This window comes from Strix aluco, chromosome Z (genome assembly GCF_031877795.1).
Source record: "Strix aluco isolate bStrAlu1 chromosome Z, bStrAlu1.hap1, whole genome shotgun sequence".
In the NCBI taxonomy this organism is placed as follows: domain Eukaryota; kingdom Metazoa; phylum Chordata; class Aves; order Strigiformes; family Strigidae; genus Strix; species Strix aluco.
In genome coordinates, this window is record NC_133971.1 from 23,095,734 (window position 1) to 23,167,822 (window position 72,089).

A 72,089-nucleotide genomic window follows, 5' to 3' on the forward strand; every position below is an offset into this window, starting at 1 on the left:
TCCGGGCTGAGGTTTCAAACTTAAAGTGGGGGAAATTGCTCAGTCACCTGTTTGTTCAATTTTTTCAATACATGAAACTGATTATGCACCTGAACAAGGTGAAATTTTGATGGATCCTGCAGGTATTCCCACTGTTTGTTCCTTGATGTCCATGTTGATATCACCAGTGCTGACACAACAGCAACCAGCTGCTTCTTCTACCTCTGTTCCCGGTAGGACTCTGCTCTTACAAATGTAAGCATGCCTGGTGACAGACACTGATAGTTGCTACAGGTAGTTGATGTCAGAAGCGGGTGAGTATATATTCCATTTCAGCAGCACAATTTTGGACACCATTCTGCCATTCATCCATACCAAATCAAATTCTTTTCTGTTTGTACATCTTTATATAAGTGTCACTCTCTGGGTCAACATCAAGAACTGAACTGATAAAAAACCTCATGAGTAAAAGCAGAACTCACTACATGAAAAGACCATGATGTTAAGAGCTCTAGTAATCCTACATCTCTTCTAATTAGTAGTCCCCCGTATTCACTCAGTTCACAGAACACCTAAGAACTTAGTATTTACAGTAAAGAAACAAAAAAATATTCTGCTTAGGGAAAGGAAAATGTACGTATAATTTTATAAAATTACTATTTAAAAAGCAGAAGTTCTCAGACTTTTCTCACTTTTCTCCTTTCTAACGTATCAAAGCTCAGCCTTCTCTCTCACCTGCTGTGTGCTTAATTATAAGCATAGTCCACTGCAAATAAATTTAGAAGAGCATTTAACTGTGGGACTTTTGTAATGAGCGTAAATAGTAACTGAAACTTGATAATTTCCCCACCAGTTTCCCTACTTTCTTAAGTAACTCATATCAAGCAGGATGTAACGACACAACTAAGGATGAACTTTCATTTGCAAAAAACTTGAAAACGCTATGGAAATGTTGAATATTTTTAGAAACAGAAACTCAGATAGCATCGGTTATCTAGAGAAACTGAAAACTCTGGTTTCAAACTGTGCCTGTCTAGACTCAATGTATATTAGTCTTCTGAGCCACTTAACAGCTGCTTCACTGTGAGAGTGGTAATTAAATAACCACAGCAGAAACACAAAGGACCACAAAGACATCACAGGAAACTTGGCAGCTCAGACATGTCAGGACACCATGTTAGTTATCTGTTGTCATTGCTTCTAACTGGATGCTTGTCCCTGTGCAAAGCCAGAGCCTGTAACTACTGTGGAAAATGGGCATAGCTCAGAATAGATGATCCCTGTGATCTGGGTGAGCGTGATGGGAACATCTGAGGCACCAATCTGAAACTCTCTGCGTGAAGGACTCCCCACTGTTTCAGCTAGTCTCTGTTCATCACGCTCTGTGCACCTCCCAGCTGTGCAGGAGTGGCTACCGAGGTCATAACGACCTATTAGCATTGCTCTGTTCAGCAGATAATTGTGAAAATGGCTGTGCAACTGCAAGCTCACAACAAAAGAGTGGTTGTATTCTTCTGGAAAAAAACATTTCTCTGAAACAGCAGATCTGGAATATGCTATAAACACATTCTGGGACAGCAGAGCTTCCTAGGTACAGGGGCTTGTTACTTGCAACTACTTTAAGCAGCAGGTATAGAAATGCAGGTACTACTTTTGCAGTGTTGGATGTGTAAAGTATTTGACATGGTTAATAAGAGGGGCTCCTGAGAAAAGAGTTGGGAAAGCTTGGCCAGGGTTTTGGTGAAATACTATTTGCACAGCAGTTTTTATCATGTTCCTGTGAGTAGAGCTCTATTTTTGAGCTTGGTTTCACAAAATAAGGAAACAGGGATGTCAGAAAGTGGCAATATGGAGAAGAAGCAGTAAAAGCAAAGTGAGCAACTCTATAATCATTCCTGTTTGATTGATTGAAATGTTGTGTTAACAACTATTTAGAAACAACTGTTTCTAAAATACTTAAGTAATAGCCACTGAAATAATTTTTTAAAAAGCAGTCTGAAAAAGCCAGATGAGTTTTCCTCTAACAATTTTAGCCTCAGACTACACTGTCCGCAGCTTCTTTCAGCTGCACCCAGGTAGAGATGGGACAAGTCAAGCTGTCCCTTTCAATCACTGCTCTGAATCAGTGACTCTGTGATGAGAACCAAGGATACGGGTAGAACTGATGTCCCAGGGAGTTCTGGCTACACATGCATAACCTTCCTTTCCATCTTCAATCTGCAACCTCCACTCCAATTCTGGAAGATTGCATGCAAACACTTGCAGATATCAGGAGGGAGATCTCAGCACTCCATACTGGCCCGCAGAGTGACTCCTCAATGCTTGGCAACTGTGCAGCGGTTGGGAAAGGCACAAATACAGCTCATATCTTCACAGGCACTTGAGAAACAGACATTCCTTAAGGATGCCTTTGATAAAGCTAGTGGAGTATGCTGTAATTCTAGCCCTTGAGACATGAGTAGGAAACCCTGTGAAATGTCCTGATGACTATATCCAATCACAAGAGTTTTTGTAATCAATGTGTTAATTGTGGACTTCAGAAACTGCCAGGCACTCTGCTTCAAGGCGGGGCTGAACCTCATTTCTAAGCCAGATATCTTTCTAAAGCATGTATTTTGTCCACTCCCCTAATACTGGGGTGCTTTAATAAGTAAGGACCAAAGCATCTTTATGATTTTGCTCACCTACCCAGCTAAGGCGGTTTTGCTTCCAGGCTCTCATGGCTGTAGTAGTTAAAAGGACTGAGGGGCTTTCCCACTGCTGCTGGATCCGCTTCCACTGAACTTAGGAACTAGGTCCCACCCTAGCCACTATTTTTGTAACGTAGGTGTCCAGTGTTGGGGCCCGGGAGTGCACCAGTTGCTTTCTTAAGGACTAACTTCTGTGCCAGTATCTATAGATACATCTAGCTATATTATTTGTATCTATTCGTATTCTTGGAGCATCAAATATTTGTTGATAGAATCATCAAACTTTTGTTGATGGAAGCATAAAATATTATTTAAATCTAGTGTCATATTCAGTCATGAGACATCACTGTTTAGATCACTTCTGTGGATGGACTCTGTTCTCCCTATCATGTTTTCCCTTGATTTCACCCTTGCTCTTGCTCTCAGCTTAAAAAAGCATTCATATTTTCAGTCTTCTAGCTCAGGGGGCCCTCTGACCCCAATTTCTGTTCTGTTGCCCCCAGACCAAATTCTTTCCCCCAGTTCTAGCCCTTTCTGGATGCCTTTTGTTCCTAATTCCCTGAACAACTTTCCCTTTATTGAATCCACTAAGACTTTGAAATTGTGCTCTTGACTGCCCTTGCCTGGGTTAATAAGAATCCAACAATTCCACAGCAAAAAGGATTGCTAGATGCTAAGAACCGGGAGTGTGTGCTCAGGTCCAACATTTGAGAAAAGAAACTTGACTATATGTTTCTATTGGTAGTGTGCTTTTTAACTTGCACTCAGCATTTATTTATGGGAGATTTTTATTTGCAAGAATGTTTGTATTGATGGAAACTCTCAGAAACCCTCCCACTGAACAAGTGCTTGCTCTTCCAAAAGTCATGAAAGTTTTACCTATCTATCTAATCAGTTTGCAATTTTGTTTGATTCACAGAATCACAGACTCATTCAGGTTGGAAAAGACCCTTGGGATCATCGAGTCCAACCATCAGCCCTACAAAGTTCTCCCCTACACCATATCCCCCAGCATCTCATCTAAACGACCCTTAAACACATCCAGGGACGGTGACTCCACCACCTCCCTGGGCAGCCTATTCCACTCTCTGACCACTCTTTTAGTGAAAATTTTTTTCCTAATGTCCAGTCTGAACTTCCCCTGTTGTAGTTTAAAGCCATTCCCTCTTGTTCTATCACTAATTCTTCTCCTTATCTTTATAAAGCTGAATTGTCCATGCAGGACATTAACCGTTATGAGGTGATGTCAGCCAACTGAGCACCATGAATAAAAAAAAAAAAAAAAAATTATAGTCAGAGTGAAAAGTCTGTACATAGTGTGTATGTGACTGGACAATGAACAATAGAAAGTTTTCGAAGATATGTGTGAAAAAAAATCAAAGTTTATTTTCAGAACTGTTAATGAAAAACATAAATTTAAAACATTATCTAAATAGAGCAAAATATTGTAAGACCTGATTATCTTCTCTCTCCCTCTCTATGTTCATATTCAGTATTTCTCTAATGTGTTTTTTGGTCATAAAAAAACAATTCTATTTTGACATATATTCTGCTCTGCATGTAAAATTCCATGGACATACCTGCAAACAGATTTAGCTCTTAAAAGGAAGCTGTTTGCTTAATATTCCTCAGGGGGGTGACTTTTGAAACACTGGAACATAGAGATTAGCTTTTAAATAAAGCTAGCCCCCAAAAGTGAGAGGATTTAGAGCTTAAAAAACCCCCCAAGCCTACAAATATATATATATAGTTTTCTTTTGTACCTCAGATATCATTGTTCATGAAGGATTCACATAAATTCCATGGGAAAAACTTCAGATTTGAAAAGTATCACAGGTACTGAGCTGTTTCAACGAGATGTTCTCAGCCCTGATCACCATCCCTTTTTCTCTGATCACCACACAGGGAGAGACTTGGCCATCATCCTTAGACTGTGGCTCAGCAATAACTGAAATACCATGGCCAGATGGTTTTGTCTTCTGAGAGGTGAGGATAGCATGATATTCCCCGGAATGAGCATGTAATTTATTTACAAGTCATTAATTTTTTTAAAAAGCAAAAGAAAACACTGGTGTGTAGATACAACAATTTTGTGACAGTCTGTATATTGGAAAATAATGTCTTTTCACCTTAAGAGATTATCCTTGTCCTGCATATCTCCCAATAAAAATGAATAGAGGCAAGGGAAGGCAAAGGAATAAAAAAAGAGCAGATGACAATGGAAAAAAGGAACTGTTAACACTTACTTATGACAAATCCACATTGTTCTTGTTCATTGATAATTGGAAATTAAAAGAAGAAACTCTGAAGTACTTAACAGAGGACAACCTAGAGCAAACATGTTTGTGACTGGGTCTTGGAAAACAAACCCCTGTGAAATGTCAGAACATAGTCTAGGGAGCAAGGAGGGATGGAGTAAGTTTGAATAAAAAGAGACTCAGAAAACAAGAGAACAAGAAGACTGGGCAAGGCAGGAGAAAGAGCCATTAAAATTCAAGGAAGATTGAGCTCTACTAGGCCTCTGGAGAGAAAACTAAGAACTTCAAAGGAGAGTCAGGGAAAAGCAGTAAAGAAAGGGTAGATATTCACAGCATATGAAGGAAAAAGGTTTAAAAGGCCTGCATGAATGAGCAAGGGCTCCTGACGAAAATCAAACATAGAAAGGAATCTTACAAGAGATGGGAACTGGACAGGAAATCAGGAGAAATACAGACACACTCTCTCAGCATGTAGGGAAAGCCAACATCCTCCTGGAGTTGAATCTGAGGAGGAATGTGAAGGACACTGCGAAACCTTCTGCAAGTACCCTGTAGAAACAGGAAGATGATAGAAAAATGTGGGACTACTGCTGAAGAGGGAGAGTACCTGGTTACAAAGGACATGGAGAAGACTGAACTACTCAGTGCCTACCTTCAGTGGAGGAGGATCACGTTAGGAAACATTGAACTGAACTGGACACACATGAGACCACTGGATCTGATGGGATGCACACAAGTGCTAAGGGAGCTGGCTGACATCATGGCTTTTGTATGTCTTTGAAATGTCAGGCAGAACAGGGAAGGTTCCTGAGGACTTGGAGAAAACAAATGTCCCTCCTATTTTCCAGCAGAGCAAGAAGTTAGAACTGAGAACTACAGGCTGATTAGACTCACCTCAGTCTCTGGAAAGGTGATGCATCAACTAATCCTGGAAACAATGGGAGTAGTCAGCATGGATTTATACAGGTAGAATCATGCTTAACCAGCCTGACAGCCTTCTATGACCAGAGGACTGGTTGGTGAATGAGGGGTGATATCTGGACATTGTGAATCTGAACTTCAGCAAGGCTTTCAACTGACTGCCATAATATCCTTATAGGCAAACTGACAAAAAATGAACTAGATAAGGCTATGATGAGGTAGACAGGTCTCCACACAAGACTCCAAGCCTTGTGATCAGTGGTAAGAAGTCCAGCTGGGGGCCAGTCGTTATTGGAGTGCATCAGGGGTCAATAGTGGGGTCGATGCTGTTTGACATCTTCATTAATGACAGGGTGCACTCTCAGAAAATTTGCAAATGATACAAAACTGTGAGGAGTGAGTGATGACATACATGGGTGGAGAGACATTCAGAGGGACTTTGACAGGCTGGAGAAATGGGCTGACAGGAACAACATGAAATTCAAGAAAGAGAAAGGCCAAGTCCTGCATCTGGGAGGAATGACTCCAGGCACCAATACACACTGAGTGCCAACTGTCTGGAAGGCAGCTTTGCAGAGAAGGACACAGGGGTGCTGGTGGACACAGGGTTGACCATAAGCAGCAATGTGCCCTTTTGAGAAAGAAGGCCAACAGCATCCTGGTTTGCTTTAGTATGTGCACTGCCACTACAGGAGAGGCATGGACATAGTGGAGTGAGTCCAGCTGAGGGCCACAAAGATGACAGAGGGACTGGAGCATCTGACATATGCGGAGGGGCTGAGAGAGCTGGGATTGTTCAGCCTGGAGAAGAGAAGGCTCAGAGGAATGTTACCAATGCGCACAAATACCTGGTTGAGGAGAGGACAGACGCCAAACTGGGTAAACTGCTCTAGCTGACCCTGCTTGAGCAGTAAGTTGGAATAGGTGATCTCCAGTGGTCTCTTCCAAACTCAACTATTCTGTGACTCTGTATAATGAATGACTTTGGCTTTCTAAATTCAATTCTTCTCCAAGTATCCCATAGTTTAATGCTGGCTGCATAAGCACAACTGTTTTCAGCAGCAATACTTGGGAGAAGGTTTATAGGTTAGTGTAAACCTGGATCAGTTTCTCAAGAAAAATACCAAGTAACTGAAACATTTGCATGGATCTTACAATATTGTTTGAGATTTTTTTTAAAAAAGGGCTTTCACATTCTCTTACAAAAAGATTTCTGAAAATTGAAAGTAGTGAAGCCTCATTCCTCCCATATTTGTACTTTGAGGTTTCACTGAAAGCTGTAGGTTCAACTAGTTCCATTCTTGCGCATTTGCAAGAGGTCTGGTGTCTAAATTTTCTGGTGTTTGATTTGCTGAGACACTCTACCAGACAAGAAACAGTCTGCGCTACAGTTAGCCTAGAACTGCATTTGTTAAACCTCATGGGCCACTTTACATATGCTGATTAGATAGGTTGTTACTACCGAATAAAGAGGATACTGTCAGAGTTGTCTGATAAATTGGGTCTCTGTCTCTCTCTTCTACTAGACAGACTTTTCCTCAATATTTACAAGTGCTCTAAGACCTGAATAAAATTCTGGACTCACTTAGGCAGGGAGACTAATAGGCAGGGAGCAATTGCATACATTTCTATATCAAATCCAACTAATGACTGCATACATTTTTTCACAACCTAAACAAAGGAGATTTAAAGAAGAGAAAGCTGGAAGACAGAACATTTGTATAACAATAAACATGCTGAGCAGTAATATACACATTTATTTGATTTAATTCAAAGAAAAGGAACAAAAAAGCTATTTTAATAAAAGGTTGCTTATACATACCCAACATCCTGCTTGGCCTTGGAGGCAGACTTTTCAGAGTTTCAAAGACACACAATTCCTACCAATGCATATTCCCTTTATAATAATGTATTTTACAAAGCAGTTTCAGAGTGCAGATCCATGAATGGATCTAATCATTATGCACAGGGAAAACTTACACTGTCTGTCCCCTTATTTCCATAGTTTCATAAAGAAAAATGCACATAAGCAAGAGAAAACTATTTTGTCCTTGCCTTCTATTTGCCTAGAATCTCAGTGATATCATTCTGAACAGAAACAGTAATAATACAGTGAACTGGGGAATGTATACTTGGAAATACTAACAAAGGCACACAAGCTGTGAAATAGCATTTCAGCAGATTTTAAATATATTTTTAACTGGAATTCAGGTGACAAAGTGTTTTGCTCCATCTGAAGATGGAGAACTAAAGCACAGTTTTATGTGTCCAAAGCTTATGTAAATGATGGTTTTTGACAGAAACAATGACGGTTTAGGAAGAAACTGAAAAGTCTGTGTAGGGGTTAAAAGCTTCTACAGATATACTAGTAGGAGAAACTTTTGTGGTTTTGGTTTCCACAGTCTTCTCAGAACTGATACCATTATCACTACAGGTTAACACATTAATGTTCTTTTGCTAATGATCTAAACATACATATCCCTTTTTATCAGTTCAAAATTACACAACAGTGTTTCTATTGCATCATTTTTGCTGTTGGAACAAGTCTCATATCTAGGCCATTTAGGATCCTTAGGAAGGAGATTTCTATTAAAGTAGTATTTTTCAGTCTGCAACAAAGCTACACTCAAACACTATTAACTAAATTCATCAATATTTTGGTGAAATGATGAATGAATCAAGAACAGTAGCTCTATAGCACATGGGAGGTTGTTTTTCCTGTTTGTTTGTTTTTTATTTAAACACATTACACATTAGCATAAGTCCAAAGCATTTGGTTAAAACACCAGGGTGTATCATGCCTCCGAGGCATGATGAGGCATCTTTGAGGAGGAGGCAGATTTGCACTATCTGAAGAGCACTGCTCTCTGTGAATCACTGCACTTCACACTAACAGAGGGGAGACCAGGAGTAAGTCCTCTACCACTGAATTGTCACAGCTCCAGATGGCCCCTTGCTCCAGGGAACCTTTACTCTTTTCTTTGCTCCCCCACTAAGCTTGATATACCTGCTTAAAGAATCCATGTGTCAGGGTTTGACTAGAGGTTACTCAGGTTAAAGGCCTTGCCCGACCTGACTTTCCTCTACAATGCACCCACAGAATCTCCTGAAAGTATATTGGAGTTTCCTATTTGAAACCCAACATTGACTCGAGTGCTGGGTGCTGCAGGTTTCTACCTTAAATCCCTCATGAAAGAGTAGTTCTTTCTCCCCATACAACAAAGCCAGCAGGACAGAATGCTGTTCCAGAGAGGATGGCAAAAAGATGGGTTCTTTGCTAAACCAAAGTTATTTAGGCCAGCTTGTCATTTTCTTGCATAATATTGTTTGAGGACTGCTCATTTATTGGTGTGGTTTGCTGAACTATAGGAGTCAGCAGCAGGTTAAATAACCTTTATTCATTTTATTTATGAAGAAGCCTCAGCAAAGTTTGTTTGCATGGAGCCATTGACCCTAGCTATTGCAAAATAAACAGCCTGTCAATGTAATCTCCCAGGCAAACGCCTTCTAGGACAAAGAATAAGCTTTATTGCTTCAGCTCAATACTTCTTCAAAACTAGAAAAAGTTTAATAAACTGATTATTTGCCCTCAATCTTCCTAAATTCACTGTACTGTCATATTTTAATGCAAGATACAGCATAGGCTGTTTCTGCCTCGGAAGAGAGATGCAGTCCAACCAGGTAAGCCTTATATCAGCTATATTCTAACAATTCATAATCAGCTCATAATTCTCTGGCTAGACTAGTCTTGCTACAGTGCCAAAATCGAGCATGACAATTCAACTCATGGCCAAAGAATGTATATAAAGCTCATCGAGGTGATCTTAAGTCAATACAAATGTGATCATTAGACTCTAATTGCAGGAATAGAAAAATTAAAAACTGACTGCCACTTTCAGTTATAAATGATATGCACACAGTCTGTGATAGGGGAATTTGAAAATTAAGGTAATTTGTTTTACTTGAAAATTTAATTTAAAGGAAATTTTACTACAAAAACACTGAAGGTAGTGTAAAGGTATGTTGCTGGCCACCATGATTTATGTGGGAATTAATGTTAGCAGGAACTAACAAACTGAACAGGCAGTGTTGGCTCTAGGATGGACCCATACCTCACATGTTCTTACCAGAGTTATCAGTAGCTTTTCACTTTTAACTTTACATTGTGCTTTTAATTTAAATTTAGTCAGTTTCTTGCAACACTATGTGAGAGCCTAGCTTTTCTGACAGTAAGTTGCCTTTAAATTTCTACATCCTAACCTCATACACAACTAGAGCTACCTTGAAACCTAATTCTTCTACAGTTTCAAAGCATCATGGTGATTAAAGAGTTTTAAAAAACTGAGTTCTTCCACAGAATTTATGAGCATGCTTTCATCTGCAGTAATAATTGAGAACTGTGGAAGCAAAAAATCTATTAGAGAGTGTGCATACACTGCAATGTTCAGCTTATGCTACTTGTCAAGAGTCCTGAAGAAAAAGCGTACCTTCTCATAATCTCTTAAGTATGACTATACTTCTTCTGGACTAAAACTAACCTGCATCTGGCAAGCTCTGCAGTATGCACGCAGAGGTGCTCAAGTAATTTTATCTTCTGCAGCATACCCCAGATTAATGGAATTTAATTTAAAACAGTTAATGCAATGCATGTTTGCCTATTTGTTGCATTCCAGGTGACAAATTAATTTAGTAAGAGATCAATCCCCTTGTGTTCTAGCCGGTCCTCAAAGATTAGAGGGGCTAGGGGCAGTTGAATTTACCTCTTAACAGGTAGGCCAATTAGTGCCAGAGAGGGCCATTCTGGACAACCCACCCCGACAGCTGATATTTGAGATACCCTTGGGCTAAATTAAGGTGACATAACACCAATCAATCAATGGAAAAATTTATTAATGGCAGAAACTATATTTTAACAGAAGCCAATTAAACCCTGTTAAAGCTCTATAAACAGTTATCAATAGTAGATAGTAAACCCTGTTACTTTAAAAAGGACTGAACTGCCTGTAACATAGAAGAAAGAGAGAGAGAGAAAGATAGAAAAATGAAAGTAGAGATCTCGATCTCCACCCAGGGTTCCAGTGACATCGTTCGTCCAGTTCCTGGTCTTGCTGGTGATGGTGGTGGCTGCATACCAATACACTGCTCACTGTTCCTTAATTACTGTGGATCATTTGCATGCAAGGCAGGAGGGGGCAGATCCTCTTGTGCTCATTTACATCTGAAGCGAGGAAAAGCGCAGGCTCTCCTGGACTCATTTACCTGTGAGGCGAGGGGGGATGGTCTTTGGGTGTTACTCCCCGCCTCTAGCCCCACTCCCCCCCCATCATACGTTAATTACTCCTATGCACAGTCACACCGCAGGAGGACTTACATGGCTCTTGAACACCTGTTCAGCTGATCTAACTCCTGATCTTCTGCACAGGTGCCACGAGGGGGGTGTGGTCGCGAAGCCCCTTCCTCACATAAACTCTGCGAGTTGTTTTTGCTGGGCAACCCAAAACCTTGCACGGTCCGGCATGAACCCATGCCAGGCTGAGCTACAGCTCTCTGCACTGTGCAGCCACAATCTTTGAGGCATTAACTCTGTCAGTCTCTTACACTATTACACAATCAGCAGAAGAGTTAAATTGATGTTTCTGACACCAGATCCAAAATGCTAGTGTAAACTGTAAAAGCCGAACAGAAGTGCTGGGAAGTTTCTTCATACAAATCCCCTCAAAAAGGGGGGCAACACCACAGTAACAGAAATTGCTATAAATATTGTAACCAAATAAAGGCAAGAATAGATGGCTTAGATGATTAGTAATGAGCAACAGACTCTTCCCTTAACTGGGCACTAACCCAAATCTAGCCGAGGGTGGTAGTCACCAGGTTGCTTTACCAGTGCATGGGCCTGGCTGATGGTAGCTGCAGTGCGACTGCTGCATCACCCCAGTCCTCCGGGCCGATGGTCCCCCCCGGGGAGGATCCGCACCACCGGTGCACACCTATGCTGCAAGTAGCAATCCTATCCTGCAGCATTCGAGGTCACCGAGAAAGCTTTCAGACTCAAAACGCAATAAACAAACAAAAAAATAGGCTACGCAGCCCTATCAGCCCATCTGTGCTAGATCAACTCGGCAACAACCGGCTGCCCCGAGCCCTGCTTCTGTGGAGGACGGCCAGTGGCCTCCTCAGCTGCGGCGACGAGGCCTTTGCTGGGTAGGGAGCGCTTTTAAGAGCCACCAGCAAAGTTTAAGGACAAGGAGCTGCCGCCTCCGCCGCTCCCGCAGCCCTTCTCGGCGGCCGCCGGGCCGGGCCGGGCCGGGCCGGGTCGGGTCTCGCCTGCCCGCCCGCCCGCCTGCCGCTACCTCGGCCCCCAGCCCCGCACCTCGCTGCCGCCGCCCGGTGCCACCGACCCGAGGGGAACGGCCCCAAGGTCACACAACTGGCGGCGGGGCCAGACACCGGGCCCAGCCCGGCCCCTCGCGCAGGGGAGGCGCGGTAACGGCCTCAATCGCCCGCCCCGCCGCCCCCGCCAGCCCCGTGACTGCCCGCCCCGCCTCTCCGGGGCCTGCGCCTGACAGAAAGGCGGGGGCGGGCGGCGCCGGCAGCAGCAGGCCGGGCCGGTAGCTCGTCAGTGTGCGAGCGGCTGGCGGCGCGGAGGCCGCCGGACCGGTGCACCAGCGGGAGGAGGAGGAGGAGGCGGCGGCACCGGCACCGGCACCTCGAGAGCCTGTCCGCGGCCGTCGCCGAGCGACCTTCCCTCCCTCCCTCCCTCCCTCTCTGCCGCTCCGCCGCCGGCTCCTGCTCGGGCCGCCGCGCCCCGGGGATGGCGGTGCTGGCCCTGGCCCTGGAGGGACTGGCCATCTTCGGGCTCATCCTCTTCGTCGTGCTCTGGCTCATGCACTTCATGTCCATCATCTACACGTAAGCGCGGGCCGTGGCGGGGCGGGGGATGGTGCCGGCGTCCTTCCCTCACCCCCTTCCACCCCACCCGCCCGCCATCGCGCCGAGAGCCGACCCGCCTCTGAGGAGCGGGGCTGCGGGCCTCGTCCCCCGCACCGCCTCCCCGGCGGCACCGCTTCGCCCCCTCTCCCCGGCCGGGCTCCGGACAGGGAGAGCCCCCCCGCCTCCCCTGTCTCCCCTCCCCTGGCGCGGGGCTGTCGGGGAGCACCTGCGGGCCGGCGGGCGGACACCATCGCTCCTGCGCCGCAGCCCCCGGCGGGAGGGCCGGCGCCCATCCGGGGGTCGGGTGGGCTGTCGTGAGGGCACAGCTGCTACTCTGCCACCGGTCCTCGTGTAAAACCCCCTCTCCGTAGCTTTCTGCCGCCTGCTCTTGCTCCGTGATCTTTGCTTCTTCACCTTTAGTGGAGCTAGGGAAGGCTTGGGTTTTGTTGTTTGCCGATACACCTGTAAAGCGAGGCTTTTCCACTGGTGGTGGGAGACCAACGTGCGCAGCCGTTATAAAATGTGAGCTTTTGGGTGTGCAACGAGCGTACAGCAGAACAGTCGAAGTAGCACAGTACTCTGTGCTGACCAGACAGAATTTTAGCTGTAAGCACGCTTCTTTTTTTTCCTTCAGAAGTAATGGTGGTACTGGTAAAAAGAAGTGTAAATGTAGTGTGCATAGACCCTCTTTTGATAACTCCAAGGAAAAATGCTTCAAGAGTTTGTGAGAAGTGTTTGCATTTTGGTGGCTGGCAAACAAAGCAGGTTATTGCTTGAGCTGGGCACAGGAATTGTCTGTGGGTACATGGGGAAAGGATTAAGAATGCACCTCTCTTTCTGTAGAAGACTATGTTTTTACTCTCTTAAATAAAAGGCCACTGTTGCATCACTACAGGGATTAGAAAATATCTGAATTTCTGTTTGCTTTGCTTATCTGTTCTCCTTTCTTGCTGTTTCACATGCACTATAGGTATCCGATAAACCCTAGCCCTTGTTGAAGGCGAAGCTCTTCTTGAATATGTGGGTGCTAGAGATTTGCTTCTAATGCCCTTGATCATGCTTACCTTGTTCTTTTTTTTATGTGAAGTCACTGATAAGGTCTGACAGTTTTTCTGTACTGTAGTTCGGTTGCCTTCAGATCTGATTTACTCAGATAAGTAACTTCTTGAAAACTAGCTGTATGGATTGTCTTGGGCACAGATGGCAGGATTTCAGTACTGGGGGAGCTGCAAGGGTACCTGGTGGGAGAAGAGACCATGGACTACTGTGGGCACAGCTGATTCTGGACAGCTTTGAGGCTGATGAATACAGCCCATTACATGCTAAAAGCTCAACCTATCAGATGAGTGTGTGTGGCGCTGCTGCTCATAAATCTTTAAGAAAGAGTGGCAGCTGCGAGGGGCAGGAGATACAAATGGAGATATGGGGGAAGACAGGCAAGAGGGTAAACAGGAGGATAAAAAACGAGATGCACTGAGACATGAGAGGACGGAGGATAACCAGAGGAAGAGGACACTGTTGGGTGGTCCATGCCACAAGAGCTACACCCGCAAAGGCAATGGTGCACACTGGAGCAGGGATACTCCTAAATGGACTGTGGGCACCAGTTAAACCATGCCAGGCAAGTATGCATACCCCTAAAGGGACTGCGACCTGTGGGCAACCCATGTTAGTGTGGGGATACCCTGAGGGAGTGCACCCCTGAGGAGGCTGCAGCCCCTGGCAGACCCATACTGGGGCACAGACTGCCAGAGGGATTGCAGCCTGTAGGTAACTCACTCCAGAGCAGATACACCTGCTGGAGCAGAGTAACAGTTAAGAAGCAACCAGCAGTGGAGCAAAATAAGTAGGAAGGAGGGCGTGGCAGAAAAAGCATTACGCATTGACCCTTGCCTCCTGTGTTGCCTTGCTGAAGGGCTTGGGAGGGACTGGGTGTAAGGAGTGGAAATGAGAACAATTCAGAAAGGGGGGAGGAAAGGTCTCTGGCCGAAGCTGAGCCTGGGGAAGGAGGGCAAAAGGTGCTTACCTAAAAGTTTGTCTTTTTTTTTTTTCTTTCTCAGTACCCAAATTGGCAATAATTTAAAGTAAGTAGAATTCCCTGAGTTGAGACTGTTTTGGCTGTGACAGTAATTGGTGGGGAATGGATGTGACAGCTGGACCTGGTGTGGCCTGGGCCTGGAGTGTTTGCAGTTATGTGAAACTTGGAAGGAGTTATGTGTTTTGTTATTAGGAACTTGTGTTGCAGGTGTATGTATTGTGTATGGGGGAGTTAATACAAACAATGTGTTAACAAATGGAAAACTTGCCAGCTGCAAAGGGGATGAGTAAGAATTGGGATGGTCATGTCCCAGCCTATGATACTGCTGGAGAAAAGTGTGTTTCCAGTGAGGCTCTCAAGGTACTGTCTAGCAGGTCCAGAGCCAGGAGCTGACTGTATTTGACAGAATAGTGGGCTGGTGGTAATGGGAATTTAGGGTTCAGTGTGAAAAGGTGGCCCTTGGTTGGAGCTGAGCAGCTGGTAGCACTGAAATGACTGAATTGCAAGCTGTGCTGCGTTGACAGGCTGTTGTGGAGGAGCTGCCCCAGTTACAGTGATTTGGCAGATCTGTGGGAATGGGACCACTGTTCCCCATAGTGTGACCACACAGCTGCCCTTTGCTGGTAGTGAAATTAAAGCAATGCTGGACACCTAACTGCATCTATCCCAGGGAGGTGTCCTTGCAGTGTCTGTGTTGGTGCTGAGAAACTGGAGCTGGTGGGATATAGCTGATGACTGGAGAAAGCACTGCTCTGGTGAGTTTGGAGCCTGTGCCCCTTGTAAGCACTGTCCTGTGCAAGGGAGAAGGGCTGTGGCGTTGTCTGGTGGAGTGGTGTGTAGATGAACGGCCTGGTCCTGTGAGCAAGATACCCTTGTGAAGAGAATTAGCAGAAGGAGGTAATCGACTGTGTTTGCTTGAACTGCTGGAGCGCATTCATGGGGAAGGAACCCCAGATAGATGGTATCATTAATGCCATGACCTGAAAACTCTGGTGGCTGGACACTCTTACTAGTGCATCTCATCTCCATAGATACTGTTTTGCCCTGGACAGCAGGCACAACATGCAGCACCCTTTCCTAGACCACTGAGGTATGAAGGGATCTTAATATGGAAACTCCTTTTGATGTTGGTGGGAGGATGTAGTATTAGAGTAGAATTATGTAATACTTTTCATATACTGAAGACTACTTATACTGTACCTGTTACAGGAAGTGAAGAAGATGAAACTAATTAGTCTTCCTGTTTTTTATTTATGGTCAGTGTTGTTGGTTTTAACATTTTTAAGTTATTGGGGTAAGGGCTGTTTGTCCTTGATCTGCACTGTGTCTAGCAATGCTGAACTGGTGAGTTGGAAGGGCTGATATGTGCCACTGGAGTACTAAGATAATGTTGAAACATGTTGTGGCCTAGGCAGTCATCCTCTTCTAATTCCCCATTGGTGTTTTAGATGTTTGATTTAACAAAATACTTGGAACATACAAGAATTAAATAGATAAATGGCATTATTCAAGAAAGTAAGTTTTTTTTGTCTTGAAGTGCTGTCAGCAGTTGTAAAGGTTAAGGTCATGACAGCATTTCAGCTGTGTTGGTTTGTGCTGTAATTGCTTTAAAAGATGTAGGGTTTGGATATCTAAGGTATTGTACAAGATTTCAGTTGAGGAAGAATATCTTCCAGACTGCATTTGTAAAATCTGGTTCTTGCCACCTCTTTCTCCTACTACCCTTACCCACTTGGAATGGTTTTGATTTATAAATAAGTATAGTAGGATGAGTTGATTTCATACTCCTTTGTCCTGGTTTCAGCAGGATAGAGTTAACTTTCCTTGGGCTGAGAGGGAGCACAGCTGGAGGAGTGGGCCTGGATTGGTCTTTGGAGTATTCCATATCGTGTGACATCATGCTCAATATATAAGGGGATGTGTGCTCTCTCATTTTTTGTTTTGGTTTCCTGGCTGGTGGTGGGATTTCTGGTGTGGTTGGGATCACTGCTGGGGGGGAGGCTCCATGCCGGTCAGTGAGCCACTGCTGTATTTTCACTCGTTTGGACTTGCTATTGTTACTGGTTTTTTGTTATCATTACTAAATATTTTTTTCAACCTACGAATTTCTTTTGTTGTGGTTTTTTTTTTTTGTCCCTTCCCTATTTCACTGGGGAGGAGGGGGGGAGTAAACAACTGGCCATGTGGTGATTGGCTACTGGCCAAGTTCAAACCACCTCATCCTTTAAAATAAACGGGTGGGCTACCAGTGAGATGCAAATAGCCACACTGCTAAGTCAAAAGGCCAATTTTTATAAATTGTCTAATGTATGTGATTATGAAATGGGTCTTGGTTTGGTGTGCTCTCAATAATACTGAATCAGTGAAGTAAATGCAATAAACATGGACCAAATAGCATGTTTTCATAGCTAGTAATTAGATGAAGTGCAGTTTGCATATATTACTCTTCATAGTAAGGCTGTGATGTTTGACCTGTTTGAGTTGCTATCCTTTATACCCAGGTTGGGACCTTGATTAAGACCCTTCCTTGCTTGCGTATAGGCTCTTCAGTTGGAGTTGAGCCACCAACTGATCCAGTAAGAAGAGTTCAGTGTTGGAGATTCTGATGTACTGACTCTGAAACCATCTGAAGTTGTGTAGTTGTACATACAACTAAAATGAACTTTGAGAATTAAAATTAAATGTATAGCTATATCTGAACTAGAAGACTGTGGGTATGATGTGCTCATAAGGAAAAAGTATTTATTGTATTTGTTAAAGTGTTATTCAGGAAACTAAGGAGTAAATTTTGAAATTTTATCAGTATATTAAAATAGTTATTTAATGATTCTAACTTACATTTTAAGGACATGCAAAGAGTGAAACAGAAGTCTTAGGACATCAGGGAAAAAGTAACAACCACCCCACCCCAAAATAAAAACACAGGTAAAGCTGTTTTCGTGGGGTTTATGGCACTCTAACATATCTTGTAATTCTGAATCCCTGGCTAGCAAGATCTGTGGCAGTAGATTTGCTGTTTTAACTGTACTTCAAAATAGATTATTCTAGTTTAATAATGATAGGAGCTTTCTGAACATGGTGTGCTTCTTTCTAAAATAAAGCTGGCAAGCAAAGCCTGCCAAACTTAGAAAATGCCTTATTTAAGCATAATCAATCTGATCTCAGTTTCCCTACTATGTCTTCAGACTTTAGTCTAAAAAAAAAGTCAATGAAAGGTTTTACATTTTTACTCTGAATAACTCTCTCACTTGTTGATGATGATTTCAATTTGAACACCAAGTAGAAGTATGTATTGTAAAGTTATTCTGGGACTGAGGAGAGGCAATCGAATGGCTTTTAAGTCAAATTCAATCTTTGGTGACTTGCATTCAGCATTGCCTCTGCTGCAGAGTTCTTAGAAAATGTTTGGTAAATCTCTGAAACGGTTTATATCTTGCTGCTTTATTTGCCTGGTCCACAAAACATGGAGTTACGTTCTGGTTTTGAGTCTCCATTGTTCTTTTAACAGTTGTCAGTGGCAATTCTAATTATAGCACTTAATGTAAGTCACTTTAAGGCATCCAGTCTGGATACTGAGATTGGTCATTGTCTTGGTTCCCAGGTGTAATTGGAAGAGTAGTGCATGTCATTTAATTGATAAACATATTGCTGGTTTTTGCTTTTTAAAATAATTTAATTGTCTATAAGTTATAGCAGTCAATGAAGAAATGAATTCTGCATTCATGTGGCATTTGGATGTAACTGGGTCCATTGTGCTTTGTCTGCTGAGTGAAACCCAAGACTTTCAGAAACGTATAGATGTAATAAAAAACCTGAATGTAACTAAAAGTAATTAATAGCCTTAGTGTAATGCATATGTACACAAGGAGGAAATTCAGTTTGCACAGATGCATAAAACTCAAATTTCCTAAAGTACATGTGCAATGTTGAAGAGCTTTCTAAACATGGCTTCCAAACCTAAACAAAAAAAGCCCACACAGCTGATGTTTAACTTCTTTTGTTGTGAAGTCATTTTGATATTTTGTTTAATAATATATTACTGTATAGTAATTGTGACCTTTCATTCTTAAGAAAATAACAATTCTATTTCTCTTGGCTCTATTTGATTGTCTTGTCACCCTGTTTTTCTCTTTGTTCCCTCCCTTGTTGTCAGTCCATGATTTGTGTCCAGGCTTACCCTGCTCTGTTCTCTGACCTCTCTGCTTGTCTTCTGTCATCTCCTTTTGACCTTTTTGCTTGTTGGTGGGCCTGTCTGTTCCTCTGAGCTGTCTTACAGAGAAGTAGTAGTTAGTCACTTTGGCATCATAGGATTGCATTTTCTTTGGTTTGTGGAAGTGCTTCAGAGGCAGTCTTGTGGCAGATAGGAGCCAGGAGGGGATGTAGTGTAGATCTGATTTAAAAGGCAATCTTTAGAGAACTTGCCTGTTACTATCAACTGTTAACCAGGCGTAAGTCAACTAACATTTTGATAGACTTTGATGGAGATAGTGCAAATACTCGTTTCTGAGATTAGAGGTATCCTTCCCTCTTGTTGATAATCAAACAGAAACAGAAAACAGAGAAGTGTGATTGTACTGGAGCTCCAGGAAGTAGCTAGAAGGTGTCTAGCACATGCAGAATGCTGTGTCTGTTCTTGGGTTTGTCTTCATTCCTTAGTTGAATCCTTATTGAACTTGAACCACTTATGATGAAATGTTACATGCAGGCTGTCTACCTCAGGGTAAATAGTTTTTCCAGATACATAGCTGACAAGCTTGATGTAAAATGTTGGTAACTTTAACTTACATTGTTGTCTGTGATCTTGTATATGTGGAACAGGGAATGGAGCAAGCTCATGATCTGTATTAGCAGCCTCTTTCTGCAAAAATTTAGAGGGTTAAAAGCAAGCAAAAATGGACTTGAATGTTTGACCGTAAACTGGAACATTGGAGATGCGTAAGAGTTGAGAAGTTATCTGAGGCTTTTGTTTGATCTTGGGCAACTTTTTCATCTTCCTGCTCTTTCAGTAACCCTGTCTCCCAATAATCCGTGCATTGAGGATGGACCCCGCTTTATGCAGAAACCTTAAGGTACTTGCTGTGAGTGTTACATCCATATAACTTGATGGGTTGATTTTACCCAGCGAGTGAATGACAGCATTGTAGAAGAGGCAAATCTGAAGGATAACAATGCAAAGATATGGGGAGGAACACAGGAAAATTACAGGGTATGGGAACACAAAAGTGGCTGAGACTTTCTCTAACAACTTAGAGGCAGAGGTGAGAGTCAGTTTTTCATCACTGTGAAGCAAATAGGAGTGCTTCAGAATGGAAGTGCCTGTTAAAGGTTCAGTTTCAACCCCCTGCTCAAAGCTGGACCAAATGTCAGCAGTTTGCTTCATGCACAGTGCATGGTTAGGGTAATGATAGCTTGTGATAGAAGATGGAAACCACTGAAGGGATGCAAGTTTGAGATGCACAAAATCATCAGGGGTCAGCACTGGGGCCAGTAGTGTTCGACATCTTCATTAATGACCTGGAGAATGGGACATACCAGCAAGTTTGAACTAGCAGGACTGGCTGATATACCAGATGGGTGTGCTGCCATTCAGAGGGACCTGGACAGGCTGGAAAAATGATCTGACAGGAACCTCATGAAGCTCAACAAAGGAAAATGCCAAGTCCTGCACCTGGCAGGAATAACTCCAGGCATCAGCACAGGCTGGGGGCTGACTGGCTAGAAGGCAGCTTGGCAGAAGAGAACCTGTGAGTGCTGATAGGTGCCAATTTGAGTATGAACAGCAATGTACCTGTGGCGGCAAAGAAACCCAACAGTATTCTGGGATGTGTTGCTGGCAGGTTGAGGGAAGTGATCCTTCCCTCTACACAGCAGCAGTAAGGCTATGTCTGGAGTGCAGTGCACAGTTTTGGGCTCCCTGGTAATAAGACATGGATGTACTGGAGCAAGTCTGGTTTAGGACTACAGAGATGACAGTGAGACTTCAGCATCTGACATAAAAAAAGGGGCTGAGAGCTGGTACTGTTCAGCCTGGAGAAGGCTTGGGGGGATCCCATCAGTGTGTGTAAATACCTGATTTTTGGAGGGGTGTGAAGAAGACAGGGCAAGATGCTTCTCAGTGGTGCCCAGTGACAGAATGAGAGGCGATAAGCACAAATTCAAATGAAAGACACTAATTTTAAACAAAGGAAGACTTCCATGGTCAAATACTGGAACAGGCTTTCCAGAGAGGTGGTGGAGGCTCTATCCTTGGAGACAGGAAAGGCTGACTGGATGCTCCTGAACAACCTATTCTAGTTACCTCCACTTTGAACCAGCGGCTTGGAGTAGCTGATCTTCAAAGGTGCCTTCCAACCTCTGTTCTGTGATTTTTGTGAAAGATGATACCCAGGCTCTTGCCTGGACTATTATGGAGTGGTAGACTGAGAAGGAGATTGTGTAGAGGATGTAAGTTGTGTATATTGCTTATTTTAAACAATTTGAAGTTTACCTGACACTGTGTAGTCACAAGACTTAAATTTAGGTAATCCATAGGGGAAGATAGATCTGGAGAAAGCAGGAATTAATCTGAGTTACTTATACTAAGATTGTGGTTGAGTTTTTATATTACAAGATTAATAATTAGGGAAAGCAAAACAATGCAGAACCAGAAATTGGAGAGTGATAACAATGTGGCAGAAAACCCATAATGTTGGAGGAGTTAGTGTGGAGCAGTTTGCTAACAACTGGCTACGTGAGAAAGGGCATAGCACCGAGGAACTGCTGACAACGGCGACGTGATGGGAAAATACCGAAAAGTATCAAAGAAGAACAAAGAACAGAAGCAAGACTATGTACAAGGCCTTGCAGAAATCATAAGGGGAGGGATTGGTATTTAACCTTAGCAACCAATGTATCTAACCTTAGCAACCTATAAGGAGCTCGCTTTTGCAATATGTATGAACTGATTATTGTAGATATAAAAGGAGTGTGAGTACTAATAAAGTTGAGCCTTTGTGCATTAAATGATGGCTGGGCTCCCTCTGCGTTCTTTCAACAAGTGGTGACCCCGACGTGATACGTGCCAAAGGACGTATAAGGCGCCACGAAGGATAAAGACCAGTGAAGGTGGTTCAGGTCCTTAAGCAGCGAGGACGGCGAAAGGCGACTGAAATAAGAGAAAAGGCCCGCGCCCTGGGTGTCATAAGAGGTGAACCCTGCTGATACGTGCTGCCGAGACCTGGAAAGGCTGCAACGGAAAAAAAATTCAGGCACTGTATGGGTTCCAGCGAGATGGGCGAAACCTGCTGCACCTCCCAATGACGCCGGAAGAGAGACAAGCTCATCGACAGCGACTGAAGATTCAGCCGGTTCTAGCGTTGATTGAGAGTCAACTCGGACATCCACTTTACTGGGCAACGCTGTCAGATGTTTGGAGAATTATTGAATGGTTAAATGTCAGTGTGACAAGTGTTAGTCACGCTTGCTTAGGCTGCCAGAGTCAAGACCATAAGGCCTGGGTAAAACTATTCTGTGGGGGGTGTGAGAAAAGATATTGGATACATCAATCACAGCTATATTTTGGGTCAAGGTGCATTAATTGTTGTAATGCATGGATTCATGAGAATCCACTGAAGGCACTTGCAAGGTTAACGGGACAGCCAGCTCAAGAGTGTCTATATCTGTGGGAAAATCAGGAGTCATTGTACTTGTCAGCGGCTGTTTGGTGGTTACAGCATCACAAACAGCGGCTAGTGCAAGAATCAAAATCTGTGTACTTACAGACTGAGTGTTTCATACATAGTACTATCCCTACATGGATACAGGTTACTCCCCGTAGGTGGGGACAGATGCAGAGACGATATCTAACAATAGGGAAAAAGGTAAAACAATGAAACAAAGAGGTATAATTTGTCTTTACATCCTCACACTAAGTGGAGCAATAGATGCATTGATGAGGTTTAATCAGCCAAGGGAAAATGTGTGGGTAACGTTGGCCAACTTGACAGGACAGTCATCACTCTGTTTGGCTTTAGGAAGTATCAACCATCCATTCCGTACTTGTTTGGTTGGACTTCCAGTGTGGAAACCTGGAGAGTTTTGTAGTTATGTTGTGAATCAGACACTATGCAGTGCGGCTTATACAGAGGATGATGGGAAACATCAGTGTGAGCTTATATTATCACTAAATACAACATTAGAATCCCCACTTGAGGAATTAGAACTTTTTGGAAGTGCAAATGCTAGCATAACAACTAAAAGAACTGGAAAATGGGTCAGTTTTCTGTCAAAAAGGCAGGAACACCTTAATACACACAGGAAGATGTGGGCTTCATTAGATTCAGCATTAGACCCTGGTAGTGTGTATGAGCAACTATATTCAAGCTGTAATGGTAGCAACATAACAACAGCAAGAGATCTACCAACAGGAATCTTTTTAATATGTGGTGACAGAGCCTGGAATGGTATACCGATACAACCACAGGGAGGTCCTTGTTACCTGGGACAACTAAGTTTATTTCACCCGAATATGTCTGCCTTGATGAAACTTACTAACAGAACCAGGACGCAGCGGTCCATACATGAACTAGATTGTAGTGGGATAGGAGAGCCACGATTCTGGACAGAATTTACACAGGTGTTAGTTGCAACTATTTTGCCAGGAGGAGAGGCTAATAAAGCCATGAACTTAGCAAAACAGATAGGATGTTGGGCAAAAGATGAGCTTAATCGCACTTCTGAAATTTTAGATCGGCTTACAGCAGATGTAGAAAGTGTTAACCATGCAGTGTTACAAAATAGAGCAGCTATTGATTTTTTGCTTTTAGCACAAGGCCATGGATGTGAGGAATTTGAAGGAATGTGTTGCATGAACCTGACAGACAATTATTCTTCAGTCCATGCAAAGATTAAGAAATTACAAGAAGGTCTACACAGCTTGAAACAGGTAGATGGATTAGGGATTGAAAGCTGGTTAAAAGAATGGGGACTTTCAGGATGGTTAATATCTCTGATCAAGTCTATAGGGGTAGTGATCTTGGTAATTGTGGTTATACTTTTGATGTTGCCATGTATTGTCAGTCTTCTGCAAAGGGCCCTGCAGAAGACTGCCTCTGCAATATTTTTAGCACAAGTGCAAAAAGAAAACGGGGGAGATGTGGAGCAGTTTGCTAACAACTGGCTACGTGAGAAAGGGCATAGCACCGAGGAACTGCTGACAACGGCGACGTGATGGGAAAATACCGAAAAGTATCAAAGAAGAACAAAGAACAGAAGCAAGACTATGTACAAGGCCTTGCAGAAATCATAAGGGGAGGGATTGGTATTTAACCTTAGCAACCAATGTATCTAACCTTAGCAACCTATAAGGAGCTCGCTTTTGCAATATGTATGAACTGATTATTGTAGATATAAAAGGAGTGTGAGTACTAATAAAGTTGAGCCTTTGTGCATTAAATGATGGCTGGGCTCCCTCTGCGTTCTTTCAACAAGTTAGGGAAGGTCAATTTTTTTAATAGTGTGAGTCAGGAGGATAAGACACAGACTATAAAATTTGGAGTGACAGTTTGGTAGTAGCAGCTCTGAAAATGAATGATTTAGCAGAATGAAAGGAACCAAAGCCTAGATTAAAGACTGTTTATTGTAGATTTAAAGGAGAGAAATTGTGACAGACTGTATGGTATGCTGATGTTGAGAGGAGGGAAGATGGTGCAACAAATACGGCAAGTGGGCTTTAAAAACAAACCACATCTGTTTGAGTGGTTTGCATGGAATGGGAAGATAGAAAACTAAGATTTAGAGTATTGAAGATGGAAATGAAATAGGTTGGGTTAGTGGAGCACGTGGAGCTCTTGGAGGGTAAAAAAGTATTTAGCCTTGTATGTCAGCTGGAGTGGAAGAAGCAGAACACTGGAATGAGGAAGAATATAATCTTCTTGTCAGGATATGAAGATTTCAAAGAAGTTTTAAAGAAGCTGAGGCTTTATATGAACCATGTTTCCATAAAGGCATAACTTTTGATTAAGGTGAGCGAGTGGTAGATAAGTGACTTTAAAAATTATTTTGTGAAATTTCTGTCAGAACTGCTCTGTGGCATCTTAAGTATGTAACTAGTTTTACTGGTTTACTAGAGCACCCTTCATTATTTGTGTCCACCGATCCCTGGGAATTTCATAATGCCAAATAGTGCTGTTGGAGTTCACTGGGATTTTTACATTTTATTTTAACTGAAATGAGGTTCTGTGGTTTTGACACACTTAATATTGGTTTTGCATTTTACTGAAAACTGTGGTTTAAAAAATGATTAATTACTTTATTGTGAGAAATGTTTTGCTATAGATCAAAAAAGCTTTTCATTTTGCTAATTGCAAGGTGAATAATTTTGCATTTTCCTAAATATGTTGTTTTTAATAACAGTTGATGAGGACCTAGGCTAGACTATACCCTCTCACAATTGGCCTGAGTGAATTCATACCTTGAGTCAAATTGTTGAAGTTATAGCATACATACATAAAGGAAGTCTTACGCTGTTGTTTGGATGAGTAAGGTAAAAAGCATGTTTACAAGTGTAGACAAGGCTAGAAAGCCAAAGTGAAGCATTGTACTAAGTGAAAGATTAGGATTGTCTTGGCAGTGCTACTTGTAACTTTCTGCTTTGGAATTGTTGTATTTCTTAAAGCAATTTTTGAACACTTGGTAGATGCTTCTAGTGGACCAATCTTTTTTTTTCATTAAAACAGCAGGATAACTAATAATGTATCTTTTTTACCTGTTTGTGTTGGTAGTTGTTTGGTCTGTTTTAGACCACTTGAAATATTGTCCTGTTCTTCAGAAATACTCTTTGTAAACCCAAGACTGTTTCATGTTTCCCCCCCTCCCCTGCTCCCCTCGGTAGGGCTCATCTCACCTTTGTCAGCAATACAGTCCATGAGGAGGAATCTGTAAATGAAATTAAACATTCATTTTTACATTGTTTGCAAGTGTCCTACTTTTATCAAGTGCTTGTCTTGAGGTCTTGGTTCAATATGCCTGTATAGTAATGACTTCCTGGGTGACTGCTGCTTTGGTTTGATAATAAGTTGTGTGCTACAACTCATTATGAAGCAGATTTCTCTAGTCATATGCACACCTTGTTAGACCTGGCATGATCAAGCTGCTGAAAATCAGATTTTGATCAATATACTGAGCTGTTATTGCTATCCTAAGCACTTTCTGCTGAAATAATTCTTTTAGCTTAAATCAACCTGTGGGTTTTTTGCAAGCTTTACTAAAGGAAGATTCTGTGTTCAATAGAGGTAGAAAACTTTCACTCATCTCCTTCATGAGAACATGTGTTTTGAACTGTTGAATGTTAATAATAAGAGTGACAACTAGAAAGTGCCAAATTCTTCATGCCTTCATCCTTAGCTCTCTGTGATGGGCTAGCGGGGAGTAGGGAGTAGATGGGATTTTCAGACTGCAGGAATGCAGATCTTTGGGGTTTTTTTGCTTTTCCCCTGCCTTCTATCTTGACTGCACAGTATGAGGTGGTACACTGGGTGGTTGAAATAGTGTCAAGGGTTGTACCTGCTAACCTTTTGAAATACTAATGAGATGTTTCAAAATTAAGATATTCCACACTTCCTTTTAAGCATTTTTGAGAGATGATACATGTGTTTCATAACAGCATTTTCAAACAGATTATTTTATGTAGATTGTGTAATGGTGAGGGAGGTAAATGGTTTTTTTGAAGGTCTATGAACCAAGTGTTTGTTGTTTGGGTGGGTTTTTTAAGAAATTTACTGAGTTGGTTTTTCTGGTTTGTATCTGTTGGAAACATTAAAAAAAAATAGCCCTTCTGAAATGCTGTCAGATCTGGTGTTGAGTGTAGAAGTGTTGCTTAAATTTAAGATTTTATTTTGTAGGCTTTTCATAATTGCTTTCTTCTGTTTCTGATGTTCCTTATAGGAGACTTACTCAAGTTCTCCAAGGCATTAGCAGCGTGAGTGCAGTGACACTGTCTTGCTGACAGTTGTGTAGTCCAGACAAGGTTTACAGCTTTTTTTATTACCCCAACTGGGTTAATAACAGACCCCAACAGGGCCTGGAGCTGTTTGTTCAAACTTCTGTGAATTGGTGTTTGAGTAAGGTTTCTGCTTCAGTGCTGTGCTGTTTTGTAGTCTGGAAACAGTTGCAGCTGAGTTAATTAACTAAGAAATGACCTGTCATCCACTGAGAAGTAAGAAAAAAATATTGTCATGGTATCTTCTTTATGATTTGTTAATGTAGTTTCTGTTTAGTCATTAACATGATTCTGTTACTGGCAGTTAACTGTTTTGGAAGCTCTTAGGGAGAAGAAGCTAGAAAATGTTGATGGGTGGCAGGGATCTTTGGCACAAAGGCAGCAGTAAGGAGGGAGCTGGGGTCTGTAGGAAGCATGTTATCTAATGTTTAGCAAATGATTTAAACTTTTGCCTTATGAAATTAATAAGGCCGAGCTGTTTTGATTCTATAGCTTTGCAAAATAAATCAGAAAAACAAATTTAAGTCTCACAGTACGAATGTTCTAAAGCTTTGTGTTTTAAAAGATCCCATGCTTTGAGGGGTTGATCCTGTACTAAAAGCTCTCTGCTGCAGTTGGTTTATCTAGCCCAGAGTTACTGCCATGCTTTGGAGATGCTTTCATAAATAAAATGCAAATCATGCTGGATGCAGTTTTCTGAAGTTGCATAACGTTTGTTGAAAGGAGTCTATATCAAAAAGCATTTCTACTTCTATGCCTCAGTGGCTCTTGGTTTGATGCTCAAAGGGATAATCCAAATCTACTCCTACCCCTGCACCTTTCTAAACATTTCTGCTATTCTAATCTGCCTTTAGTGAGCATGTGGCTATGTGGTGACTCAGATCAGCAAGCTAGCTCTTTCTGTGGGATACTTCTGTTTGATCAGCAGGCTGATCCAATTTATCTTGTGGTGCTGACTGCTTTACAGCTGCCAGTAGGCTGAGGGTGTGGGAAAGCAGAAACAGGGAATGAATTGCTATTTTGATGGCAGCCTGCAGATAGACTACAAGGAAAAACGGTGTGTTCATTTTAATGTTTAGTATGATCCGGTAATGGCTGTGTTGTGAGCTACTTGCTGTTTTTGTTAAGCACATTTCATTTCAGCTTGCTGAATTATGAACTATCTAGGATTCAGACAGTAAAAGGGTTACCACTGCTTCAGGTTTAACTACAACCTATTGTACAGGAGCCTCTTTGTTTCTTTTATTGTGCAGGTGTGGGGGCAGGGCAGGGGTGTAGGAGACAAATTTCTAGATTGAAAAGGAAGTGTTTGCTGGTTTTAAGTTGAGGTCTGTAGTGTTTGCACTTTCTTCTTCCTGAAAAATAAGGGTTTTTTTCCTCTTCAAAACTCCAAAAGTTGAAACTTCCCCCCACCAAGCTGTATCAAGTTATGGATTTCATGTACTGAACATGACTTTTGTGATACCATTTAGAAGATGCTTCTTAAAGAATTTCAGCTGTGTATGAAGATTTCAAATTCAAAATGTCAAATAGTACTAGATAGAATTTCTACTATTCTGCATTATATGATTGTCTTTAATACTACTTCACAGAACTGGAAAAGCAAATTGATGTCTGTTTTTTGAGAATACTTATTTTGAAAAATAAGTGATCACAACCTAGGTTCTCTCTTACTCAATTCCATCTCAAGATGTTTAATTTGACCTTTTTTTTTTTGGTGGAAAAGCTTTGACTCTTGCTATTTTGGAGCTTGTTTTAAGGTTGTTTTTTTAAATCACTACCCATTGTGATTTTGTTGTCTTAGAAATCTAGGTTCTTTTACCCAGTGTGTAACGAGCTGAAAAACGCAGAGGTGAGATTTGTTTAACCCATATCTGTGCGGGGATGGGTGCTAGGTGGTAATTCTACAAAGCTGGCGCACCTTGGTTAACACAAGGTAAGCATTTATACATTCTGAGTGACAGTTATCAGTACTTTTTACTGATAAGTTTGGCCACCCTTGTTCTCATTAGTCCTTACAAGGTCTCGTGTTCCATTTAAAGTCACAGTATGCTCTTAACTGTGCATGTTCAGTGAGGAAGGGGCTTTTCTTGGTGGAGGGCTTTTTCCTCTAACAAAGGATTTTACTATGTTAACAAGGAAAGCTCATTCATAATTCAAGGAGTTCTCTCCTTGTTGTTATCAGCATCTTTCTTATCTTGGTATTTCCTTGTTTTAATCCGTGTTGCTTCTTCAGGGTTGCTCTGTCAGCTTTACCAGTTCTTTTATAAATTCCTGGCATTCTTTCACAACCCTTACTTGGTTGTTTTATCAATTAAGATGTAACAATTTCAGTGTGTTACATTCTGAGGTCCTTTTTTTGTCTGTGCGGTATGTATAGTACAGGAGGAAATACTCATTCAAAGTGAATGAAACGTTTGGCCTGCCTTCTACCCTCAGCTGGCATGTGATGAAGCACTAACCAATTGCAGCATGCTTTTCAACAGACTTCTAGTAGGCAAACAGGATTACTTTTTTGTTTTCAGTTTTCTTAGAGCAGGCATGCACAAACCTATGACTGTTTCTTTGCTGCCAGACAGCCACAAGAAGTCTGTACCTCAGTGGGTACCTGAATCTTACTGTTTCCTTCTTTCAGGCTTGTCTGCTTCCCTCTATCTCTGAGCATTTTATCAAGGCCAAATGACATGTTAACTATTTTTAATTACAATTGCTGTCATACTCAAAGTGGCATTAGTGTTTACTCTTAAGTCCTTTCTTCTTGTGCCCAGCTGTGCATTTCTGCTGCTCGCTGTTGTTGGATCTGACACTTGTGTAACTGTTAGGTTGGTGGATGGGTGGATTGACTTGCTGTGTGTCCATATGGCCATTGAATCGGATGTGAGTGAGTGGCAAGAGTGGAGGATGGGGAAGACTGCCTACCTGAGAACACTTTGGTTGGCTGGTGGGATGGGGTGACCCAGGCCAGCAGCCAAGCAAAGGTGTCCTGAACTGGCACCAGCACATTACTATGGTGTGATCTCTTCCTTTCAGCCAAGAGAAGTAGAAGGGTGGCACGCCTTAAGTATTACTTCAAGAGTCACTTGAGAGTGCTGGCAGTGTTTTCTACTAGTAATTAACTCTAGCTGGTTTTGGCAGGCAAATAAGGGCAGGGAGTAAGTTATAAGGGAGTGAATGCTGTAAAGGAAAACTGTAATGCAGAGTTGGCTGTGGAAGAGTTTTTCGGGGCCTGACTCTAATCCTTGTGTATGTTTCTAGAGGAAGGTGTGCCCCTAATGCTTCCTTTGTGCTGACATTGTTGCTCCTCCAACTCCATGGTGGGTGGGCTTATGCCGCTCATCCATGGGCAGCTCAGCTCTTCAGGAAGCCAGCTGAAGCATGAGGAGGAAGAAGACCCTATTCCTCTTCTCCCATGATTGGCAGCACATTCAGTCACTTTTTCAACATGCTCCGGAGCTTCTTGCAGCCTCTTCTAAGGCGCTGTAACTCTAATTTGGCAAAAGACAACCTGAAGTGGGAGGGGAAAAAAGCCAGATTTAACTTTGAGTGAGTTGAAGCAGGATTGTACAGGCATTGATACTGCCATGATGTCTTGTTTGGCTGGTGTTGATGACAGCACAGAGGAGAAGGAACACTGGGGGATCTTTGCTGATAGTGAAGCTCCATGATCATCTTGCCACATCCTTCCAAACTATACTTGCTAAGTTAAACTGGCAAAATGGTAACATTATGTATGGGGTAATAGTTATGTGGTGGTTTAAGTGTCTCAGCTAGGTCACTGGGATCAGACAAATATCACCACCACTGAAGCACAGCACATCCCAGAAAAATAGGGAAAGGAGGAAAGAGGGAGTACCTCTGAGCAGTAGCTTGTAGTTAAACTGGTTCAGCTGTGTTATAAAGCTTCACTCTAGTGGGAGGAAGAAGTTTGAAAACAAGGTCAATATGTTTAGTTCTTGCTTTAAGAATAATTCTGTCCATTTGCTAGGAGGCCTGTGGCCACAGTTGATGTTGGTTTTTGTTTTATCTGTGTTGCAGCTTTCAGATCTGTCAGAAGTCTAGCAGGTGCTTAAACAGGAATAATAGTGTAGTAGGCCTCTTAATGCACAGTAGTATGCTTGTGTAGTTAAACCTGGGTAGAGCAATATGAGAAATAAGTACTTGGTAATAGTGTGTTATTCAGGCTTAGTTGTGTCATTGCAGAGAGTCCTCTTGTGGTTCTCTGTCTCCATGTTCAAGTACCTTGTTTTGCTTCCTGGTGCTATAACAAAGGCTGCTTGTGCAGACCCCTTCCCTCCTGCCTTCACATACAGGCAAAAACTTGCATTGTAGCTCCGTAGCCAAATGCTGTCTTGAGTTCATGACACTGTCTCTCTCTATAGAGAGAGATTATTATATATTATTTATATATATATATAAAATCCTATTCCATCTATGAATATACAATTGTAGAATTGTTTAGGTTGGAAAAGACCTTTAAGATCGAGTCCAACTGTTAACATAGCCACTGCCAAGTCCACCACTAAACCACGTCCCAAAGTGCCATGTATACACCCCTTTTAAATACCTTCAGGGATGGTGACTCAACCCTGGACAGCCTGTTCCAATGCTTGATAACCCTTTCCATGAAGAAAGCTTTCCTAATATCCAATCTAAGGCTCCCCTGGTGCAACTTGTGGCCATTTCCTCTTGTCCTATTGCTTGTTACTTGGGAGAAGAGACCGACATGCACCTCACAACCTTCTTTCAGGCAGTTGTAGAGAATGATAAGGTCTTCCCTGAGCCTCCTTTTCTCCACACTAAACTGAAGTTGCCTCAGCTGCTCCTCATAAAACTTGCGCTCTAGACCCTTCACCAGTGCATTGCTCTTCTTTGGACATTATCCAGCACCTCAATGTCTTTCTTGTAGTGAGGGACCCAAAACTGAACACAGTATCTGAGGTGCAGCCTCACCAGTGCCGAGTACAGGGGAATGATCACTTTCCTAGTCATGCTGGCCACACTAGTTCTCATACAAGCCAGGATGCTATTGGCTTTCTTGGCCACCTGGGCACACTGCTGGCTCATGTTCAGCCGGCTGTCAACCAACACCCCCCAGGTCCTTCTGTGCCAAGCAGTTTTTTAGCCACTCTTCTCCAAGCCTGTAGTATTGCGTGGGGTTGTTCTGACCCGAGTGCAGGACCTGACACTGAGTCTTGTTGAACCTTGTACAGTTGGCTTCGGCCCATCAATCCAGCCTGTCCAGATCCCTCTGTAAAGTCTTTCTACCCTCAAGCAGGCCAATAGTCCTGCCCAACTTGGTGTTGTGTGCAAACTTACTGAGGGTGCACTCGATCCAGACCATTGATAAAGATATCTTTGTCTCTAAATTGAAGAGACACGGATTTGACAGATGGACCACTTGATGGATAAGGAATTGGCTCAGTGGTCACACCCAGAGTTGCGTTCAACGGCTCGATGTCCAAGAGAAGAGCCATGATGAGTGATGTTCCTGAGGGGACGGTGTTGGGACCAGCACTGTTTAACATATTTGTTGGCAACATGGACAGTTGGATTGAGTGCACCCTCAGCAAGTTTGCCGATGACACCAAGCTGTGTGGTGTAGTTGACACGCTGGAGGGAAGGGATGTGCCATCCAGAGGGACCTGGACAAGCTGGAGAGGCGGGCCCGTGCAAACCTCATGAAGATCAACAAGGCCAAGTGCAAGGTCCTGCCCATGGGTCAGGCCAATCCCAAGCACAAATCCAGGCTGGGCAATGAGTGGATTGAGAGCAGCCCTGCAGAGAAGGACTTGGGGGTAGTAGTGGATGGAAAACTGACTGAGCCAGCAATGTGCACTCACAGCCCAGAAAGCCAACCATGTCTTGGGCTGCATCAAGAGCAGTGTGGCCAGCAGGTTGAAGGAGGGGATTCTTCCCCTCTACTGTGCTCTTGTGAGCCCCTACTTGCTGTACTGTGTCCAGCTCTGGTGCCCCCAACATAAGAAGGACATGGACCTGTTTGTTGGTCCAGAGAGGGGCCACAAAGATGCTCAGGGGGCTGGAGCACCTCCCCTGTGAGGACAGGCTGAGAGAGTTGGGGTTGTTCAGCCTGGAGAAGAGAAAGCTCCAGGGAGACCTTAAAGTGGCCTTCCAGTACTTAAAGGGGGCTAGAGGAAAGATGGGGGGGGACTCTTTATCAGGGGATGTAGGGATAGGACAAGGGGTAAATGGTTTTAAACTGAAAGAGGGTGGTTTCAGATTAGGCATAAGGAAGAAATTCTTTACTGTGAGGGTGGTGAGACACTGGCACAGGTTGCCCAGAGAACTTGTGGCTGCCCCCTCCCTGGGAGTGTTCAAGGCCAGGTTGGACGGGGCTTTGAGCAACCTGTGGAAGGTGTCCCTGCCTGTGGCAGTGGGGTTGGGACTAGATGATCTTTAAGGTCCCTTTCAACGCAAGTCTATGATTCTATGATATTAAACAGAACTGGTCCCAGTACTGAGCCCTGGGTAACCCCACTTGTGACCGGCTGTCAGCTGGATTTAACTCTGTTCACCATCACTCTTTGGGCTCAGCCATCCAGCCAGTTTTTAACCCAGTGAAGAGTATGACTGTCCAAGCCATGAGCAGCCAGTTTCTCAAAGAGAATGCTGTGGGAAATGGTGTCAAAGGCTTTACTATAGTCTAGGTAAACAACATCCACAGCCTTTTCCTCTTCCACTAAATGGGTCATCTCGTTATAGAAGGAGATCAGGTTAGTCAAGCAGGACCTGCCTTTCATAAACCCTGATCACCTGGCTGTCCTGTACATGCTGTGTGATGGCACTCAAAATGAACCCTTCCATAAACTTCTCTGGCACCAAGGTCACACTGACAGGCCTGTAGTTCCTCTGATCCTCCTTCCAATCCATCTTGTAGGTAGGTGTCACATTTGCTGACCTCCAGTCAACTGGGACCTCCCCAGTTGTCCAGGACTGCTGATAAATGATGAAAAGTGTCTCGGTGAGCACACAAAGATAGAGGAAAACACTACTTGTGCTCCCAATCTCTTAACCAGTTGTCCCAAGGCCATTATGTATATATTTTTTTATATATAAAAGTACCATCTATATAAAAAGTGTACTTTTTATATTATTTAATATTAATATATTGTAAAATGGTCAGATGACTGTATAAAGTTACTGCTGTGAGATACTGAAACTTATTTAGTAGTTATCTATGCCTTCTTATGTGGAATTGTCTTTATACTGTTACGTTAATGTGGTATGATTTTAAGTGGGCTAATACTAATCTTTGTGAAGCAGGGGTGGTGTTACCCCTTTCATGAATTCAGGGATTGACTGTTGCACTTTTTGAACTCCTCCAATCTTTCTTTCAGTTGTATTTAATGCACTGACCAGTGTAGTGTACCCATAGCAAATTTCATTTTTTCTTTTGTGGATAAAGGTACCTACTTTTGGAAATGTTTTAACACAAGATATATATAAAATGTAAGGAATATACAGGGAACTCATCCTTTCTACCTTTCTGTTGCCAAAAGAAGCAGGATAATCTTACATTTGATTTCTCCTGTTCAAGCTGAGATTTCTTGTCTGTTACTCCATAGCAGAACAACACTTCACAAACACCCATGTGAGATGGTTCAGCTCACTAAGATGAAAACGAACTGGGGAAGGGGTAAGTGTGTAAATTCAGAAGTAGAAGCAGGAAGACAGTTTTCAGAAGTAATGATCTGCTAGTTTATCGCAATGGCCTGTGGAACCATAGCCTTCAAGGGATGTCTTCAGTGCTTACTGCATCTTGTTAGTGTTGTGGTTTTTACAGCAGACACTAAGTATGTTACAAATTTCTGAGCTGGAATTACTTAACTCCCCCTAATAGGATAATTCTTTAAGTAGCTGCTGAGGAAAGGTTGAAGTGAGAGAATAAAGAGCACTTAAGTTTTTTCAGCTGCTTTTAAAAGTTATGTGTTACTATCTCAGCTGAGAGACTCGGCAATCTGTCTACTGTAGAAAGCTTTTTGGTTTTGCTAGAATACTCTCCTGGCCGTAATAAAGTGGAAAGAGGGAAGTGTAGTCTTGGCCTTTAAAGAAAAAAGTTTTGTGGCTTAATTTGATACAGGTTAGCAAGAATTCGTCATGTGGTATACTGGGCAGTAGTAACTCAGTAGGCTGGATTTTGTCTTAGGAAATACTTTTTTTCCTCTACTGAGAGAAGTCTAGGTTACAGTTACTTCTGTAGGTTAATTATGATTGTGTTAAGGAACTAAGTTTGAGGAAAGTTTTGCAGATAACCTCTTAGATGATATAGGATAGTTGAACTAAAACTCCTGACACCATTATGCATCCTGCTGCTTTTTTCTTTCCTGACCTATGTACACCAGCACCTGACTGCTTAGAAGGAATTTTGGTTTCACTACTTTGGGATTGCAGGATTATCTATTTAATATATGTAGGTGCAAAAGTGCATGTAGATAACTTGGCTATTAGACTTTCACATACAGGATCTGAAAGTGCCTTTCAATAGTGCTCTGCCAGCATATTTTATATACATTCTTGGTGGTGGTGTACATTCCTTGGTGTAGTGTTTTTCTGCAGTTTACTGCATTAGGCAGAGGTAGAAAAAAATGCATTAAACAAGTGCATCTGTATAGTTAAGTGTTTTTGATTGCTTTGGGCTAATTTCAGTGCAAAATAATATGTAATATTCAATATGTGATACAAAATTGGTGAAAGGATTGCTTTCCTTTATGATTTTGAACTGTATGTGTCATACATGGTCTGTGATAATGAAGATTGCTGATCACACCACCTGTCTGAGAGCACTGAACTACCATAAGCACAAGTTAGTGTTCAAAAATACCGACTTTACTGCTTCATCTTACCTCTAATTTGGTGCATGTTCTGTAACACACCTTCATTTAGAACATACAAAGTTAGTGTTTAAATTTTGGCTTCCATGTTAAATATTAGCCTTAATTTGACTATTGTAACTTGTTTTTCATAATGGTTAGTCCGAGGGTGCTGAAGGAGCTGGCTGGGGTGCTCGCCAAGCTGCTTTCCATCATTTACCAGCAGTCCTGGCTGACCGGGGAGGTCCTGACAGATTGGAAATTGGCCAATGTGACGCCCATCTATAAGAAGGGTCGGAGGGATGATCTGGGAAATTACAGGCCTGTCAGCTTGATGTCGGTGCCTGGGAAACTGATGGAGCAGCTCATCCTGAGTACCATCACACAGCACATGTGGGACAACCAGATGATCAGGCCCAGTCAGCAGGGGTTTATGAAAGGCAGGTCCTGCTTGACAAACCTGATCTCCTTCTACGACAGGGCGACCTGATTATTGGATGAGGGAAAGGCTGTGGATGTTGTCTACCCTGACTCTAATAAGGCCTTTGACACCATTTCCCACAGCATTCTCCTGGCAAAACTGGCTGCTCGAGGCTTGGATGATCACACGCTTTGCTGGGTAAAAAACTGGCTGGATGGCCGGGCCCAAAGAGTTGTGGTGAACGGAGTTAAATCCGGTTGGCAGCCGCTCACGAGTGGTGTCCCCCAGGGCTCGGTTTTGGGGCCACTCCTGTTTAACATCTTTATTGATGATCTAGACAAGGGGATCGAGTGCACCCTCAGTAAGTTTGCAGATGACACCAAGTTGCGTGGGAGTGTTGATCTGCTCGAGGGTAGGGAGGCTCTGCAGAGAGACCTGGACAGGCTGGAGCGATGGGCTGAGGCCAACTGGAGGAGTTTCATTAAGGCCAAATGCCGGGTGCTGCACTTGGGCCACAACAACCCCCAGCAGCGCTACAGGCTTGGGGAGGAGTGGCTGGAGAGCTGCCAGTCAGAGAGGGACCTGGGGGTGTTGATTGACAGCTGGCTGAACAGGAGCCAGCAGTGTGCCCAGGTGGCCAAGAAGGCCAATGGCATCCTGGCTTGTATCAGAAATAGCGTGGCCAGCAGGGACAGGGAAGGGATCTTACCCCTGTATTCGGCACTGGTGAGGCTGCACCTCGATGACTGTGTTTAGTTTTGGGCCCCTCACTACAAAAAGGACATTGAATGACTCGAGCGTGTCCAGAGAAGGGCAACGAAGCTGGTGCAGGGTCTGGAGCACATGTCGTACGAGGAGCGGCTGAGGGAACTGGGGGCGTTTAGTCTGGAGAAGAGGAGGCTGAGGGGAGACCTCATCGCCCTCTACAGCTACCTGAAAGGAGGCTGCAGAGAGCTGGGGATGAGTCTCTTTAACCAAGTAATGAGCGACAGGACAAGAGGGAATGGCCTCAAGTTGTGCCAGGGAAGGTTTAGACTAGATATTAGGAAGTATTTCTTTCCAGAAGGGGTTGTTAGGTGTTGGAATGGGCTGCCCAGGGAGGTGGTGGAGTCCCCATCCCTGGAGGTGTTTAAGAGTAGGGTTGACATAGTGCTGAGGGATATGGTGTAGTTGGGAACTGTTAATGTTGGGTTGATGGTTGGACTGATGATCTTCAAGGTCTTTTCCAACCTAGACAATTCTGTGATTCTGTTTCTCTGGTGATGGTAGGTTTTCAATTGTAACTTTTTGATTTTTTCTTCTAAATGTGCCATTCCACAAATAGTTCTTCTCAGTGTAAAATGATGTGGTTTACTGTTGCTCCACAGAGTCTAACAGAGCATTGCAATTACTGGTGTGGAAATTGCTTTACCTTAGTGTCACAATACCACAGTGCTTTCAGGATGTCAGGCTACTACTTTTGTGAATTTTTTGTGAATTATGAATAGAACATGAACCGAAGTCTTATTTTTAAGATGGCATATTAGAGAAAGTCTTACCATACTGAGCCATACCCTGTCAAAAGTCTCAGTGTATAGTGTTTCACAGCTGAATAGATCCTGATGATGCTGCATGTCTCATTTGCATGCCTTGCAAGGTTTCTCCCACTTACACCATGTGTAGGTTTTTCCTTATGTAATTCAATCACCTGCATTATCCTAGGTGTCAGCATCGTGTGCAATATGATGCCTTGCAAGATTCTGCAGTTTTATCACTTGGTGCTTATTCTTTATCACAGTCCTGCCTCAAGTCTGTCTTCATCCTTTCTCTCCTTTTTCCATTTACTCTGCCACTTCCTTCTCTTATTTCCTGTTCATCAAGGCTTTTGCCTCTGCGCATTGCTATAGTCTGTTTCAAATGGAGTACTACCTTCCCCTCCTCCATTGTCTACCTCTTGTTCCTCCTGGTCAAAGTTGCATTCTTGAGACTCTTGCTTCTTATTGGCACTAAAGCCCTTGATGGTTGTTACATGTGTGAAAATTGGTAAGAAAATCTTTCTCTCCCTGTGGTAGCTGTCTGAACTGTTGCTTTTCTTACTTTGATCTGACTGTCCCTTGGCTGTTAATTGCTCAGCAAGTCTACTTCAGTTTACCTCTTCAGTGCCCAGGATTGGACTCAATAGCAGTACAAGGACATCATCTGCTTTGTAATTGTCTTTTTAGTGAGCCCATCGTTTTATTCTCTGTAATGGCATTATGTCCCTGGTATCCAGCTGCAAACCTGCCTGAAAGGGGCATGCTGGGGGGGGGCTGATGAGGTAACAAATGTGATGTCACTGTGCCATTTCAGGAAAAAACAACTCTAGAGAATTACTCTAATATCTTCTTAGTGGAGCTTCTTTGTGTTTCGGTAATTTCACTTCATCAGGAGCATGCTTCTTAGGAACTTGACTTCTTTTAACCATTTAACTAGGATGAAGCAATCAATGAAGCAACCATATTTCTGTTTTGTTTTTTTGAAGCAGCATCTTGTAAATTTTAAAGTGTGAAAGTTTTTAAGTTAAGAATTGATACCATTAGGTACATGCTACAATAAAATATTCTTTCAATCTGACTACTATGCATGTTAGAGAACTACAGTATGCAGTATATACACTAATTTGCAAACTCTATAAGTTTCAGCAAATGCTTTTTCTCCAGTAACTTATATATTTACTTGATGCCAATTTGCTTGTATACTGGCCCATCAAGCTTTCAGAATTTAATTTTGCATTCATTCACACAGGAGTGTAGGATTAAACATTCATGTTAGTGAGTTGACATAATCATCAATTTACTTGGTATATTCATTGCTGAAATACTAGTGACTGTTTGGAATTGTGTTCTTGTTTTATCTATGCTTCTGACCCAGCCTGATTTCTAGGATTTTTATACTACGGTTGACTGATCCCTATCCTTTTCTTGGAGATGTTTGTTAACAAATTGATCAGTAGGATCAACAGTTTCCCTTGTGCTTCCAGCTTGCTCTAAGTTTTGCATAACTCAATGCAGAAAAAAGCACATGACCCTTTTCTTTTTTTGCCTTGTTTACATTAAATTGTTTTTTCTGATTATCCTGTTATAATACTATGAGTTTTAGTGCTATGGAGGAAGGCAGAAAAATCTTGTCTCCTGTGCAGTTTGAAAAAAAAGTCATACTTGTTCAAAATGTATAGTGCAAAATGCATTGATTTGAAATGTCTAGTAAGTTGAATCAGGTTGAATTTACCTACATATAATGCTAAGGTTTTTTTAGGCATTGTCTCTGACACATCAACTGTGTGATGTAAAAATAGCTGTTGTTTCTACAACCAAAACTTATTTTTTGGCAGCAATTTTAACTCCCAAGGTTTCTTAGTTCTGGCTGTATTTTGAATGGACTTCTCTACCATGCCACCACATAAAGAAAACATGCTATTTCTTCTTACAGACGCCTCCACCTCAATAAGAAAGCCACAGACAAACAGCCATACAGCAAGCTTCCTGGTGTTTCGCTTCTAAAGCCGCTAAAAGGTGTGGATCCTAACCTGATCAACAACTTAGAAACCTTCTTTGAACTGGATTACCCAAAAGTATGTATACTATTTATAGAGTTTTTTTTTCTAATTCCTCCCATGCCTCCAAAAGTCTATCAGGATCTTGAGCTAGAACTATGCAACTTGGTTATGTATTGGATTCTTCTTCCTTCCACAGCGAATGCATAATTTCACATGTTGCAAACCAAACTTACTCCTTTCTGAGAAGTTGTCTATAAAGGAACATGATCAGTACTTGGGGACAAAACATACTCTACATCTCAGTAAGATTTGTTTAATCATTATTCCTGTATTGCGGTGTTCATAGCAGTATAAAACTCTTCAATCTATAAAAGATCATTTGAGAGGCCAGACGCCCTCCCCAGTTACTACTTTTCTGTAACATACCCTTTAAAATAAAACACAACTGATAACCTGAAACTTCGGTTCTTGCTGATGGCTAACGAAGAATTGCGCAGTGACGAGGTAGGTGGTGCACCTCACCAGTTGTTAGTAGGTAGGATAGTCTCCCAGCCACTTATAGGTGCTGGGAAACAAATAGTTAATAAAAGCTTACATTTGCTGTTGAACACTGTTTGACTTTGTAATATAAGTGATAAATGTGTCAGATGCTGTCCTTGCTCTAAGGAGCTTACAACTTAAAGAAGAAATCTGCTAATGCTTGCTGCATCACTTGCTACTTGGTGTATGCTCCTGTGGATGGAAGGACTACATTTTCTACTGCATATTTCCTGAATTCTAAAACTTGTAACTTTAATAAAAAACTCTTTTCTCAATTCTCAAAACTGCTTCTGACACTGCTGCTTCAGTTGTAAAAGGTCAGAGGTATGTGTAAGCTGTATAGTGAGTTTCCTTTATGTATTCTGAGAGCTTTAAATTTAGGAGTAAGTAGGCAGGATAAAACAAAAAAACCTTCACCATTTGGAACTTATTAGAAGTTGGATAGTTTTTCTGTAATGAAGCTTGGGGCCTTCTGAAAAGCTTCAGGCATGAATGTTTAAGTCTTTTTGATGCAACAAAAGTGCAGTAAAGATTAAGTGTGGCCAAGATAAGTTTAAAGCATACTTCTGAGGCGTGCTGTGTATCCCAATATTGCAAATGGTGCAGAGAAGCTGCAGCAATATCTTTAGCTATTTTATGACTATTATAAGCATCAAAGCATTATGCAGCTGAAGCATTTAACTACAAATATAATTCATTTGAGAATTCAGAAAAAGTTATGCTGAATCTTGTTTTATGAGAGATAGTCTTGAGCCTTTTGATAACTGATACATATGGGTAGCAATCTTAAAATATTGCTACTCCACAGAAATCTGATTTTTGGATAACAATAGTGACAATCATATTTTTCCCAAGGAGAGTGAAGATGGAGGAATGCTTCAGTTTTCTGGGGCACAGATTATACAGTACAAGCAATATCCCTAAACTGTTTGAAAACACTTTTGTACAATAACTACAGAAATACTTCATTTAGGAGATTGACATTACACCACAAAAACCAGAACAACAGTATTGTCTAGTATTCAAAGTTCAGCTGTCCTGGGAAAAATTATTAGGAAAGAATAATCTTAAACTTGTTTCAGTGAAGTTCAACCTGCATTGGTACTGATTCTCTGATACTCTTCTGTGATACCCTATGTGTACAATATTTTTTTAATTAAAGTAATTTAAAGTTTGTGATAACACATGTGTGAAATTCTGTGATACCCCATGTGTCTTGCATAGAAGCCAGTTATACAACTTCTAAACTGCAGGTCTTACATATAATATTTTTATCAGTGAACAGTTCTTACTGTGCAGATTGTAATTTTGGCAGAAATATTTTCTATTCATGTTATGGCCAAATGAACCTAATCGTAATGTTTATGTATATAAGTATATTTGTATTTCTTCTCCTTTAGTCATATATTTTGGAGTTCTTTACTTTGTTACTGTATACAAAGGCCATTTACTGTGAATTTTTCTGTTTTCAGATATTGGAATTTCAAAGTTTTTTATTATTTCTGGTTGAATTTCTTGGAGAATATGGATATAGAAGTGTCATTGCAACTGTGGATTGAAGATCAGTCATTTAATTACTAGTAAAAATAGGTGTTCCTTTACATGTCTAGTTGGATGAAAAATAAAGAACAAATTTCTTCAGTTAGTAATTTCTGTGGCGGTCAGGCTGTCAGGGTTGTGGTGAAAGGACCCGTGTGCTTAATGAGGCAGGTCTTTTACCCTTTAAATTTCATTTTCTGTGTTGGTAAAGTGATAGGAATCAAATAGTACTTGCTCTTTAGGCAAACTGGCTTTGAATTTTCTTTCTGAGAGGGAAAGATGTGTTTGTCTGATAGTTTGTAGTGCCAGACCAAGTCTTAACAACTCCCATTTAGTGGTTAATGATTTTAAGTTTCCACAATATTCTGTTAGAGTTGTTAGGTTTTTTGAGCTTAACAATACCATTTTTTTTTCTTGAATGTATTTATTTCACTTTATGTCTTCTGCTGATGAAATAATTATTACTGAACAAGAACATCAGAGGTTGTCACCATTGAGCCCACAGGCAGCTTTCAAACTTCAGATTATTTTTTGCTTAAGTAGCTTACTGAAAATAAAGTGCAATGAGGTGATAGAATAGTATAAGGGAGAATAAGAACTATTGTGATCACTAGTTGGGGCTCTTTTAATTACTACTGCTATATCAAATGAGGTCCAAGAAAATTGTTTTTAATGATATTTGAATTTTTAAATCTTGGACTGTGAAAGTGGCTTCTAGGTATCTTGATCAGAAATTTGCATTTTCTGAATTTTATTCTTTGAATTAGAGCTCTAATAACTTGTAATAGTTCAGTAATTTTAACAGAAACAGAGGAAGGTTATATCAAGTAAGGAGTATTCAAGGAACTTGCTGTTAATGCAGAAACAGAAATACCTTCATCAAAGCTTTCAAAGCTGTCTCAGTGTTGAGTGATTCTTAAAATGCTGTCTGTAGCTCATGTGTAACAAGCATGTAGCTTGATTGCTGAAACAGCTACAGTTTTCCCTTACCTCCGGTTGATTTTTAAACATTATTCTAATAATGAGGAAAATACATACACATCATATATGCATATACATGTTCCTGAGCTTAACTTTATTATACAATTAAATGTACATATAGTGGTCTCTGGCTTGTCTTCCAACTCTGTTCTGCATATGCGTCTAGAAAGTAAAGGAAAAGAAAGTGTAGTTCAGAGGTACGTGGTCAAGTGTATCATAACATCATTCCTGCAATATTGTGCGGTAATTTCATTGCATATGAGACTGGATTTAAGATTCATATGTGAACAAGAATGGAAGTGAAAATAAAAATTTTACTGTGTATACCAGGACATCTTGCTTCATGCCTCATAGAAACCCTTCTGATAACAGGAACACTAATGTTCCTCAGTACAAGTGTTTATTTGGAACAGGTTCTTTTTTCACAAGTACTTGGTTGTGTATCAATAGTCTTATTTAGCTGTAAAACAACCCCTTTGGTTTTATTTTTAATTCTATAACAGTTGTCTTTTTTTCCGGTTTGGTACACTATCAAGCTTTATTCCCTAGACTGTATTGATCTTAAGTGTGTGTGTACATCTTTGTTTTTACTAGTATGAAGTACTACTCTGTGTACAAGATCATGATGATCCAGCTATTGACGTGTGCAAAAAGCTCCTTGGCAAATACCCGAATGTTGATGCTAGACTGTTCATAGGTAAGCAGTGCAACTCGAAGATGGGACTTACTTGAAAAATGTTTTTAGGTCTTTAGCTCCATTTACAGTATTCTAAAATAAATAGTCATTTTGTTCAGCCCATGTTGGTTCTGTAGATTAATCATCAGTTTGGGGTAAAGTAAGTTTGTAGTCACAATCTGTGACATCAGTCCAGAAAAACTCCAGGAAGAATGACTTATGCAACCCCAGCAACTTTTTCCTTCTAAATCTGAAACAGTAGTTTAAATCCCGTCTTTGTACTGAACTAAATGTGCAGGAAGTGACTTGGAGTTGTGGCTGTATTTGATCTTGAGGTCCTGCAATAATCCTTTTTTGACAGTTTATATTGTAGGTCTCTTTCTTCACTTTACATTTGAATTAGAGGAGGGAAAGGATAGTAGAACTAGGTAGTACAGTGTCACTTTTCTCTGACATGAAACAAACTGGACCGTGTCTGTCAACTGGAAACAAAAGTGGTCTCACTTTATTCTGTTCCTTTTTAATTTTTCTTTTAAAATTACTGTAGAGCATAATGGTCATAATCCGTAGTCTTAAGAAAGAGGTAGAGAATATTTACCTTACAGAATGTAGTAATAAACCTTGTAGTTTTACTGCCCTTTTAATTACATTAACCTTGTTACCCTGCCACTTTGAGAAAGCATGAGAATATTTTTTCCTTTTTAATTCTCTGCATAATTGTAGTAAGATCTAAAATATAGAAGTGAAGGAATACTTAAAATTGAAATCCTTTTCATAGAATTGGACTTTTATGGTTAAATTTTTACTGTTCTTCAGTTAGTATATCTAAATATTTTGGGTATTGAGTCTGAATTCTAAAAAAACCCATACATTGTTTGTGTATTATGTTTGTATTTTTTAGGTGGCAAGAAGGTTGGCATCAACCCCAAGATTAACAATTTAATGCCTGGCTATGAAGTTGCCAAATATGATCTCATATGGATTTGTGACAGTGGAATCAGAGGTAGGTGTGTGTTGTAATGTGCTGACTGTTATATTGCTCTTATTCCCTGTAGACCAGCAGTTGCTGGAGGTGATTTTTACTGAGAATACAATTAGAAAGGAGAGTTAAAAGTCTGGAAAAAATATGTTCATGGTATAAAAATGCTTAATCTCTAATTAAAGGTGAAAATGCCTTTTAAAAAAATACTGTTCAAACTGTTTCCATTGTATGTGTTGTTGATCATAATAATGATGCTAATCTCTGTTGTTTTTCTGAAACTTTGTTCTTCCAGAATACTGTGCATCAAAGTATATGTGCTCTTGATGTTGGTAATAGAATGAGAATTAGTGTCTCTATAAAGTAGTCTGCTCATGACAGAATTGCTTAATGAACGTCTTTTTTTCGTTTGTCACTTAGTAACACCAGACACGCTGACGGATATGGCCAATCAAATGACTGAAAAAGTAGGCTTGGTCCATGGGCTTCCTTATGTTGCAGACAGACAGGGTTTTGCTGCTACCCTTGAACAGGTGAGTGCAATGTTGGTGTTTTTTTTCCCTTTTTGCTGACTAAAAGTTGTATAAAGCCTCTTGCACATTTTGAGTGAAGAAATGTTTGTTTTCAGCTGCAGTCACACTTCAAACTATCTAGGATAACTTCTGAATGCTCCAAAATTGTACCGTGGTGCTCTGAACATTGATTCAATATTTAAGTTTACAATACAAACAATAAAGATTACAGGATGGAAATGATGGATTTGGTTAAAAGAATTATTAAAACTGAAGAACTCTTTGTAGTGCTTAATCAGAAAAGGCCATTAATCCTATTTTGATGACTGAAAAGGAACACAGAAATGGCCATGACAAGTCAGAGGAAACAAAGTCCAGCTCACACAGTATCTTATTTCCAGTAGGGTTTATAACCAGAGCCTTTGAGGAGAGTAGAACACAAGTGAGGCTTATGTTCCATTTTCCTGTAATACTGTCTCAACTTTCTGCAATTTTCAGCTGAGAAACTTCCTGAGCAGGAAGTAGACTTGTAGATTTACTAATCCTCAATATATTAGTATTTTAGTAAGAACAGATTTCTTTCATGAACGTTTCCATTCTTTCTTTGAGTCCATATAGATTTTTGAACATCTGTAACTGTCTTTACCAGGAAGTTCCATAGTTCTACTGTTACAGGAACCACCACCTTGTTCACGCTGACTCTTGTTCTTCTGTAGTGCTATTTCATGTCATACTTGTTTTGGAAGAGAAAGTGAACAGTTGATTCCTATCCACCATCTCCATATCACTCATTCTGTCCTATTCTCCCCTCTTCTTTCTCAGTAAGTTCTCTTTTGTAGAGTGAAAAGGTTGAGTTTTCTTGTTTGTTCCTTGTGCTTCAAGACGTGTAATTTAATCAACTATATTTTATTCTAAGCTGGCATGTATAAGGTGTTTTGACCCCAAGGCTAACTGATGTGTGTTGAAGGCAGAAATGTGAGAGATAAGTGCAGTGAAATTCAGTACTCCATTGCATGGAGAGAAGGTGGCTTGTGTAATTTTTGTGACAAAGTCTGAATTTTCTCCTACAAGCGAAGAGCAAGGAGCTATAGCACAAAGCTTGTAGTACTGCTATGTGCTAATGTAGCAAGAATTACAACTCCTGCTTCTACATTCCTGGAAGAGTGTTTTTTGCTTCTAGATCCAGTATACTACAAGATGAGCATGCCTGTTCCTGAATGAGTTACTGTGTCAGTAAGACCAGTGTGAAGGCCATCTGTAGGAAGAATAGTAGTGACAAGCACTTGTACTCATTTGCACTGTCTCTTTATAGGACACTCCTAGTTTTAAGTTATTGAATCTTACAAAAAGGCTTGCTCACAATCTGAATTTTTTCTTCATTTTTTCTGTTTGCAAGTACGTTAGGTAAACAAAATTTCCCTGCTTCTGTACAACCATATTGTAAGTTTCTAAGAACGTGTATGGAGAAATGCAGTTAATCTTTATAAGAGGAAGGAGAAAGCATGTATGTCAGCTATCACCAAATAATATATTAATCCTAGTGATTAGTAAGTTACTAAATGGATTTTTAATATATGTATCTGTTGAGAACCACCTCAATAAATTAGAAATGAAATATGGTAGTTTAATATATGGATTTAAAACCCACTTACAGATTTGTAAAAACACAGCCAATATCACAAACAGATTTCTCAGATTTGGTGGTAGACTAGATTTCTCAAGTTAGTGGTAAAGATCTTTCCAAACACAGCATATTTGGATTTGGCCCATAATTGACCATGTCTAGCACATTTTTCCTTCTCCAAACATTTTTTGAGAAAAAGTTGTCAGTGGGTAGTACTTGAATAAAACACATACGGAGTTTAAAAACCTTACCTTGTTTTGGCAGGTTTATTTTGGAACTTCCCATCCAAGGTCATATATTTCAGCCAATTTAACTGGCTTTAAGTGTGTAACAGGAATGTCCTGCTTGATGAGGAAGGATGTCTTGGACCAAGCTGGAGGACTGATAGCTTTTGCACAGTATATTGCTGAAGATTACTTTATGGCCAAAGCTATAGCTGACCGGTAAGATGACTCTGAAGTAAGCTTATTGTTTTAAGCGCAGTTTAAATCTTTTTTAAAGACATGGTGCATACTGTAAGTATAAGTGTTCAAGTCAGCTTCACATGTATACAGCAAACATGCTTATGACATGATCTTGTCCTATCAGTGTAGTCTTTTAGAAATAAGCCGTATCATTGTCAATTCCTTTAAAAAAAAGTTTGTGAGACCTTGGTTTAAGTATTATTCAAGTGGTATTTGCTATTTTCCAATGGAGAGACTTGATAAAATACACTTAACTTCTTTGTTTATACCCATTGCAATAATATGGTACATAGGCCAAAAACTTTTCAACCTAATGAAATTCCTGGGTGTGTGTTCTCTTAATTGTTTTTTACATTTCTTATTTGCATGTTATTTTTTATAATAATAAATTAATTTTTCAGGGGCTGGAAACTTGCGATGGCCACACAGGTTGCAATGCAAAACTCTGGTTCATATTCTATTTCTCAGTTTCAGTCCAGAATGATCAGGTAAAATTTTAGTCTTTACTCCCTCCCACCCACCCGTGTCACCTGCTTCTGATGTGGATAACATGATAATGAGAGGGAATATGTTTTCTGAGCTAATTTGATCTAATGTCCAGAAGCTCCAGTGCATAGCTTGATGCATGCTTCTTTTTAGTGTTAGGAGAGAAGCACTGACTTTCCACAGAAGTATGACTGATACAAGTAAAAAAAACACCCAAAAAATCCCTTAGTACTTTTTAAATGCTATGTGCAGTATCTTTGAAAGGTAGAATTCTTGCAATATTTATTTGCAGGTGTAAATTAAATGAGATTAAACTAACATAGTCAGAAAAAACTATGATGGCTCATCATTTGATGAGGTGGAGGAGGAGGAGGACATAGAATAATGCATAGTCAGAACTGATTTGTTTTTCTTTTCTAGGTGGGCCAAACTGCGAATTAATATGTTGCCTGCCACAATAATTTGTGAGCCAATCTCAGAGTGCTTTGTTGCCAGTCTAGTTATTGGATGGGCAGCTCATCATGTGTTTAGATGGGATATAATGGTATTTTTCATGTGTCACTGCTTGGCGTGGTTTATATTTGACTACATTCAACTAAAAGGTGTTCAGGTATGTAGCTTCATTTTCTCTGGAGGTTATTAAAGTTAGCGGTGCCATCTGCTTCAGCAAAAAGCGAAACCTAATTGTAACAACAAAATAATTCTCTTGACATCAAGGAAATAACAGGTCAAATCCTGTTACTTCTCAGTTTTCCAGCTTCAGTTATAATAGCACTAAAAGGAGTAAGTGTGCTTGGTTGTAATTTTGTTGTCTATGCACACCTGCCTAGGCTCCAAAAATTTGCATATCTGTCCCCTTAATCTTCTCATTTTCAGTCTGCTCTACCTAGGAATATCCAGAAATTGGAAGCTTTTTTAACAGTATAAGAACAGCAGTTTTATGGGATTTTATAGTTTTTTCTTTTATCTTAGTTGTCACTTTGTCTTGTATTTATTGAGGTGTATATATGTAGTCTTAAGTACACTTTTCACTTTATTTTGGTAGTAATGGACTTACAGGACAGCAGTAGCCTACCTCTAAAAATAAAATCTTCCCATCGCTACAAGTGAGGCCTCATTTAAAAACTTTTAATATAGAAAGATGTCACAAATCAGAACAGCATTTTTTCTTCTACTGCTGTAGGAACTATTTGGACTAGTTTCTGCTGTGATCATATTCCATCCAAATCTCATCCATAATTACTTGTGTATTTAAACTTACCAAATAGTTCTCATCATACTGAAAAATATTCTTTTGGTAATCTTAACATATTGGAAATAAAGTTAGGACTCCAGAAGGTCAGTTTAACAACCACCTTTCTGATTACTCTTCTCACCATACACAGCATGTAAAAGAGCTTTGTGCCTACTCTTCCTCTTCTGAAGCCTCTTCGGCTTTCAGCTCTGCCATGTACCTGGAAATTCTCAAAGCAGAAAATAGAGAGGCTCTAAGCTTTTTTCACACTTTTCCTATGCAATAGGCCAAAGGCTTATTTATTTGAATTTCACTCCACTGGGAATGTGCAGGAGTATTCTGCATAGATGCTGCTGTTCTGGGGTCTGTGGCAAAAACTCAGTGGACAGTTTTACAAAGCTTCAAAAAGTGTAAAGTGAAATTGTCATGCTTTTCCTTGCCTTTTGCTCTACATACAAGTCTCTTTTCAAATCTTTTGGGTCATTTTGCCAAGCAACTTTTGTTTAACATAGGTAATCATATCTTGAACAGTAAAATGTTCTTGGCTTATAAAAAAATACACTATTGATATTTAAATATGTATAATAAGCTTTAGAAAAGATGTATCTGTGACATAAATGTTTTAAATAACTTTAAAATTCATTTTGAATAATCAGTATGTTTAAATACTTGTTTTTTATATTCCTAGGGTGGTGCTCTGTGTTTTTCAAAACTTGATTATGCAGTAGCTTGGTTCATCAGAGAATCCATGACAATTTATATTTTCCTATCTGCTTTGTGGGACCCCACTATTAGCTGGAGGACAGGACGCTACAGATTACGTTGTGGAGGCACTGCAGAAGAAATTCTTGATGTATAGCCACAGCTTTGTAACTGTGAATGTCAAAAAGAGAAGGGGGGGAGAAAAGTATTATAAATTGTTTATATAAATACTTTTAAGAAAATCTACCTTCAGTAGTTTTACTACTTGTATGTTTTGGTATCTGTTCTTTAATTTATTTTTGCATGGCACTTGCATCTGTGTAAATACATCTGTAGTCTTGGCCAAATGGTACCTTGTTCCTATGTACAACTAGAAATGGAGAGAATTGGTCCTGACATCTACTTTCTTATAGGAATGCTCTGCAGTAAACTCTTTAAAAAAGAAAAAAGTATCCTCCTGGATAGGAACAGCTTCTTACTCCATGGTGTGCTAGCCTAGTAAATCCAGGGTTCACATAAGCTATTTTCCAGCTGAATTGTACAAGGCTGTACCTAGTAAAATCTCAGATGTACAGCTGATTTCTGTTTTATTCCACTAAATTGAGCTAGTAACAGGACCATGGGAAAGAAGCTCTTTAAATGCTTTATGCCTACCTCTTGCAGTTGCTGCAGAACAAAATGAATGGAAAAGGTAAAAACGCTTTGCAAAAACAAACTAAAGTAAAGCTGGAGTCTTGTGTTTATGTGTATATATGAAATACTTTAGTCATTGCAATGAACCAAAAGTGGACTGAGTTTGATAGAATGAGTTAGAAGAAATTACTGGTAAGGCATGTATTGTGGGCATCTTTTGGCCAACTCTGATCTGGTTCTGTCTTGAACCTTGTTAAGCACTGTGCTTTAACTAGCCAAGCTGCTCCCCTTCAATGTTTCCATCCTTTTTTAAGGGGCGTTTGTTTTTCCCTGTGAGTGAATGCTTTAATTGGGGGGAGGGGAGTAAGGGGTGGGGGTGGGGGACAACACAGTAGGGGGTAGAAAGGAGCAGAAATACATTTCAGAAGCATTTCACACATGAGCTATTTTCTTACACAATGTCTTACGAATGTAATTTCATGATGCAGGTATTTAATATCTTTTTAAAGTGAACATACATACCTATACTAGTCATAATTAAGTATTCAATTGCAGTAGATATTGTGAATATATTAAAGGGCCGTGTGAGTTTGCTGTTACTGATTAAAATTCTAATCTTAATTTAAATATCAAACTAAGTCTACTCTTGGCTTTTTGCCTTCTATTGTTAGTCTAGCCTTTAAATTGGACTTTTGTATTCCAGTGGTATGACTAAAAGGACTAGATTATAATGCATGCCATGTTTTTCCTCTCTGCTTCCTGTATCTTGGTTTCCAACCTCATTGTAAGACTTCCTAATTTGTGGTGAACTGGACTTGTTTTCTCTGAACACTTTTTAATCAAAAAAACCACAGCAAAGATAGAGAAGAATGTTGCATAAGCCTTTTGTTTTCATAATTGTATTTATGCTGCTTTTCTTTTCTTCATATGGAATAGCATATTGTCACCACAAATGTGCGCTGCTAATTACAAGGCTAACGCCAACAAAGCAGCTTTAAAAGTTGGATGATAACGTGTAGCATATTAGCAATAATGACATGTATTTATAAAAATGGACACTTTTACCTTACTGAGCCAATCCCTTACCTGTCATATGCTACACAAGTGTAATGTGTCTGTATTTGTCATAAAACATACTCTGGGCCAAAATGCTTCATCCACCTTAATATCTCTTTTGCCTTATAATACCATGGAATTCTTTTAATGGCATTTCTGTATGAACAAAGGCTTTTGATGCATGCTTCATTCTTTTCATGTGAATCAGGAAGAAGCACTTTTCCTGAGGAAAGCTGCACACTGAAAGCTAGTCTAGTTGTGACCCACAAAAACATCCTTGTTTAATATTGTTTTTTACATAGTTGAATTTTGACAGTGTTTGTATCTTTGTTTCATGAAGTTTGATGCCATTTATTGCACTGCTAAAGTGAAGCTTAGCTTGCAACTTAGCTTTATGCTGATTTCTATGCAGGCAATTGAACAGAACCAAAAAAGGCTGAACAGACTTAATTTAAAAAAAACTAGGTGGGGATAATTGTTTAACAGGTGCTTTTGTATTAGTAGAGCCATCTTTGGTCATGAAAAATAAAGCTTCACTTAAGCAAATAGTTTCATTTGGGTATTGTTCGGATGATTATGAAATGGTGGAAACCAACACTGTCAAATGTTGTAGAAGATGCTGCAACAAAACTTCTAAAAGTTAAAAATGGCTGATGTAAAATTGTGTTGATCTACAGATGTGTAGAATATACCATGTTTATTTAAAATCGTTGTCTTGGTTTTTTTTCTTTTATTTAAAAATAAATTTTAATACAATCTGTTTGGAATACAGGGGTGCTTTCCCTCTGTTCAATGATGCTGTAACATGACAGCTTTATTTATGGCAGTTTTCTTAAATTTTATTTCTAATTAATCTTCACAGCACTAAATAGATGTGCCTTTCTTTTGAGGTGTTTTACACCTTGACCCTCTGTTTTGGTTTTTATATTTTGCTGAAATTAACTCACATGTGCCTAAATCTGATTTTGAGTTATCCTTAGTTTTTTAGAATAACTTCAGTGTATAAAAACCTCACAGCTGAGAAGATAGTTCTGTATCGTAGCTAGTCATAGATTCAGATTTTAGAGATGGATATATTTGCCACAAAACATGTTGAAATTGACGAGTGGTGTTGGTACTTTGCTTTGAGGTACTCTACCAGAAAAGCACTTTGTGCTTGCTCTGTCATCTGACTTGCCTTTTTCTTCTCTTCCCTAACACTTAAGATTTTCATGAAACACTTAAGAGGCATGATAGAAACAAACACCACTGGAATCACTGGGAAGCTAGTTACAGAAACTTAAATATTCCTGAGTATTTTGTGCTAGATACATTTGTGCCCCACAACAATTAAGTGCTGCATATCTGGGCAGATGAGAACTGACCCCAGGACAGTCAACTCCACCCTCATGTTGGCTTTGGAGAAGACACATGTAATTCCTACCTTAGTGTTGTAGAACTGCACTGTAACTCAAATCGGTGATCTGGGATGTGCTTTTAACAAAACCACCACCTCACAACTATATGCAACCCCAAAACAGAACCAAACCTCACTGGCTTTGTGTATCCTGTAGATCCTGAGCATTTGGAGTTGGACTGCTTTAAAGGTTGTTACCTCTTCTGCATTACACAAATTTCCTTTGCCTGCTATCAGACAATTGAGAATAAGTGATAATTATTATGGTTAAATTTTCCACATTCTGCTTTCACCGCTTATTTGTCTGGTCCTTAGAGTTTGAACCTTTCAGTAGGGAAGCAAAGTTTAATGAAGCACTTCAGGCCAGTTTAGCCACTGCCATGTTTGTGTTAAGGAGTCTGGTTACCTGTTTCATGTAGAAAGTTGCTGTTGACCGTATTGCAAATCTTTGAACGTGTTTGTTTTTGTGGCAGTTTCTACTGACAGCTGGCTCTGTTTGCAGTTAAAAGTCCTGCATGCAGATCAGTGTCCAGTTCTCCCTTCAAATCCATCTTGTTTAACTACAAGCAAACCAGCCAGTCTTGTGGATCCTAAGGCTTTGTCAGTGTTCAGCTATAACCTTGCAAGGTTGTGTCCAGTGTGTTTCCTTTTCAAAAGCAGTTTTAGGTTAGTGTTTTGTAAATGTTCTTCTAACTATGCCGAAGCCCTGTGGTCTGTATATGGAAAGAAGCATGTCTAACTAGCCTTTTCAGTGGAAGATGTTTGTGATGCTTGTCTTCACACTTTGTTTAGGTTAGAATAACTAATCAGCTTATTCCTGTAAAATACGAGACTGTAAAAAAAAAAGACAAGCAGTATTTCTGATACTCTCCAACGCAGCTTTTGGAATGCTTTATTTCTTGGATTCTCATCAGATCAAGACTGGGCTGCTGTCTGTGTGGTTCATGCTTCTGGAGAGAATATACTTCCTCTTCTCAATCTTAATCAGCTCTAACTATTTTTGCCTAAATGTTGGTGTGTCAGTAGATTGTCAGTTAAGTGGTGCAAACCAGACAGCTTGCAGTGCAAGTTGGTGGATTGCTGCTTGTTTGTCTCATCCCTCCACACATCCCCCCAACTTTTTCCCTGTTGCTGACAGGAAGGAAGGGCCTTAGCCAAACCCTTGTGCCAGCTGGAATTAATGGCCATCTTACATGTGGCCAACTTGTGGGTGAATGGGAGAGGTCAGGCTCATGTGCCTGTGTAGGAAGCCAGTAAGCTCACTAGGAGCATGAAACAGGAGCTGTCAAACGAAATCTCTTCACTGAGCTTTGACATGAAGTGCGTTATTGTTCTTGACTTGGGCTTTGCGTCCTCTGGGCCTGTGTTAAACAGATCTGCTCACAGGGTTGCAGTGAGCCCAAATGAATCTAAAGCTCTGCTGGTCTTCCTCCCTGCCCCCCCTGCCCCCAGCCCTTTACTGTATGATGAGTAGCTCTTCCTCTTTTAAGGCTTGACTGTTCCCTGAAGAGTGTATTTTTACGTATTCAATGGTAACTTATTTTTGGTGGCCTTGCTCTGATACTAAAATATTGGGGGAGGTGCTGAGACAACAGAAGACCTGTACAGTATACATGTAAAAGCAGTAACACTTTCCAAAGTGACCCCCTAACCCTGCGGAAATGAAAAAATATGGAGAAGCTATGAAGCCTTTGGGGGATTATGTCAGTATATATAACTAAGTTTATTATTCTACTTGAAGATACATAAAAATTCATATGTGCATACATTTTTATGTATGAACTTTTATATATAATTACATATGTACTAACACCAAAATAAAACCTTGCAAGAAGCCTTGAATTTGACAAACCTCTTCTTTTCTGTAGATGGACCAGACAGGTAAAACAATGTTTTTCTAATATAAAAAGCCAGAAGCTCAAAGTTAAATAAATCATGAGCCACTGGGGCTAGTATCCAGTTTCATTTAATCTCTCAGTAAGCAGACGGAGGAAGGCTCAAAAGTTTTTCTTCTGGACTCTACTTACAAGCTTGAATAATGTTTTATTCCCCTAGCCTTTTGGTTCATCTCAAGTAACTCCCCACTGAGGGAGAACTCAGAGACACTGCTTCCTTAGCTGGCAGCCCCCCAAAACCTGAGCAAGGCAAGGCACATAATTTTGTCACTTGCCTCTTTTTCTGTTCAGTGTCACTGGCTTCTGCTCTTCCCTCTTGGGACAACTGCTTTGTCCCTGAAGGTCTTTATAAAAAGAGTTTTCTCCTAGGACAGAAACATGGGGGAATGAGAAAGAATAGAAGGAGGGAAAGAACTCAGGTGAATGTAGTGCTAAATTTTTCTGTGACTTAAGGCTCCAGGGTGAAGGAAATCTGGGTGCTTTTGCAATATGTTGAGTAATAACAGTGGTGAAACCTTAGAAATGTTTTTAAGGGTTCTTGCTTAGATAGAAGCTGAAACCTCTGAGACGTTCCTGAAGGCTAGCTCTCTAGAATAAGCCTGTTTCCCTTAAATTATATGATGCTTTCAGTAAGATCTGTTTAAGGGTTGTTTTGTGGCTGGCAAAGGAGGAAAGCAAGCCAGCAGGGGTTGCTGCCCACCCTGCAGCTGAGTAGCAAGACATGAGAACTTGTAGCTGTTGTCTCCTGGTTACAGACCACTCAAAGACCTTCTTGGTTTGGCTCCCTGTGTCTTTATTCAGTCAGATGCAAACTCCTGCAGATGACTTGTCACTGTTGGCTGAGCAGGGAAGGAGCTACAGCTGGAGCAGACGTATCTGGACCTTGCCCAAGTTTGGGAGTGTCTGCAGCCGTGGCCTTTATTTGAGACAATGATATTTACTCTTAAAATTGCTGCTGGTGGATGTCCCTACTGTGAAGAGTCCCTGCTGATGCTGTTGAACCTGAGAAGTCTATTTGCGTATCAAAGATAAAGATAAAGAGACAGCTATCAGAGCGGGAGAAGGGAGCTGACAGATGTTAGAAGGAACATTGTCCTGTGAGTATAACCTGTCTAACCCTGGTGGTAGAGACTAGGAACCCTCTTACTTTCAAGTACTAGAACAGCACAGACTTAAAATGTTGGTGTGTTTCAGGCATACTCCTGCCATTATGAGGGCAATTAAGCAGAGTTGTTTAGCATGTGGTCGATGATGACTGCACGTGAATATAAAGTGTATCTTGTCTGTACGCAGACTGACACGAACAATGATCTCATCATAATGCGTCAGCAATATGCTAACTCTGCGAGGAGTGAACAGTTGTATTTGACTGGTACTTTCATAAAGACAGTCTTTGTGCAGCCAGAATACAACTGCATAATATTTCTATGCTTTGCCTGTCAAACAGATGACTTTTGTATGCAGCAGGTGATGGCTAAAGAGATTATTTCATTTTGCTTAAAGCTGTAGATGAAATGATCACCAGAAGTGAAATTTTATGTTTCCAGCCCTCTATTCATTAACAGAGAAGCTGGTGCATTTCTGCCTCAGACAGTCTGTTCCTGTTGAACAGTGGGGACCCATTTTTTATCAACATAGAAGTAGTAAAACCAAGTCCATAAAGCAGGAAAGATTGCACTTGTGCATAGGGTCTGTCTCAAGGCTAGTTTTTGTGGAGTCTCAGGGAAGTAGTCTAAGCCCAGCGGCAGAATTATGCCCAGAGGCTGTGTACCCATAGAGCAGTCCAAAGTAGAAGTTTGACAGGTATCCCAGGGGAAATTGCCCTTCAGACAGCTGGCACAGCTGGTGATAGCTCTTTTGCAGGACCAGAGGCCAGTTCGCTGGCCACAAAATTATGCCATTTTGCACTGCATGAGTAGCCTTTCCTGCTGTCTAAACACATCACATCCTAAAGCAATGTATCTTACAGGCTGAAGGAGGCCCTTTTTACTAACCCCTTTCCTCCACCTCCAAAACCCAGTAGCTTTCCGCTCTGAAAAAACATTGTGGAATTAGTCAATTTATTACTCCCAGCATAACATTGTTTTCCCCCCCCTCTTGGCTGTGAATTGTTTTGAGCTTCTCACTCCCCCGGAAGTTGATGTTGTCATGATAAATAGGCTGGACACATTCTTCCTCCTTTTTCCGGGCTGCTAGAGATGGCACATGTCTGAAGGAAGTGAAGCTCTGCTGTTTCATTGCTCTGCACTCAACTTCCCCTGCTGTGTGCCTTCACCTGGTTTGCACTGAGGCCACTTCTGATGTCTGCTGCATCTGTGACAGTCATTTGCTCCCATTGCAACACTGCAGTCAGTGGATTAATGTGTTTCACCTAAGCAGAGGAAAGTAAACACCTCCCCCCTGCTGTTAGCAATGGATGAAAATCAGGGGGCACTAAAGAGCACACTTGAGTCCTGGTTGGTGAATGTTATCTCCATGCTCCACAGTCTGCAGACAGTGTACGTCTGACACAGCTGATGCTGGCAGACCCTTGCTGGGAACTGGTTCCTGCCAAGGTTGCAACAGAAAAAAAGGTAAGCCTTCGGTTAACATTTATTTGGAGATAAATAGGTTGTTTGGAGAGTCTCACTCACTGTAGTATTCCGGTGAAAGACAGTCCTTGCTGCCCATCTCCTTAGCAATGTTTCGAGTTCCTGGACTTTTCTCAATACTTAGCTGAAACCTATTGTTTGTCGGGGAGAAAGGTGCATCACTACCTACCTGAGTTTGATCAGATTGACTAAATCACAACCATCCTTTTTCCTCCCTCTGCCCAGTTGATAGATCCTTAAACTTTTTTTCCTGGATGTCTATTGAAGGCATTTTGTGACAGGCTCACTTTGCTTTGTTATTTTCTGTGTGTCCTTCAGAAGTACTCTACAGATGTCCACAAGTCCTTAGGCAATGCATCAGAAGACACCAGCCTAAGAAAACTTTGTGTGACAAAGAAATTTTCACTCTCTACCAGAGAGGGTCCATGCTGCCTCAGGGATCCTCTTGGTAAAACTGAGAATTGGATTCTTTGTTGGAAGATAGATAATCACTGCTGCTGCAAACAGCACCAAATAGCCCACCGTGACCATCTGTGTAACACAGGACCTTCTTGCTCCCTTGTCCATCCAAAAGTAGATGTATGTGCTGCTGTCAGGCAGTTGCAGTGCAGTTCTCTTCACAAAGAATTAGGTGTGAATCTTAGACTAGCAGAGTAGCTGAGGTTGGAAGGGGCCTCTGGAGACCTAGTCCAGCTCCCCTGCTCAGAGCAGGGTCAGCTAGAGGAGGTTGCTCAGGACTCACCCAGCTGGGTTTTGAGCAGCTCCAAGGATGGAGACCACAAACTCTCTGGGCAACCTATTCAGCCACTCTCGTAGCAAAAGTGTTTTCTGACACCCAGAGGCAACCTTCTGTGTTTCAGTTTGTGCCCATTGCCTCTGGTCCTGTCACTAGGCACCACTGAGAAAAGTCTGGCTCCATCTCCTTTACTCCACCCTCATCAGGTATTTATACACATGGATAAGATCCCCTTGAGCTTTTTATTCTCCTGGCTGGGCAGTCACAGCTCTCTCAGCTTCTCCTCATATGTCAGATTCTCCTGTTCCTTCATCATTGTGGCATTTCCATGGACTTGCTCGAGGTGTGGTCTCACCAGTGCTGAGCGGCGGGGAAGGATCACCCCCCTCGACCTGCTGGTGTCACTCCTCCCTGTCCAGCCCAGGACACCATTAGCCTTCTTTGCATCAAGGACACACTGCTGGCTCATGTTCAACTCGGTGTCCACCAGCACCTCCATATCCTTTTCTGCAAAGTTGCTTTCCAGCCAGTCAGCCCACAGCATATATTGGTGCCTCCGATTCTTCCTGCCCAGGTGTAGGACTTCTCATTCCTGAACTTCATGAAGTTCCTGTTGGCCCATTTCTCCAGTCAGACCAGGTCTCTCTGGATAACAGCATGACCTCCTGACTGTCACATGTGCATCAGCACCCTGTAAAAAAGGAGCATGTATGCCAGAGTAATGCATAACCTAATATATTTCTGATCTCTGATAAAAATCCTTCATAGCAAGTGTATTTGAGTCCTCCTGATGGCAAGTTTCAGTCATACAAATCCAGTTATTTTACTGGATCCTTCTAAGTCCCCTAGTACAGACTAGGTGCATAACTAGTCTCCCGGTTACATTTCTTTAGCCTTTGCCCTATGACTGCCTAACTGGCAAGCTATACTAAGCAGTTATTTAAAGCATCATCTGAATATTTGGGCTCTTGCTTTTGCCATGTTAATTAATTAACTGTAGGTAAAGTTGACTGCAGGAGAAGCTGAGTGTTTTCTGATACTTCCTACCAGCAGGAGTCAATGACTGTGCAACCTCTCATTTTTGCACCAAATTTTAAAATCCCCACAAAACCAAACCTAAAAGAACATCGAGTCTAGATTTCACACACTTAGTTTCTGGCTACTGTGTACTGTTTGATAGTCTAACTGGACTTGGACTTTGTAAGACTTTCAAATTCTCTTGATGAGAACTGGAACTGAAAGTACTCTAGGCATCACTAGGCTGCCCTAATAAGGCCCTCCTGCCTATACCCAGACTTCAAGTAAAGAATACATTTGTTTCAGGAGCGTGACGCAGGCAGTCAGGGCTGCCAGATCTTCATGTCTGCATTACGTGTTAATGAACAAATAGGTGCATTCATCCAGGGAGAAGCATTCAAGCCTCTCTGCAAGCATTCAGATTATGAATCTGGAATAATTTTACTCCAGTATAAATAGGGAAAAAAGCATTCTATTACTCTGGACCAAAAGCAAATTATCTCCTCGGTCTGAAATGGAAACAATACGAATGGATTGCTGATTGTAATCATTGGCTGTGACTGCTGGCTCCATCACTCGTTCCTGAAATAACTGGGTGAAAAAAGAAAATAAATGGGTTTTGTATATCCCTGATGTATGCATCTGGGCAGAGATTGTGAGTGCATTCATTGCATTTTGGATAAGAGTAATCATTTCTGGGTGAGGGAATCGACAAACTGTCCTTCACATCACGCATTTCTCTTTGCCCCAGTGCCCTCTGTCTCTCTGCCAGGCCTCCCCCTTCACCTGCCCAATCTTCCCACTGCCAGCATCTTACCTCTATGTTTGCTCTCTCCCCTCTTGCTTCTGATTTCTTCCCTCCCAGTCAAGTGCAGATGCAGATTGCTGCTCCCTGCCCAACAGCATGTCTACGGGAACGAGTTGTGTGTCCTCCTCTGTGCCTGGTGCAGGGACTGAAGTTGCTCTCTCCACCTTTGCTCTTCCCCATTTCCAGGAGGTACCAGTTCATGCAGAAGCCCACTGTGCATGTGCTGCTGGCGTGCACCCTTCTGGAGGACTTGCACATGGGAAGAGCTGGCTGCTCGCTGGACCACAAATGCCGAGGCAGCTGTGGTGCCTTGACAGCCACCATCACACTGACCAGTAGCCGGTCGCGCTGCTCCCATGCCTGGTCGGGTGGTGAGCGGGCGGCATGTGTGGTGGGTGCAGCATGGCTTTCTGCTGGCTTCAGGGTATGTCCAGCCTCTGTGCCAGATCCTGCTGCCTGAAACCTGGTAAGTGGAGCCAGGGGCTGCTGGAATGGGGTGCTGGATGCTCTGGAGATTCTTTGGAGCAGTGAGAAAGGCAAGTTGGGAAATAAAACAGAGGGTTCAGCTGCTGTTTGGGTGTTTTCTGCCTTGTGCTTTTGTCTGGCTATCCTGGCATTCAGAAAGCTGGTGCAAAGAGTTGCTGTGTGTCCGGCACCTCTTGTGTGTCCCTCAGATGTGCATCTTCCTTGGTTTAGACAAATGTGCCTGCTGGTCCTCCAGTGGGCTAAAGCATGAGGTGTAGGCTCATCAGCTCAACAGGACTGTGCAAGCTGCAGGCATGCCTTGAAACAGACCCTTAGCAGCAGAAATCTGAGCACCTGCCAGCTTCAATGCATGGGCACAGTTGGGCAGAGGCCATGGAAGTCGGACAGTTTCTGAATGCCTCTCCTTTGCACTGGCTGCAGTGATTGCTAAACCCTTTGCAAAGCTGTTTCAGCAAACTAAATCCAGTCATAAAGCAGGGGAAGCAGTCAGGGCTGGGTTTGGGGGGGATTTTGGGTGGAGATTTTTTGTTCATTTGTTTCTTTAGGGGTGGAAGAGCTCAGTGAAGGATCTGGTGGCTGGCAGGAGAAGGGGAACCACAGCAGCCAGCACCAACACCAGTACAAGCTGTAGTGGGCTCACACCCTCAGACAGTGATGCCTTTAATGGCTTAGCCCAGGTTTCAGTGCACATGCTGGTTTTTGGATGTTGGGCTAAGTGTTTTTGGTTTTATGAATGGTCATTAAAGCATGCAGCTTAGTCATAAAATGTATTAAGCTGTGAGAATCTGAGTTGCCTACTGGATCAGGTTTAGCTTTAAGCCAACTAAGAAACATTAACCATGTGCATGTTGTATTTATATGCAATATATTCACTTTCAAACTAAATATACTGACTTTCATATTAATGCCTTTTTTTTTTTCTTTAGGAGGATGTATTTTATGTAATTTTAAATAAACCTTTCTGTGCATAAGTTTTATACATGTAAATAGAAGAAAAAACAGAAAAAGTGCTACTAACAAACATCCTCTCCTTTATTTTCTATTAAATATATAACATTTTTATTTTAGTAAATGAAAAAAGTTTTTGATTTGCATGCTTGTCTGTCTGCTGTCTGGAGGTTTTTGCATTCCTACTTGCTAGAAAGACCTTTTATTCAAACACAGTACTCTTTCAGCAGGGTACCAGATATTACAGAAATACAAGCAAATCAAGATCTTAGCCTTGAATTTTTCCACAAGGTGTATATCCTATTCCTGAGAAGCTTTATAATTTATCTGACAGCTACAGAGCTAGATTCCTCACTGTCTTCATTTGTTCCAGTGCAAAAGAGAGGGGAAAAGCATAAAATGCTGCCACTTTGAAATCTAGTATCTTCTACCCTCTTTATTCTGGTGACACAATGATGCATAAGGCAGTGACTGTGTCCTCCCTGTGTCTCATTTGAATGGTTATACTGGTATTTGCCAGCAGTTTATTTGGAATTAGTCTTTTTTAGATATAATTGCTGTTTCTTAACCAATACTTTTACTGAAACTGGCATTTCTTAGGTCTCTGTGTTTGCAGATGTCTCCTACAGATTTAAGTCATTGTGCATGTACCTTGGACTTACTCTTTCAGGCCACGTTGCCTGCTCAGGAAGGACCACAAAGTTTTGGGGCTACCCTCCTGCCAAAACAACGCACAGAAAGTGCCATATGCTGATGAAGTCGGACAAAGACCCTGGACACAACCACAGGGAAAGGTGAATATTTCTTTTCCTTGGAATCACCTGGCAAATGCCTGCATACCTACCGTGGCACTGCACTCATGCCTGGGACAAGGGATAGTGAGAAAACCATGCTGTGGTATTTGCTGTGTGCCCACGGAGGCAGCTGCACTGTGTGAGAGCAGAGACCAGACTCAGGACCTTCAGGCTTCATCAATGTGTGAGTAAATGCCATGAAGACCCAGAGCCTCCACTGTGCACCACCACAACCCGTGTGGTGTAACTTGCTCCTAATGACCTCAGAGCTGTGACCTGAGCAGAGACAGACTGAAACTGAGAGCTTTTAACCAGTGCCACATACTATGTTGTTTTTCTTCTAGGCTGTCCTTAGTATTATCTTTATTCTGGGTATTTACTGGTAATCCCCATAAAAGGATTTTGAATTAGCTTTTGGACTTTGATGACCTTTGCAGATAGCACTGTTCTTCTGCCTTTTTCTTGCATTGTTTCTTTGAGAGCTATTTAATATGGGAAGGTTTTCTGAAAGCCCACTCTAGTAACACTGCATACCATTGTTTTTCTCATCACTAGCCCTTTTCCCATTCAGCTGAGAGCATAGCCCTGTCATTGGGTCTGCGGTTTTGCTAAGAGCCAAGTTCGGGTGGGCAAAAGCTGACCCAGGGAAGCGGAGCCAATGGGACACATGGTGCCATGGCCAGCACGGGACTGGGGACGTGGGCACTGCTGACTGGGTGGCTGGATGCGTGGCTTCAGCAGCCCAAGGCAAACAGCCATTCCTCGAGGTGTGCCACTGTTTAACTATAACATAAGCCTTGTGTAACCTGGAAAATCACAGGCACAGGTTGTGCAAACCTGTCAACAATGCCAGTTAGACTGAGCCAGGCATAGGTCTGAGGATGCTTTATGCTGTTTTAAGTTATTCATCCTGCCCCCCTTCAGAGCAAAGGAGACTGTTGCCCATGAGTGCAGCTCCCACCACTGCCAATGGACAGACTTGGCTGGATGCTGGGATCAGGCCTCTGCTGGGAAAATAATTTCTTCACTTAGAGGTGGTGCAACTATCTGACCCACTTCTGAGAGAGCCAGGACAGATGGCACAACATCATATGCAGAGCAAGCCACAAACATCCTACTGCAATCACTAGGTAGCATCTGCAGGCAGAAGCTGGGGGTAATGGGCTTTATGGCAAATTCAGAGAAGGTGGATGAAGCCAGGAGGGCCATTTTCTAACCTGTAAAAGCACATCTGCCTCTTCCCCTTCCTGGGGCTGGGAGGAAGTAATTTGGAAGGATACCCTGATGAATCCTCACTCAACCCTGCCTGAGTTATTGCTGCACAGGGAAATGGAGGTGAGTGCCTCCCCACATCATCCTACATCAGTGGTGCAACTGAAAGCGAGTAGTCAGCATAGCCCACTTCCCCTCGTGGTGCTGCACGGGTGGAGCCTTGCCTGTGGCCTGTGGTGTGGATTTTGCTGCTGGGCTCTCACGCTGGAGGAGAGAGTACAAAGAGGCAGAAGTAAGTGACAGAGTTGGCACAGTCTCCCTGTGCAGATGGTGCTGCCCATGCAGGAGGTGCTGCCAACCCCACTGTGCCCTCAGGACCCCTGGGGCAGGATTGTTTAATGAGGTTTCCATTTCTCCAAGAAGCTGCCACCACAGGAGTCTCTTTGTCACACAAGAGGTGCCGCTGCAGCACCAGCTCCCTACAGCCACTGACACTTTGAGATGCCTTAGGGGGTCCCGTGTGTCCCTGTCACCTTCAGGAGGTGTGGAGCAGCCTGTGGGAGGTGCGGGTAACACTTGTGAGATGAGCAGTTCCCTAAAAATTTTGCTAAATCTGGGCTGTGGACAGAGGCAGCTGCCTTATACTCATGCAAGGGGCAGGATCCTGGGGCTAAATGTTAGGAGCAACCTGTACCCCTGTAACGGAGAGTACTCTGTTCCTTATTCTGTGCCCACAGCTACATTATTGCTCATCTGGAGACATGAAACACAGACCTCTGCAGCCTTCATAGCCACCAGTGGTGCTGCATTGCTTTGGACCCCATTTGTAGTGCAGTGTGCTCCCAAAACCAGCTGCCCACTCACTGGGGATCTCAGTGAATGGGCGACCTCCTACTGAGGGGAGTAAGTCTGTTTGTTAGTCACCCTCATCAAAGTGCTCTTAGAGGTCTTTCCTGTGAGGTCAGGCAGGCAAATGAAGCGATCTTTCCTCTCAACCCATGAAGTCATTGTGATGTTACACAGCCTTTGCCAAAACTGGGTCATTTCGGAGAAATTGCAGCAGTGCTAGATATTCCATTGGCACACGCCGAATACAACAAAGGTCTGGTTTGCTTTTTCTTGCTGTTCAAAAAGGAAGAAGGTGATGCCATTTCCAGAAAAAGGGGCTTTCCAAAGCATACAAAAAAGGGTGAGGTTTGTGGCAGTAATGCAAGACCTGGCAATGCTGCCATTTAGGGGAAGCACATGAACAACATTCTACATCCTCTGCCCAGCTGCTTTTGTTGTGTACACGTTACTCACCCCCTCCTTGCAGTCTGGATAGGAAATAGCAATGCTCAGCAGAGTTCATCCAACCCACTGCTAGATAGCACAGCAGTTTTGTTTGAGCTCAGTTCCTTCTAAGCTCTGTGCATCTCCAGAGAAGGCCAAGAGCCTTTAATCCATGTGGCTGGGGAGAAGGTTCACACTTCTCTGAAGCTGCTGATCAGCTTGCAGGGTTTCTCGGACAATATAGACTTGCATTTTGGAGCATGAAAACTGTTTGCAAATACCAGAGGAAATAGGATGTTACCAGCACTAAGAAAGACAGCATCTGACCACACCCTGGAGGTCAGGTATAGCTGTGTGAAGCAAACGTCTTCCAGGTGTGTTCTCCCAGAATGTCTATTGGACTGGCACCCAAGAGGGCAACACCTCATGTCCCAGGAACCTGTCAATTACACAGAGAGAGTTAAAGCCCAGCAAACTCATGGGCATATGAGTAGCATCCCACAGCCAGTTGCGCTTGCCAGCTGAGTATTGCCCTGGTAGCAAGGCTGTGGTACAGCCCTTCAGTCAGGGGTTGGCCCATCCATACATTACCATCTGAACACTAGCAAAGGGAGTTAGGAACATGGTAATAAGTTTTCTAACTCTCATAATAGCCAGCCAAGACAAACAGACCAATATCTGCTCACTGTCAGAGGTTTCTACAGGCTTTTTACTGTTGTGGAGCTGCTCTCCTGTTTTAGCTGCATGGAAATGCAGAATGGCTAAGCTCAGCTCTCCTCCATTGTAAATGCCTGAGAAAGGAGGGGGAGCTTAGATCTGAGGCTCCAGTATAAAGTAAAATGGATCTCTAAGCAGTGAGCCTGGCTGATGTCAACCGATGCAAGTCCATGGTGGGTCATCAATGTTGCCTGCTGGGTTTCTGTTCCTCTGGCATCACTGATTGACTTCACCTTGCTGAATAGAGTAGAAAGGAAATGAAAAGGCAAAGAGAGAAAAGCAACAACATAGTCTGCCTGAGAAATGAAGCAGCTTGCATGTCTATATCTTTAGTGCCGTTTGTCTTGAAATGCTCCTTGGTCTCATTCTACTGCCGTATTACAGTGCCATGAGGCAGAAATGACAGCTTTGTGCAAGGGATGAAAGCAGGAAATATGTGGGATATATAGGCATGGATGCTACCTGCAACATGATTCCTCAAACTGAGATAATCTTACAAGGAAATTGTTTCAAATAACTGTTTCTAATAATTCACAAAAAAAGGGCACAAAATGCTACAGAATCCTGGAACTTCTACATTAAATCAGATCTGTCAAAAACCTTTGGATTGCAGCCCAAAAGGAAACTCTTGCATACTGAAGTGTGGTTACGACCTGGGACAAGCCTATGGAACAATGCTTAACAATGCCATGTGGTAAAGGGGCATTTCATAAAAAACTTCCTGAGAAAAGCCATGAGTCGACCCAAAACACCTCTGGCTATGGTTGTGCTGTGGACTTTTTTCAGCATTTACTATGAGGAAAACCTGGGCACATTGCAAGCAGATCTTGGGTCTTCTTGCTCCCATCTCTCCTGGACTGTAAATAGTCACACTGTTGACAGTTTTAGTTGCCATATCAGCCACATGGAAACTGGCCCTTTACTTTGTGCTGCAAATGGTGATAGAGGGTCATTTTCTCTTGATGCTCCACCAGAGACAAGATCACTTCAGGCAGGAGAAGCGAGGCTCCATCAAACAGCTTAGTCCTGGTTTGCAGGAAGGCCTCTGCGGCACTGAATGGGCTGTACAGGGACAGGCAGGCAGCCTTCTGCAAACCACTCAGATATGTTTCTTCCATTCATTATAGTTTGCTTGTGTGTGGTGGCTACAGAAAAATTTGTTGGAGGTGCAGTTTTCTAATTGTGCAGCTGTCATAATGTTGGTGCCTGGAGATGGCTTAGTATACAACTGGAGTATTAGTATTTTCATCTGTGTGTTGAAGCACAGTTGAGGTTTTGCTGGTTTGTAAGAGAGGAAATATCTTAGTCTCCTTGTGGTTTTTCTTCCCAGGATTTCTTCCTGTGAAGTAATGAGCATGCCTAGAATTCACTGTGGTGAGTAATTTAACAAATGGTTTCACTTAGAAGAGAAACAAAAGCATACTTATTTTGGAGAGGAGTTGGTAAAGTTGCTATTTTCCAGAAGTCTTGAAATTCCCTATTTCCCTCACCTCCCTCCAAAGGTCCAAGTAAAGGCAAAGCACTTGGGATAACTTTCTGGCCCTGAGGAGTCTTTTTTTTTTTAAAAAAAAAAACATAGCTGGAAAAATCTAGTTAGACATAGACAGAATTTTAACTTAACAAAGTGGAAAAAATTGCAGCTCCAGAAACACGATGAAGATCTACTGGCTGGTGGCTGAGGATGACCCATATGAGGGGTAGGAGTGATGTGCAGAGGGTGAATCTCACAGAGTGGGCAAAGCTGTTGGGAGGGATGTTGGTGGTGCAACCCCCCCCTCTCTTAGGCCACTTGGTGCTTAGTGAAATTTTCCCTCTCTGTCACATGCCAACCCAAGATGAATAGGGAAAGATAGGGAATCAGAGCGTAGATCACCTGGTTTCTGCCCCCTCTCTTATTGTTTAAAGAACAGTAAGAACCATCAATTCTTCCTGACAGCCTAGTACATCTGTACTTGGTTGTGGCCCAAATGGCAGATGATACCAGAACTCCAAGATCTAGCAAGTTCTGGGCCCATGCAGCTGGTAGAAAGTACCAGAATATTCCATCGTCCAAGTACCTGACAAAAGTCAATTATCTCAGACCCTATAGATAACGATTCTAAGTGAGACCCTTTGAGCTCTCTTGGATTGCAGTGGGATGTGACCAGCATCTCCCCTGAGCTGGGACACCTCTCAGGCTCAGACTTCTCAAAGATTGAAGATTGACTGTCCACAAAGTTGATAGAAGGCCAGGGTGAAGTCAGACTTCTCAAATCTCAGTTATCATCAGCTAAGAAATACCAATGCATTGCAAGTATTTGCTTCAAGCTGTGCAAGAGAGAAAGTTTAACTATAGGCTAGCCTCTTCCATCCACCTCTTTACCTATCTATGTGTTTAACTACACATACTTGCCTTCATGAGTGTGGATTCTATACATTTCACTGGATATCCAAGTATTTCCATGCTGTCTGTGTGGTTTTTTTGTGTGTTTATCCATAAATACATTTTGATTTAGAATACCTTGTAGTAAGTTAATGTGAATGTTGTCATTCTCAAATCTGTAATTAAGTCATTATTGTAATGATAATATATTCTACCAAATCACCTTGTTAATCTTTAAATTGGTCAATCATTAAATGTTGCTAAAATTCAACCTTTTGATCCACCTCACACCATTAATAAACCTTAAATTGCTATTACATCATAGCTGTGTGGATACTTTCATCTGTGACAAGGGAGCACCAGTACAGGAAGCGCTTTCTGCAGTGCAGCCCTGGCCGTGCTTTCCCAAGGGGAGGGAGAAGTGGGCTGCAACCCTCAAACCCAGGATGGAAAGACCTTTGGGCCCTTTTACTACTGACTTCCAGACCTCCTGCTTTGGTGTCATCATGCTTTCTGTTAAACGCTGAGAAAAAGACCTTTTTTTTTTTTTTTCTGGCTGAGGCTTTTTAAGGGTGCTCAGAGGCCTCTGTACCATGGGGCCGGGTGGCCAGGATGGCTGGAAGTCACTCTGTTCGGCTGGGGCTCTGCCCCAAGGGACTGGGGGCACCATGCACGGCAGCAGGTACTGACCCTCGGGCAGGAGAGGGAGGAAGGGCTGCCAGCGTTGGCAGCCTGGGCTCATCGCCTGGCTCATACAGAGGTCCCAGGTGTGTCACACAACGTTGTCACACATCCCCACAGGGAGGTGGCGAATTACAAATCATGTGCTGTTTGGTAATTACAAACAGCATGAACTGGTTGTCCCCTGGCCTGGCCTTCAGAGGTTGGTCCTTGCACATGTCCAGTGTGGTCTCAGAGTTATTGATTCATCTGCAGAGAGGTACTAGAAGTGCTCAGAAATACAACGGGACTTCAGAGCACTCAGCCATCTGCTACTGAGAGCTTGGCCCTGCCTTGACAGATACATTCTGGTTTCTGCCAGGAGCTGCCTATTCTTGTGCTGGGTTTTCCACTTTTCTCTGACTTTTAAATTTTCTTTTTATTTCTTCTCCCTTTGTTATAATGTTTATTCTGAATTTTAGGACTATTTCAGATCATCTAACAGTTTAACATCTTAAAATTCTGGAGAGAATATACTTTCTGACTTTAAGTAAAGCCAAATGCATATGTATACCTATATTTAGGTATTTAATTTGGGTTATTTTAAGCACAGACAAAGCACTTTCATGTAAAATATGTATCTAAAAAGAGCTTCATCTCTTCTTGATTCCACAAATTATCTGACAAATCAGTCCCTGTGATTACTGGCTGATATAAAGGGATAATCAGATTTTTGCCAAGTTGTCTCAACTTTTTCCCTTCAAAAGATTAGCACCAAGTTCAAGTGGAGGCTCAGTAGCTGTGTGTGGTATTTACCACACCAGATATTGTGAAGGTGTATATTTGCTCATGTCAATGTGCATGTGTGTGCAGGAGCTCAAGCAATTGTGTAGGGAAATATCTGGTATAGGATCATCAGCTGTGTTCAGAGTTCCCTCACTCCCCTCATCTCCCCTGTGCAAAGCACCGGTAAGGAGGCTGCTGTCCTCTGATGCTCCCATTGTCTTATCAGAGGAAAGGGTAAAAGCCTTGATGGGTCTTTATTTTCCTCTTGCTTGCAGGGATTTGAGAAGCAGTGGTAGCTGAGGTGATGGTGCCCCGTGGGAGGCCGTGGAGTCCCCCTGCCATACCGGTCCCCATTTTCCCATCTATGGGTAGCCCACCGTGGGGATACTGCTCAAAGGCATTGTGCAGGACAGTGCTTAACGGTTAGTCTGTCAACTTCTCAGAAAAAAAGAGTATTCTCCAATTCTGTACTGGGGCTCCCTGGGGAACCTATCCTGTCTTCCTGCAGCACAGTATGTAGTGCTGCCTGTAAAGAACAGCAGGAGAGAGGGGAGGAAATAAAAGTTGAAAGCTGAGTCTGGTTTCCTTAGAGTAGCTCACACAGCTCCTGTGCATTTATTTGAATACATCACTGAGCACTGATTTCCACCTCTTTTAACTTCCCTCTCCTCTTTCTCTTTCTATTCTCCTTGATCTTCACAGATGTGCTTCCTCTTCCACAGGTATGGGAGCAGTTCAGAGATGATTTATTCCTCGTAAAGCACTTCCTGATACCAGTGGGACCTTTGTTTATTTTGTCCTTGGGCTACTCATGTTATGAAAATCCTGCCATACCACCATGCCAGTTCAGGTAGGTGGGTGTCGGGGCAGCTGGCAAGTTCCCAGGTTCCATTAACTGATATATTGACTTCAGATTCCCACTTGCTCTATGTATATTGGTTCTAATCACCACCATTTTCAAGACTTCCCTTTGCCTTGTTTCACAGCATCTCATCTGCCCTATGGTCTATGTGAGATGCTGAGATGCACCCTTGCACTCTCACCTGCCCTGATTATTCCAGAGGGTCTGACATATCCTCAGGGCATGAAGTTAGTGGACCAATTAATTTTTGCATAGTCCCATTCTGGTATGGCTTAACTCCCCTGGCCTGGTGGGCAGTGGAGTGACCAGGACCTCAGATCACTCAGCACAGCTACTTTGCACATACATGTTCTCCCCAGCAACGGTGCCCCTTTCAGGTTCATCTCTGCACTGGCAGCTCATATACCTGTGACTCATCAAGGTGTAAGAAAGAGTTTGGACAGGTGAAAATCAATGCCTTCGATGCACTCTTTCTGTAAAACCAAAAGCCCATCCTCTCAGCGATGAAGTTTGCTGTGTATGGACAATGTTGTGTGACTGTCCAGGGACTTGAGCTTTATCGGGTGTTCACAGAGGATGTTTGAGGTTGGAAGGGACCTCTGCAGGTCAGCTGGTCCCACCCCCCGCTGCCTAAGCAGGGCCACTTAGAGGCAGTTGCCAAGGACCATGGCTTTTGAATATCTCCAAGGATGGAGACTCCACCACCTCTCTGGGTAACCTGCGTCAGTGTTCAGTCACTCTCACTGTGAAAAGGTGTTTCCTGATGTTCAGGCTGAACCTCCTGTATTTCAGTCTGTGCTCATTGCCTCTTTTCCTGTCACTGGGCACTGCTGGAAAGAGCTGGGCTCCATCCTCTTTGCACCCCCCAGCAGGTACACATTGATAAGATCCCCCTGAGCCTGCTCTTCTTCAGGATGAATAGCCCCAGCTCTCTCAGACCTTCTTTATGAGACGCCCTAGGCCCTTTATCATCTCTCTGGACTGTCTCCAGTATGTCCATGTCTCTCTTGTACTGGGAGCCCAGAAAGGAAAGGTAAAGAAACCTGCGTGGGAAACTACCAAAAGCAGGAGCCAGCTAAAACAGCAGCTGTGACCTTTTCTTTTCCCTTTTCAGCCCAGAGAAGGGGATTCAGCAGTGCTGAGTTTTGATTTAAACCTGCCTCTCTGCTGAACTCAGTTAAACATTATGTGCTTGAAGAGTTTCACTCTGAGTGTACTTTCACTGTTCCATTTGCCAGTAAATTTCAGTTTGTGGTTTCTGTGCCACTCTACACTGAGCTGGTGGTTTCCAGTCTGCTAGGCTGGCAGAAAATAAAACAGTGGAAGAAACCTATTGCTAAAGGCTTTCACTAGACATAGGTCTCTGCCGCTCTCGGAAAACCTGTAAGCGTTGGAAATTAAAAACAAGTTGAAAACCCCTACTGTAGCTACTGTAATTCCAAATTGATCGAATGCTGCCAGACCCTGTCAGCACTCGAGTCTTGTGCTCAGAGGTGTAATGGTGCTCCTTGGTGAAGGTGCTCATCAAAATGTTAAACAAACACTGTGGCTTAGTGAGGCAGTCCTGGTGTGAGGAACTTTGTCCTGGGCAGAGCACAATGGGGGGCACGAGGAGTGTCCCACAGGTGGGACAGGGACTGTGGCTTGGTCTTTCTTCCATTGTGAGGGGAATAAGACTGAAGAAGAGATGTAAATGTGTGGTGTGTTTGGTTGTCTGACATCCTGAAACACCTCTGAAATCCAGAAGTCTTTTGGACTGGAGGAAGTTGTGGCTCATTATGTGAAAGGAGTAGTTTGACTTATGGTTTGGTGTATTATCTCACATGCAGCGTGAAGCCCTGTTTGTGGATCAGGCCTTTTAAGTGGTTGGCACAGAACAAACCCAGCACAAAAGGGTGTCTGAGGTTAAACACAGGCATTTTCTTTCATCTGCACTCTCTGCAGGTGCTGCTTAAACGTGGCCCTCACTTCTGAGGAGCTCCTATAAAATGTGCAGCTGAAACAAACATTATTTTTACAATTAGCTGATGCAGCTGCATTGACACAGCTACCAGTCTGGCTGCAGGTATAAGCCACTTGTGAAGGTTATCATAGCTAGCCTAGCTTGTGACACACCTGCACAGGTGTAGCCAATTCTGTGCTTAAAGGGATTGGTTTCAATTCATGTTATTGCAACCAGTTATTCCCTTTCAAGTGTCACCTGTCCTCCAGAACAGGGCTGCCAGGAGCAGCAAGGCTGGTTGTCACTGCAGCACCTGACCTACCTTACTGACATGCACACTAAATATCCTCCTGTTGAAAGCTAAATCCCACACTTTCAAGCTTGGACATAGTCTGCTCAAGCTACCTCTAATGTATTTGAGAGTGGTTAAGAAACTGAATGCTCTGAATTCAGTGTAAAGCAAGGTTTCACCTCGTTTTGATTTTGTGGGTTTAAGGAGGATTTATGTCTGTTTCACAATGTCAGTTTGGGAGTTTTTCACTGATTTAATTACATGATTTCAAAACCACAACTTTTTTAAATCTGCAGTGACTTAGAATAAAAGAAGGGCTTAGATATTCTGT

General features: G+C 42.1%; 1 protein-coding gene across 1 annotated transcript; it reads left to right on the forward strand.

Moving 5' to 3' along the window:
* The first annotated feature begins 12,436 nt into the window (after positions 1-12,436).
* UGCG (UDP-glucose ceramide glucosyltransferase) lies at positions 12,437-51,689 on the forward strand. The gene is made up of 9 exons (XM_074812705.1): positions 12,437-12,757; positions 39,490-39,631; positions 43,211-43,313; positions 44,194-44,295; positions 44,692-44,804; positions 46,672-46,850; positions 47,273-47,359; positions 47,778-47,967; positions 49,280-51,689. The coding sequence occupies exons 1-9, from the start codon at positions 12,660-12,662 to the stop codon at positions 49,448-49,450; spliced, it is 1,185 nt and encodes a 394-aa protein (XP_074668806.1). The 5' UTR covers positions 12,437-12,659; the 3' UTR covers positions 49,451-51,689.
* The last annotated feature ends 20,400 nt before the right edge of the window (positions 51,690-72,089 follow it).

What these genes read in the sequence shown, in the direction of transcription:
- UGCG (XM_074812705.1), top strand. Translation starts at nt 12,660, where the DNA reads ATGGCGGTGCTGGCCCTGGCCCTGGAGGGACTGGCCATCTTCGGGCTC. An exon ending in TTGCTGCTACCCTTGAACAG is followed by an intron (nt 44,805 to 46,671) that starts GTGAGTGCAATG and finishes TTGTTTTGGCAG; the next exon opens with GTTTATTTTGGAACTTCCCA. An exon ending in GCCAAAGCTATAGCTGACCG is followed by an intron (nt 46,851 to 47,272) that starts GTAAGATGACTC and finishes TTAATTTTTCAG; the next exon opens with GGGCTGGAAACTTGCGATGG.